The sequence below is a fragment of the Argopecten irradians genome, chromosome 13 (assembly GCF_041381155.1).
Source record: "Argopecten irradians isolate NY chromosome 13, Ai_NY, whole genome shotgun sequence".
Taxonomy (NCBI): Eukaryota; Metazoa; Mollusca; class Bivalvia; order Pectinida; family Pectinidae; genus Argopecten; species Argopecten irradians.
The window spans coordinates 19069613-19125819 of record NC_091146.1 but is presented as its reverse complement, the minus strand read 5'-3'; the positions used below and the strand labels follow the sequence as shown (position 1 = coordinate 19125819).

The following is a 56207-nucleotide window of genomic DNA, read 5'->3' as shown; positions in this document are numbered from 1 at the left end:
ACTTCTCTACTTACCTCTCTAACCGGTTATCAAGATCATGCTATGGCCATATCCATATAAAATTAGAGATGACTATAGGAATACCGGTATTTACAGTCTCTTCATCTACACAACAAATTCATTCTATACTATCGTAACTTCGTTCGCTTTTGGATATAACTTAGATAAAACTCTGTATAAGTTCAGACAATAGCAATATCATTGATGCCTTTTTTAGGGAAATATCACTAAAACCGGTTTTTGAAATATTCTCCTTACTTACTTTGGCTTTTGGTTGACCGGAAGATGATTTATATTGCATACAAAACTTAGACTCAATTCAATGTAGTTCACCTAAATTACGTTTGTTCAGGAATTGAAATCATTCATGTGGATAAACTCACATGCTGTATACTGTGGACTTATGTTGTGTGACTGTGTACATACACTTTTTTTTTTCGAATGTATTAAAAATTATAATGTATGAATGGAATTTTCTCAATGGAAAGCCTAATTTAATATGAAGTTAAATGTTCTTTTTTGATTTATATTTATATCATTCGTTTGGAAAAATGAGGATCTGTATCTGGAACGAACACACAGGAATATTTTTATATGTTCAAAAACCTTATTAAATTAAGCAAAAGATTTTAATAAGGCGACGATTGCTTATGGATTTGATGGAAGACCTGAACAGCTAGGAGAAAGATTTTAGGAGTGTGATGGACATTCTTTTAGAGGGAAGGCAAAGAACGAGATAATTAGTCCAACTGTTGCCGCAAATTATTTATTTATTAATAAAGTCGATTTAGTATTACAATTTTAAGACATTGAATTTTCTTCCTCTCCTTACTCCCCCACTCTCTCTCTCTCTCTCTCTCTCTCTCTCTCTCTCTCTCTCTCTCTCTCTCTCTTTCTCTCCAAAGTGTTCTTATTTACTATTTAATCATATTTATATATTTCATTACTTTGCATATCATGTTTGTATTCGTTCTGTATTTTGGAAAGGGTGGCAATACAAGTTGCATAAAACTTGTACCCAATCCTTTTGTATATATTTGCAATAAAATATGTTAAATCATTAAATCTTTCTAGTTACCAAAGCCCCGTTATTGCATGTTTGAGCATGAGAACTTTGACCCCTAACCATGATCCTACTTCATGATCGCACAACTGACGCTTCATTTACAGATATTATTAAAGATGCTCTACCGCCGAAAGAGCATAAATGATATTCATCATTTGAACAATAATTGGTGTTTAATCGTGTACATATATGCCTAATTACCACAAAAACTAACATAAAATAATTTATTTCGCCTTTGGTGCATGCACAATTATTACTTCATTCTACATGATATATAGTGCCATGGATTTTTTTTCGGGATGCAATTAATCATTTTTCATATTTTTAACTTTAAGTAAAATTAGATGCTAAAACTTTTCAATGGTGGTAATGGTGTAAAAAGTAAGTAACTTTTGTAATTGAAGAAAAATACTCAAACGTCTACTTCTGTTTTTGAAAGTGAAAAAATACCAACACATGGTCAAAAGAACTGACGCCATCATATTTCCGAAAGAGGGCGACCTACTGATCATTTTGGTATTTTGGTATATGGTATCACACTTCATCAAGAAGTGCCCACGGAATCCCCGAAACCCTACATAAGCCACCGTATATTTCATAGTTAAGGGAATTGTTAAAATATGCGTAAATGCGCGATAATGAAAATGTACGTATTTGTGGTTATTGTATACGGATCTCATTTTGCACAGTGTAATTTAATGTAACCACTTGGTGTATTCTCAGTACTGTGAAAGATATAGATTTTGTTTCTAAATTCAATTTCAAATTATCATCTATTGCATGTTCTTCTTTTGGAATATTTAATTACAATCTGATTAAAATACATGCAGATCCTTAATGTCAGTGCGTTAAATAAGAGGATCGGACAACATCAATAAGGGGTCATGTCCAGGTGACCTTTGGAAATGGCGAATCAAACAACACAACATAGCTAATTGTGTATTAGGACGAAATGGCGTTGTCAATTGATGTGCATTTGTAGCAATGAGTAGAAAATGCATTTGATCACAAGTAGACATGACCTCTTACGGGACGTTGTCAGATCCTTCATTGAACGTAGTGGTTATAAGGAAATGTAGGTCAATCAGATTGATTTAACTACCATTTATCTCAAAATGAACTGAATGACTTTGGATTAAATGCAATTATTATTGTTAACAAAATGTTCGTACAAAGTGGTATTTTATACTAAATAAAATTAACTGTAACTGAAGTTGTATGTATACTATATGTGTTAACTCCAGAGTTTATATAATATGAACGTTTTTGTGCTAGCCTTATACAGACGTATTGTAATATATATTTTTAATACAAACTGCATGTATCATTTGTAATTTCTCATATATGTTTGTATATGTTTGTAACTAAATATTATTAGCATTGTCCATCGTGTGTGTTTGCTATTATTAGAAAATGGCGAAATGTAGTTTAAAATATTTTCCTTTCTACTGATTATATTTTCTTGTATTGATATGTATATACATGTATGTGTGTAACGTGTGTATGTTAGAATGTTTCTCTATTTATCAATTTATTGTTTTCGGTAATCTGTTCAATATTGGATGAAACAAAGGAAGGAATAACAACTGTAACTAATTCTCATATCCTTGTGGCCTTGGGTACTGCCCATTACCTCTATGGCAGTATGGTATCAATCACCTATCTGGGTGTAGTGCACTACTAGTTTACATGAAGTTTAAATGTAGTGTACCACTAGTTTAAATATAGTTTAAATGTTAATGCACTACTAGTTTACCTGTAGTTGTTTTTAAATGAAGTGTACTATTAGTTTACATGTAGTTTAAATGCAGTGTACTATTAGTTTAGCTGTAGTTAAAAAAGTAGTGCACTTCGAGTTTACCTGTAGTTTAAATGTAGTGCACTACCAGTTTACCTGTAGTTTAAATGTAAGTGCACTACTAGTTTACCTGTAGTTGTTTTTAAATGAAGTTTACTATTAGTTTACATGTAGTTTAAATGCAGTGTACTATTAGTTTAGCTGTAGTTAAAAAGTAGTGCACTTCGAGTTTACCTGTAGTTTAAATGTAGTGCACTACTAGTTTACCTGTAGTTTAAATGTAGTGCACTACTAGTTTACCTGTACTTGTTTTTAAATGAAGTGTACTATTAGTTTAGCTGTAGTTAAAAAAGTAGTGCACTACTAGTTTACCTGTAGTTTAAATGTTAGTGCACTACTAGTTTATCTGTAGTTTATATATTAGTGTACTACTAGTTTATCTGTTTAGTGCACGACTAGTTTTACATGTAGTTTAAATGTTAGTGCACTACTAGTTTATCTGTAGTTTATATGTAGTGTACTACTAGTTTATCTGTAGTTTATATGTTAGTGCACTACTAGTTTACCTGTAGTTTAAATGTTAGTGCACTACTAGTTTACCTGTAGTTTAAATGTTAGTGCACTACTAGTTTATCTGTAGTTTAAATGTAGTGCACTACTAGTTTACTAGTTTATCTAAGTAGTTTAAATGTTAGTGCACTACTAGTTTACCTGTAGTTTAAATGTTAGTGCACTACTAGTTTACCTGTAGTTTAAATGTAGTGTACTACTAGTTTATCTGTAGTTTAAATGTTAGTGCACTACTAGTTTATCTGTAGTTTACATGTTAGTGCACTACTAGTATATCTGTAGTTTATATGTTAGTGCACTACTAGTTTATCTGTAGTTTATATGTTAGTGTACTACTAGTTTATCTGTAGTTTAAATGTAGTGTACTACTAGTTTATCTGTTAGTGCACGACTAGTTTATCTGTAGTTTATTTATGTTAGTGCACTACTAGTTTATCTGTAGTTTATATGTTAGTGCACTACTAGTATACCTGTAGTTTAAATGTAGTGCACTACTAGTTTATCTGTAGTTTAAATGTTAGTGCACTACTAGTTTACCTGTAGTTTAAATGTTAGTGCACTACTAGTTTACCTGTAGTTTAAATGTAGTGTACTACTAGTTTATCTGTAGTTTAAATGTTAGTGCACTACTAGTTTATCTGTAGTTTTTACATGTTAGTGCACTACTAGTTTATCTGTAGTTTATATGTTAGTGCACTACTAGTTTATCTGTAGTTTTTATATGTTAGTGTACTACTAGTTTATCTGTAGTTTATATGTAGTGTACTACTAGTTTATCTGTTAGTGCACGACTAGTTTACATGAAGTTTAAATGTTAGTGCACTACTAGTTTATCTGTAGTTTATATGTAGTGTACTACTAGTTTATCTGTAGTTTATATGTTAGTGCATAACTAGTTTACCTGTAGTTTAAATGTAGTGCACGACTAGTTTCCATGTAGTTTTAAATGTTAGTGCACTACTAGTTTACATGTAGTTTAAATGTTAGTGCACAACTAGTTTACCTGTAGTTTATATGTAGTGTACTACTAGTTTATCTGTAGTTTATATGTAGTGTACTACTAGTTTATCTGTTAGTGCACGACTAGTTTACATGTAGTTTAAATGTTAGTGCACTACTAGTTTACATGTAGTTTAAATGTTAGTGCACAACTAGTTTACCTGTAGTTTATATGTAGTGTACTACTAGTTTATCTGTTAGTGCACGACTAGTTTACATGAAGTTTAAATGTTAGTGCACTATTAGTTTACATGTAGTTTAAATGTTAGTGCACTACTAGTTTACCTGTAGTTTAAATGTTAGTGCACTACTAGTTTACCTGTAATTTAAATGTAGTTCACTACTAGTTTACCTGTAGTTTAAATGTTAGTGCACTACTAGTTTACCTGTAGATTAAATGTAGTGCACTACTAGTTTACCTGTAGTTTAAATGTTAGTGCACTACTAGTTTACCTGTAATTTAAATGTAGTTCACTACTAGTTTACCTGTAGTTTAAATGTTAGTGCACTACTAGTTTACCTGTAGATTAAATGTGGTGCACTACTAGTTTACCTGTAGTTTACATGTTAGTGCACTACTAGTTTACCTGTAGATTAAATGTAGTGCACTACTAGTTTACCTGTAGTTTAAATGTTAGTGCACTACTAGTTTACATGTAGTTTAAATGTAGTGCACTACTAGTTTACCTGTAGTTTATATGTTAGTGCACTTCTAGTTTACCTGTAGTTTAAATGTTAGTGCACAACTAGCTTACCTGTAGTTTATATGTTAGTGCACTACTAGTTTACCTGTAGTTTAAATGTAGTGTACTACTAGTTTACCTGTAGTTTAAATGTTAGTGCAGCACTAGTTTACCTGTAGTTTATATGTTAGTGCACTACTAGTTTACCTGTAGTTTAAATGTAGTGTACTACTAGTTTACCTGTAGTTTAAATTTAGTGCACTACTAGTTTACCTGTAGTTGAAATGTAGTACACTGCTAGTTTACCTGTAGTTTAAACGTAGTGTACTACTAGTGAATTAGGTGTAAACGTTAGCTCACACTCAGCTTTATATGTAACTTGAGTGCGACTTCAGGAGCTTGGCTATATACTTGTACATTATATACAAAGTGACATTTGTGTCTAGCTTCGGGAATATCTCCTTAACTGTCGATTAAATCCCAGTAACAACACAGAACGATCGACTATAGACTATACATTATTATGATATATCTTTTTTATGTATTTTATTGCATAAAGCATTTTACCAATAAACAACGTGTAAATGGTCATCATTCTCTTATTTACTCATCTTTCCTTCAATACTTTTATCTAAATTGTATCATTTTTATAATAATATTTTCGCACTAATATTTTCATAACGATAATAAGTTATATTTGTACATCTTCCTTTCATAGTACATATTTCTCATTCTACGTTTTCTCATCCTATTACATTCACACTTCAGTTTCTAATATAGTACTAAATTTGTCCAATGTCCCATCCATTCCAAAAATATTTGTTGTTCTGACTAAACAGAAACTAGGTTATCCCCCCTGAATATATTAAAAAGAATGTTACGTGCGCATGCGTCGATCGCAACCTCAACTTCCTACAAAATATTTGCTGCTCTGATTAAATTATTTTTGGTGTGTCTGAATATAGAATTTTCATCATGATTAATGTTTTGATACTAAATAATATTTTCTGTTTTCCAATCCACCATTTAGTTATCATTATAATAAAACTGTAATTCTTTGCTGTTCTTGGTTGAAACTATGATAAAACTGGTAATTCTTGGATGTTCTTGGTTGAAGTTATAATAAAACTGGTAATTCTTGGATGTTCTTGGTTGAAGTTATAATAAAATTGTTATAATAAAATTGTTAATTCTTTTCTGTTCTTGGATGAAATTATGATAAAACTGGTAATTCTGTGCTGTTCTTGATTGAAGTTATACTAAAACCGGTAATTTTTTGCTGTTCTTGATTGAAGTTAAAATAAAACTGGTAATTTTTTGCTGTTCTTGGTTGAAGTTAAAATAAAACTGGTAATTTGCTGCGAACTCACTGATATATCATTGCGTAATCGACAGATAATTGTCAGGTTTAGTAAATAGTTTTTGTGTGTAATATATATTGCGTGCTATCTCACTATAACATGCCGCCGAAGATACCGTAGAATACTGACAACAAGAAACCAATCGTCCGACTTCGTTTTTATGAGCGCTAAACAGAAAGATGTACTGAACAGTTTATACACATATATGATTACACATATACATATAACTACAATGTAGATGTATGTCATATTTACAATGTAAAAGTGTGTTTTGCTTAGAATGTACTTCGTTTTTATGAGCGCTAAACAGAAAGATGTACTGAACAGTTTATACATATATATGATTACACACACTAATGGTACCACTCTTTATTGACAAAAAATGTATGTGTACCTACAAATCACAAGTTCCCATAGTAAAGGGATCACCGTTCGCCCGCTATTTGTAACACATGACTTGTCATTCGAGGGCGTATTTATATATATATATATACATAGTTACAATAACGCATATCAAATTATTTAACCATTTATTTTCATTTTTGACAAATAACAACAGAAACTTGATATGAGGTAGCAGGGAGTACAGTATGACTCAAGTGGAGGAAACTGTGAAAAAAAAAACGTATAGATTAACAATATATAAATATAACAAGCATGTACCCAGCCAGCCCACACATTACATTGTAGATGTATTTCATATTTACAATGTCAATGTGTTTTATACTTACAATGTAAACGTGTGTCATATTTACAATGTAAATGTATGTCATATTAACAATGTAAATGTATGACAATGTATGTCATATTTACAATGTAAATTTGTGTCGTATTTACAATGTAAATGTGTGTCATATTTACAATGTAAATTTGAGACATGTTTGCAATGTAAATGTGTGTCATATTTACAATGTAAATTTGAGACATGTTTGCAATGTAAATGTGTGTCATATTTACAATGTAAATTTGAGACATGTTTGCAATGTAAATGTGTGTCATATTTACAATGTAAATTTGAGACATGTTTGCAATGTAAATGTGTGTCATATTTACAATATAAATTTGTATCATATTTACAATGTAAATGTGTGTCATATTTACAATGTAAATGTATGTCATATTTACAATGTAAATGTGTGACATATTTACAATGTAAATGTATGTCATATTTACAATGTAAATATGTGACATATTTACAATGTAAATGTGTGTCATATTTACAATGTAAATGTATGTCATATTTACAATGTAAATGTGTGTCATATTTACAATGTAAATGTGTGTCATATTTACAATGTAAATGTATGTCATATTTACAATGTAAATGTGTGTCATATTTACAATGTAAATGTATGTCATATTTACAATGTAAATGTATGTTATGTTTACAATGTAGATGTGTGTCATATTTACAATGTAGATGTATGTCGTAATTATAATGTAAATGTATGTCATATTAACAATGTAAATGTATGTTATGTTTACAATGTAAATGTGCGACATATTTCCAATGTAAATGTATGTCATATTTACAATGTAGATGTGTGTCATATTTACAATGTAGATGTATGTCATAATTATAATGTAAATGTATGTCATATTAACAATGTAAATGTATGTTATGTTTACAATGTAAATTTGTGACATATTAACAATAAAAATGTGTGTCATATTTACATTGTACATGTGTGTCATATTTACATTGTAAATTTGTGTCATATTACAATGTAAATGTATGTCATATTTACAATGTAAATGTGTGTCATATAAACAATGTAAATGTGTGTCATATTTACAATGTCGACGTGTGTTATATTTACAATGTAAAAGTGTGTTATGCTTTCAATGTAAATGTTTCTTATGTTTACGATGTAAATGTGTGTCATATTTACAATGTAAATGCATGTCATATTTACAATGTAAATTTATGTCATATTTACAGGGAAAAATGTATGTCATAATTACAATGTAAATGTGTGTCATATTAACAATGTAGATGTATGTCATATCAAAAATGTAGATGTATGTCATATTTACAATGTAAATGTGTGTCATATTTACAATGTAAATGTATGTCATATTTACAATGTAGATGCGTGTCATATTAACAATTTACAATGTAGATGTATGTCATATTAACAATGTAGATGCGTGTCATATTTACAATGTAAACGAGTGTCATATTTACAATGTAAATTTGTGTCATATTTTCAATGTGAATTTGTGTCATATTTACAATGTGAATTTGTGTCATATTTACAATGAAAATGTGTCATATTTACAATGTAAATGTGTGTTATACTTACAATGTAAATGTGTGTTATACTTAAAATGTAAATGTGTGTCATATTTACAATGTAAATGTGTGTCATATTTACAATGTAAATGAGTGTCATATTTACAATGTAAATGAGTGTCATATTTACAATGTAAATGTGTGTCATATTCATGATGTCGAAGCATGTAATACATATGTACAATGTAGCACCATATTGCATATTTACAATTTTGATTTAAACATATTTCATTGTACATTTAATATCTATTTACATTAGGATTGGGCACTAGTTTTCCAATTAAATCCCACTGTAGATATATTTATCAATTATAGGCATCTGGTGAGGTCCATATGACGTTATACCGGCCTTGTAGAGTTAAATTATTACAACGAGCTATCACGGTCATTATTTTAGATTTTACCATGGTGGTATAACACCATATGGACCGACCTACAGGTCCTTATTTTTATACTAGATATTTGCTTTCTTTTACAAATGAAGGGCGATTGCATTTTACCAATAAACAACTTGTTAATGGTCATCATTCTCTTATTTACTCATCTTTCCTTCAATACTTTTATTTAAATTGTATCATTTTTATAATAATATTTTCACACTAATATTTTCATAACGATAATAAGTTATATTTGTACATATTCCTTTCATAGTACATATTTCTCATTCTACGTTCTCTCATCCTATTACATTCACACTTCAGTTTCTAATATCGTACTAAATTTGTCCAATGTCCCATCCATTCAACAAAATATTTGCTGCTCTGATTAAATTATTTTTGGTGTGTCTGAATATAGAATTTTCATCATGATTAATGTTTTGATACTAAATAATATTTTCTGTTTTCCAAATCCACCATTTAGTTATCATTATAATAAAACTGTAATTCTTTGCTGTTCTTGGTTGAAACTATAATAAAACTTTAATTCTTGGATGTTCTTGGTTGAAGTTATAATAAAACTGTAATTCTTGGATGTTCTTGATTGAAGTTATAATAAAACTGTAATTCTTGGATGTTCTTGGTTGAAGTTATAATAAAACTGTAATTCTTTGATGTTCTTGGTTGAAGTTATAATAAAACTGACAATTCTTTGCTGTTCTTGGTTGAAGTTATAATAAAACTGACAATTCTTTGCTGTTCTTGGTTGAAGTTATAAAATAAAACTGGCAATTCTTTGCTGTTCTTGATTGAAGTTATAATAAAACTGACATTTCTTTGCTGTTCTTGGTTGAAGTTATAATAAAACTGGAAATTTTTTGCTGCTGTTCTTGGTTGAAGTTAAAATAAAACTGGTAGTTCTTAGCAGATCTGCGTAATCGGCAGATAATTGTCAGGTTTAGTAAATAGTTTGTGTGTGTAATATATATTTGCGTGCTATCTCACTATATCATGCCGCCGAAGATACCGTATAAAACTGACAACATGAAACCAATCGTCCGACTTCGTTTTGATGAGCGCTAAACAGAAAGATGTACTGAACAGTTTATACACATACATGATTACACATATACATATACTTACAATGTAGATGTATGTCATATTTACAATGTAAAAAGTGTGTTTTGCTTAGAATGTACTTCGTTTTGATGAGCGCTAAACAGAAAGATGTACTGAACAGTTTATACACATACATGATTACACATATACATATAACTACAATGTAGATGTATGTCATATTTACAATGTAAAAGTGTGTTTTGCTTAGAATGTACTTCTACTTAAGATGTACTGAACAGTTTATACACATATATGATTACACACACTAATGGTACCACTCACTTATTGACAAAAAAATGTATGTGTACCTACAAATCACAAGTTCCCATAGTAAAGGGATCACCGTTCGCCCGCTATTTGTAACACATGACTTGTCATTCGAGGGCGTATTTATATATATATATATACATAGTTACAATAACGCATATCAAATTATTTAACCATTTATTTTCATTTTTGACAAATAACAACAGAAACTTGATATGAGGTAGCAGGGAGTACAGTATGACTCAAGTGGAGGACACTGTGAAAACAAACGTATAGATCAGTCAACAATATATAACTATAACAAGCATGTACCCAGCCAGCCCATACATTACATTGTAGATGTATTTCATATTTACAATGTCAATGTGTTTTATACTTACAATGTAAACGTGTGTCATATTTACAATGTAAATGTATGTCATATTAACAATGTAAATGTGTGTCATATTTACAATGTAAATGTGTGTCATATTTACAATGTAAATGTGTGTCATATTTACAATGTAAATGTGTGTCATATTTACAATGTAAATGTGTGTCATATTTACAATGTAAATTTGAGACATGTTTGCAATGTAAATATGTGTCATATTTACAATGTAAATTTGAGACATGTTTGCAATGTAAATGTGTGTCATATTTACAATGTAAATTTGAGACATGTTTTGCAATGTAAAGGTGTGTCATATTTACAATATAAATTTTGTATCATATTTACAATGTAAATGTGTGTCATATTTACAATGTAAATGTATGTCATATTTACAATGTAAATGTGTGACATATTTACAATGTAAATGTGTGTCATATTTACAATATAAATGTATGTCATATTTACAATGTAGATGTGTGTCATATTTACAATGTAGATGTATGTCATAATTATAATGTAAATGTATGTCATATTAACAATGTAAATGTGTGACATATTTACAATGTAAATGTGTGTCATATTTACAATGTAAATGTATGTCATATTTACAATGTGAATTTGTGTCATATTTACAATGTAAATGTATGTCATATTAACAATGTAAATGTATGTCATGTTTACAATGTAGATGTGTGTCATATTTACAATGTAGATGTATGTCATATTTACAATGTAAATGTGTGTCATACTTACAATGTAAATGTATGTCATATTTACAATGTAAATTTGTGACATATTTACAATGTAAATGTATGTCATATTTACAATGTAGATGTGTGTCATATTTACAATGTAGATGTATGTCATAATTATTATGTAAATGTATGTCATATTAACAATGTAAATGTATGTTATGTTTACAATATAAATTTGTGACATATTAACAATAAAAAAGTGTGTCATATTTACATTGTAAATGTATGTCATATTTACAATGTAAATTTGTGACATATTAACAATGTAAATGTATGTCATATTTACAATGTAAATGTGTGTCATATTTACAATGTAAATGTGTGTCATATAAACAATGTAGATGTGTGTCATATTTACAATGTCGACGTGTGTCATATTTACAATGTAAAAGTGTGTTATGCTTTCAATGTAAATGTTTGTTATATTTACAATGTAAATTCATGTCATATTTACAGGGAAAATGTATGTCATAATTACAATGTAAATGTGTGTCATATTAACAATGTAGATGTGTGCCATATTAAGAATGTAAATGTATGTCATATTTACAATGTAGATGTATGTCATATTTACAATGTAAATGTGTGTCATATTTACAATGTAAATGTGTGTCATATTAACAATGTAGATGTTTGTCATATTTACAATGTAGATGTATGTCATATTTACAATGTAAATGTGTGTCATATTTACAATGTAAACGAGTGTTATATTTACAATGTAAATTTGTGTCATATTTACAATGTGAATTTGTGTCATATTTACAATGTGAAGTTGTGTCATATTTACAATGAAAATGTGTCATATTTACAATATCGACGTGTGTCATATTTACAATGTAAATGTGTGTTATACTTACAATGTAAATGTATGTCATATTTACAATGTAAATGAGTGTCATATTTACAATGTAAATGAGTGTCATATTTACAATGTAAATGTGTGTCATATTCATGATGTCGAAGCATGTAATACATATTTACAATGTAGCACCATATTCCATATTTACAATTTTGATTTAAACATATTTCATTGTACATTTAATATCTATTTACATTAGGATTGGGCACTAGTTTTCCAATTAAATCCCACTGTAGATATATTTATCAATTATAGGCATCTGGTGAGGTCCATATGGCGTAACACCGGCCTTGTAGAGTTAAATTATTACCACGAGCTATCACGGTCATTAATTTAGATTTTACCATGGTGGTATAACACCATATGGACCGACCTACAGGTCCTTATTTTTATACTAGATATTTGCTTTCTTTTACAAATGAAGGGCGATTGCACATACGAAGGTACCCTGAACAACCACATGGTTGGGCAAGGGAGTTCACAAAAGTGATATTTCTAAAAATGGACACACCGAGTCGATATGGTATGTATCGAACTCACTCCACGTGAGCATGTATTAGCCAATAAGAATAGTGAGAAATCAGAACATATTTAATATATGTGTATATATACTGTAACCCAGCTTTCTTGCACGGATCAATTTCACGATTTCCGTTTCAAATAATTTTCGCGGGATTTGAAATTGAATCCGAATAACGTTGGATTTTATTGTGCAAGAATTTTGTATGGAATTAATTCGCAGATATAAACATTCGTGAATTAAGTTTTGATGGCGAAATTCGCGAAAATAAATCGCACGCGAAAAAAAGTCGGGTTACGGTATGGGTCATACTTACGATGTGTGATGAAGGCCGACGCCGAGGACATCCCGAAGCTATTTTTAGCCGTGCACGTCCATTTCCCGAAATGTCGAGGAGTGATCATAAAGAACGCTGTTGTGTTACCGTTTCCGAACGCTACAGGCTTTGGCATAACGGTGGAGCCGCTCTGTAAATACAAAACGTTTATCAAACTTTGATCTGTGTTCATGGGAACAGTCAATGGATAAAATCGGCTCGAATATTTTCATAGGAAGTCAACATATATATAATAATACCAAGGCATCATTTGTTGATATAAAGGTTCATGAGGAGCTAAACATTTACTTACAACACGAAGTTGCTATCATACAACAATTAATTGAAATAATAATTGATGTACATTTAAATAAATATGATTTCCCTATTGCATTGTATTTTCAAAAAATCTTTTCGGCATTGGTTAGTTGGTCTATTGATTAATCTAATCATTAGAACAATGTGAGTGGTTGACTGCACACATGTCCAGTCCCTTTCATGGTCATGTAATCCTGATTGGCCATGAATGGGGGATTCAGCCCCTTTCATGGTCCAGTTATCCTGATTGGCCATGAATGAGGGATTCAGCCCCTTTCATTGTCCAGTAATCCTGATTGGCCATGAATGGGGGATTCAGCCCCTTTCATGGTCCAGTAATCCTGATTGGCCATGAATGAGGGATTATTGTGGAGTCACCTGTGGTAGCAAGACACACTTGTCCTTTGTGAGAGGTTGGAAGTATGCAATAAGGATGCTATATTTTGTGGCACACTAGATTTGTTTTTCAAATGAGACAGATATGATGTAACAGTGTCCATTATAGGAATCCTAACGTTACCGTCATTTGGTAGTTGTTTGTTTCAACATTACATTATATAACTCGAATCTGCAACTTACAATGAACAATACCCTCAGTCTTTAACAAGAAAATTTACAAAGCGATTGTTTTTTATCAATCGTTCACCTTATGTTCATACAAATACAATTTGAAATTCAATGAAATTGATATTTCTGTATTTTTGTTTCAGATCCTAATTACGAAGTCTGAATTCGTTGATTAGAAATCAAAATATTAACTTGTTTTATGAATTACTTCGGACGACATTTATAAAGACCTCTGACAGTTTAAATAAAACACCAATCAAATGTAATTACAGGTGATTCAAACGTCCAGATGAGGGTGGAATTAGAATTTTGATCTGCTTCACATTGGAGCTTTGTAACGTCATCTACTTCCAACGTCCGATTTACTGGTTTATGCACAAGTTCTGGAAAAACTAAAACAGAAATATGAGTATGAATAAACAAATATCCATCAAGAAATAATGCTGGTTGAATTTGTTTGTGAGGAACAACAAACACGCATTTGTTAGGCGATATAAATAGTGCCAGGCCCCTTAAAGCAGATGTAATTGTTTAAAACATTATAAATAAATAATCATTTAAGGTATTCAGATGATTTTTGATGTTTTTCTAGTAAAGCTATGAAAGATATTTGTTGTATTAAACACATGATTTTATCATTATATCATCTTTTACACAGAATGATTAGCTTACTTGTGCAAATTGTCATTTGATTTTGTGTACTTTTTACGAAATTGTTTTTAATTAAATGATTAAGCTGTATTTTTTGTTTAACTTGCAGGGATGACGTTAGGTTATAACTGAGCGTTTTGGCCTGGTCTTAAGACTAACCTCAAGCTACAGTATACATCTGCGTCTTCTGTTCGGTTTAAAAACATTATTGGCCTCTTCCGACTCATGTATTTTCAGGGTAGTTATAGATTTTATTTAATGTCAGCTTTCCCAACGTTTCTGCGTCCACTAGCTTTGATCTTTGTCAGCTTTTACACCCTTTCTCAGTCCCCTAGACTAGGAGACATCGAAAGGGTTGAACATCTGACATTAGATCAAAGCTAGGGTATAAAGGAAAGGTGGGAAAGCTGCCATTAGACCAAAGCTGGGGGACATCGAAAGGCTGGAAAGGTGACATTAGATCAAAGCTGGGGGACATCGAAAGGCTGGAAAGGTGACATTAGATCAAAGCTAGGGGACATCGGAAAGGTGGGAAAGCTGACATTAGATCAAAGCTGGGGGACATCGAAAGGGTGGAAAGGTGACATTAGATCAAAGCTAGGGGACATCGAAAGGGTGGAAAGGTGACATTAGATCAAAGCTAGGGGACATCGAAAGGGTGGAAAGGTGAACATTAGATCAAAGCTAGAGGACATCGAAAGGGTGGAAAGGTGACATTAGATCAAAGATAGGGGACATCGAAAGGGTGGAAAGGTGACATTAGATCAAAGATAGGGGACATCGAAAGGGTGGAAAGGTGACATTAGATCAAAGCTAGGGGACATCGAAAGGATGGAAAGGTGACATTAGATCAAAGCTAGGGGACATCGAAAGGGTGGAAAGGTGACATTAGATCAAAGCTAGGGGACATCGAAAGGGTGGAAAGGTGACATTAGATCAAAGCTAGGGGACATCGAAAGGGTGGAAAGGTGACATTAGATCAAAGCTAGGGGACATCGAAAGGGTGGAAAGGTGACATTAGATCAAAGCTAGGGGACATCGAAAGGGTGGAAAGGTGACATTAGATCAAAACTAGGGAACATCGAAAGGGTGGAAATTCTTACATAAGATCAAAACTAGGGAACATCGAATGTGTGGAAAAGCTGATATTAGATCAAAGCTAGGGGATTCACTCAAACCTTTCTTATTTCAGTATCACATTATCTTTACTTTATAACCGGAAACATATCACTCGAACCCTTCTTATTTCAGTATCACATTATTTTTACTTTATAACCGGAAATGTACAACTCTCTAACCCTTCTTATTTTAGTATCACATTATCTTTACTTTATAACCGGAAGTTTATCACTCTAACCCTACGTACTCACCGTGTAAACCACATAATTTGACGTTACACCTGTCAGTGTCACAGCATCCTTTACAGAATGGGGATTGGACAGGCACACCGGCGGAGTAATGTGGACAGATCTGGAAATCGAGAACGTATTATAGGGAGTCATGTAGACAGATTTGCGTGGAAATCAAGTGGGAATATCAGCTGCATTTGTGTATCATGTTGTGTGCGCAGATGTTGTAGTGGCGCAATATGATATCATGAAATACGTCCTGAATTAACAATTTATATATGAGATTACCTAACACAACTAACGAAACATTTTATGTCGATTGGCGTAGCCCATTAGAGTTAATACTATGGTGTAAAAACTCAGAAAATATGGTGATCACAATGTTTTGATATATAACACATTGATGGGTTACATTGATATTCATGAATAATTCAATATGAGATATATGTACACGACTCGAGGGACACCTATTGGTGTAGAGGTTACCATGGTTACTGTGGTTTACAGGTTACCATGGTTACTGTGTCATACATACGTGACTGTCCTCGCATCCCATAGAGAAGTGTGTACTTCCTCCCAGAGACGCTCGTGTTAGGTAACATTGCTGTAACAGTAATACAGAATCGTGACGTCATATAAAAACTTTATCTCAATCTCTAAACAGAATCGTGACGTCCGTAAATAGAGAATGCATGGTTAGTATATTACAATACAAGGTTTATTTTGGTGCGAGACTTAGGAAAGCCGAGATGACGAGTACCAAAATAAACCTTGTAAGTTATTTTTTAAAAGTTACAAAAGACACTCGCTAAAGCTCGTGTCTTTTGTAACTTTTAAAAAATAACTCACTCGTGTGGAATAAATTCCATATCCAACAGCCAATCGTTGTGTAACCTCTATGTATCTCAATCTCTAAACAAAATCGTGACGTCACATAAAAACTAAGGGGAAGTATGAATATAGGGCCCTAGGGCAGGTCTTTCCAGTGGAGATCGGATGCAGAGGATTTCCTGCACATTCTACATGCATAATGTTTGCAGCACTAGGTGTATAGGGTAGAGACAGGAAAGCAGCAGTGAACCGACTGTCTGAACAGCAGAGAAGTCGTCCAGCTGGCTGTGGTGGAGACGATAAGACATGAGCTGGAAGCTATCCACAGACGGGAAGTGATTTGGTCAATCACTGTCGACTCGCCATCTAGAGGACGTTCTGTAATATGGACCAGGCTGATGACTTCTGTAGAGCTGCGATCCAGGGATTTTATTTAGGGAATGTTACTATACTGGGCTACCATTGACTTCCAGGAAAGACTGGATGGCAACCATTTTTTGAAATTTGTACAAACTATCACCAAATAGACCCGACCAGACCTGAATTAAATCATTACTAGTAGATTTCTTAAATCCAGTGTCATTTTTTCTCAAGAATAACCTACATGTGTAGATATACATTGTAACATGTCTAAATTCATAGCTCGTGCAATCGGTCATAATGAGATCAACAAGTCAACTTTGAATGATCTTATACTTTAAAGGGTGAAAATAAATTTTGGAACTATGTATTTTGCATAACATGATCTTGAAAAACCATTGATTTCTTTTATCTTCTGTTGCAGAGGAAAGCTATAGAAGTTTAAACTTGGTCCAATTAACATTTCTTTTTATATTCTTTAATCTTTATAAAAACAAAAGTTCAATTCTATTGCACTTAGTTTGAAGAAAAACCCTAGATTGACCGGACTATTGATCTACAACAGGCTGTAGAAATCTTGGTCAGTAAGCTTAGTTCAGTGTTAATAACAGATAATGGACATGTCAGAGCTCTTATTCCGTTTTTGCATATTACAGAGTTACCTTCCTTGCGGGTAGGTATCGATTGTTACGTCATTTTGTGAGCGCAATTCACGTCGTTTTCTCCGAAACTTATGACGTTACGCTCGCAAACACATGACGTCATAATCAATACCTACCCGCAAGTGCAGATAACTCTGTAATATGCAAATTCGGAATAGCAAATGCTAAAGTATCCGATGGATGATGATCTGCAGAGCCTCGTCAGAGTTTCGACTAATAAGATAAAAAAACTAACTTGAGAGGAATATCCAAATCTTTCCCATCCGAATGTGGAAGGGTCTTATCATTATTTTGTCGACATTAAATTTAATCGGAAGTAGTATACCTGCCCTGCTGTGCATGTCGTAGTCGCAGTACAGGTGGCGATAGATGTGGTGTCGGTACAGGTAAAACATGTGACCGGTGTACCGGAATATACCGGAAGTAGTGCAGTAGCGAGAGAGTTGCTGGGCGTTGTCGATGGCGGACTTATAGGACTTGTCGGTAAAGCTTTCAGTGTTAAGTAAAACAAGAATACACAAATCATTGTAATTATGTAGCATTGTCAAGAAAGAAATGACCGCGGTTTAAGGTAGTTTTTGTGACCTTTAACCTAAGGCGAAAGTCCTAAAGGAGCTGTTTGTTATACACACCACATTGGACTAAAACTTAGAAGCCTCATATTGTAGTAAACTAATATAATTTTAGGCAAAACCTTTCTGAGAGGGCAGCAGTTAATCCATTCGTTTGTTTGTTGTTTTTTTAAACTGTTACTAAATAGAAATATGCCAGGTAAATAAAGGATTTCCAACGGGTTTCTAAAGAGTTATCTCCCCTGGCCCATCAGTCTTATCGATATTGACATGTGTTTTGTTCTAATTGCTTATCGTGTGCGCTGACTAACTGTACTGATAGAAACCATTTATAGAATTATTAATTAATAAAATCATAGCTTTGCTGAATTACTGGCATTTTAGTTTATAACAAGAAAAACAATATTGAACATAGGATACTTCTACTTTCACTTTCTGCAAATATACGTGACTGCGGCTACAAATATTATATCTCAACGTCATTCTTCGTTGCCAGTCGGAAAATTCCGAAGCAACTACTTACGTATAACGGCTTTTAAGTTAAAATTCATGACAAAATGTAATTGTTAGATTCAGGTAAGAATAAATTGGAAGGAATAAATTGGAAGGTTTATCTTTCACTAATGTTTCCATTTTGAATTTTTGCAAGCGTTACTTGTTTGTAATCACGCAGTCACAAAGTCACACTCTCGCGTAATTACAAAATCACACTCTCGCGTGATTACAAACAAGTAACGCTTGGAAAAATTCAAAATGAAAACATTAGTGAAAGATAAACCTTTCAATTTATTCTTACCTGAATCTAACAATTACATTTTGTCCTGAGTCTTATCTTAAAAGCCGTTTTACGTGAGCAGTTGCTTCGGAATTTTCCGCCTGGCAACGGAGAATGACGTTGAGATATGATTTGTAGCCGCAGTCACGTATTTTTGCAGAAAGTGAAAGTGGAAGTATTCTATGTTCAATATTGTTTTTCTTGTTATAAACTCAGCAAAGTAATTCAGCAAAGCTATGATTCTGATAATTGATAATTCTATAAATGGTTTCTAACTGTACAGTTATTCAGCGCACCCAATAAGCTATAAAAACAAAACACATGTCAATATCGATAAGACTGATGGAAATCCTATATTTCTATTTAGTTATACATTAAAAAAAAACCCGAAAGAATGGCTTAACTGCTGCGTTCTCAGATAGGCTTTGATTTTGAAATCACACGAGAGTGTGACTTGATATTGGATGATTTACATAGAATAACGTTACCGAGACACCTCTATCACAATAGTTCGCTTCGCGAACGGGCCGGCCCGTTCGCTGCGCTCTCTATCACAAGAGTTCGCTTCGCAAACGGGCCTTTGGTCCGTTCGCTGCGCTCTCTATTAACATTTTATTAAAATGGCATCAATTAAAATACACGTTAACATTTTATTAAAATGGCATCAATTAAAATACACGTTACTATGGTTACCTTGTATCTGTACTAGGTATACAATGTCACTTACCTACGTCACAAATATGCGCATTACACAAGTCCTTTTCACAACACCTGTAACAGGATGTGACGTCACGTTTATCGCGCATGTTGTCACGTCGGCCAACCCCAACAGCTGTACTCTCAAGAATACTACAGAGCTGGGAAAGAAGGAAAACGAACCAGGATAACTTATCTTAAACAGGAAGTAATAACGTGAGTTTGTATAACTGGACGAACCAGGATTACCAATTTTAAACCGGAAGTAATAACGCGAGTTTTTTATAGCCGGAAGAACCAGGGTTACTAATCTCAAACCGACCGGAAGTAATAACGCGAGTTTGTATAGACTGGATTGCCTGCCATAGTTTTTTTTCTACTTTTTGCTAGGCTTCGCTCCGAAAATACAACTACAGGTCTGGGTTATCGATCTTGTCAATTTGATTGGCTAATATTTATAGCGTTCAGGGGATATTCCTTTTCAAAATGGCGTCTGCATATTTTTGCGGTAAAAATAATGACATCTATTTTTAGGAATGGCTGACCTCTAGTCTGTTATACTATGGTAAATTTTAAACAATAATATGGATTTAAGGTAAAGCCTCAGAAGAGCGCAGCTACATGTAAAAGATGATAACATCATAACTTTACATTGTCTACATTTTTCTACGAGATTAACAATAAAATATTTTTCATTGACATGCACATAATATCAATAGTTAGAAAGAATTAGAAATAATCCAAATGAAATAGTGCAATATACTTCAATCTTGTTTTTATCAGCTGCATAGAAAACTTGGCAATATGCCATGTTATCAAAAATACGCGCGGATCTGTGCCGTCATCATCGGCGTAGGTTTTGTGACGTCACTGGTGACCATGCCGTGCGCTTGAGAACATACACAGTATATATTGGACCAGTACACTTATTGTTGTTCTTGTATATGTGTAAATTAAAACTACTTACATTAATTTTAAAGCGTATCCCGATGACACATTTCGTCTAGTACAGAAAATTTCAAATATCTTCGTGCTGATAACGAGAATTAAAACATGGCTGCCTACATGGAGGCGCGAGACTTTTCCCGCGGGACACGATTTGAAAGTCAACGGAGTATTGGTATGTATTGGAATCTATATGCTCACACACGTTTTATGGTTAGTAGAGCTTCGCTATACGCGGCCTTCGGCCACGCAGGGAGCTTCGCTCTTATTAATTATGTATTAACGGAAAACAACCTAACATACAACTAGTTGTGTATTGGATTTTGAAATGCGAAATTGTCTTTTGAAGCAGACGGTCGGGGGTTTTCCGGTACTTGTATAGAACATCAGATTTCAATCGTGAGTAAATATCTGGTCGTTGAGTTTAAATTGTAACACTCTAAAACTATTTCAAATACCTTTTCATTGCTAAATGCTTCCTAAACAATATCAAAACTTCATTTCCACCTCGCTGCCATTATATACAGAAGTGAATCCTTGGTCTTAATGAACCCAACAATTTGTTGATTGAATTGACTAATCAGAATACCTTTGGTCAGAATCTTGACCAAGATGGTGGCCGTGACTTTCTTAGTATTTATGGACGCAGCTTAGCGGAAAGAATTGGTACTGAGGCAGGTAATACAGTGTAGAGTTTGTATAGAGCCGGACGAATCAAGATTAGCAGTCTTAAACCTGAAGTAATAAAGCGAGTTTGTATAGCCGGTAGTAGATGAAGATAATGAACTGACAGTTTATAGAATCCGGATTATTGTGTCGTTCTATTGTCGTTTTAAGAAGATCATGAGTCGATGAACATGCACTCTATCAGGAAAAAACTCTTAATTCGGATACGTTACTGCATTTGGAAGCGCGTTTCTGAACTCAGTAAAGAGCAATATGTATTTCCAAATTGAGCAATGTTTCCGAATTTTTCCGAACTGATGAAAAAGACGATCAAACAATGTACTAACTTGGTTGGAGAGGCAGCCTCGTTCTAGCACTGCTGACCCCGTGGTCTGTAAAACTTCTCTTGCGTAACATCCCTAAATAAACAAAAGTAGCCGTTCATTACCATTTGTATGCTTGGATGAGAACCAGAATGACTTTCATTCAGTTTATTAAAAACACAATTCGACATGTTTTATAATGGATAGTACTGGCGTTCTCGATTCCTTAGGTACCATCCGTATAAAACACGTCATTACAATCCCAATTATTCTTAATGACCGACTTTCGCTCGCTTTCTAAGATCATTACAATAATGACGTGCTGGAGAGACGTTCTTAAGCACAGTAAAAATACATCATTATTATGTCACTTTATCAATGTGTTACTGGCTATAGTTACATCAAAGTATTCGAAATAACTGCGAGTGTGGGTTATGAAGTTATTGCAATGGAAACTTTACCTCCTGATGACGTCACATTTGTCGTTGCCATGGTACCTACCTCGCCATCCTTACAGACAGTGATGTTGCTACAGTTACTGGTGGCACTGATGTCCTGGCATGACAAACAAATAGGGCCGCCTTCAAAACAACATATCAGTTACATTCGATTTTAGGATAATTAACAGTATTTGCCTTCTCAACTTTCAGCTTATTGTCGAAAAGCTCGATATTAATCCTGCTCACTTCCTTCACCAGAAATTCATTTGTAATGTGATACATTATAAGCATTTACGTCACTATTGGTTTTTTCCCATCAGGTTATGAAATAAATTTTGCGTAGAAGATTCTCACAAAGGTATACTTATTTTTTCCTTTCTTTTAATAACAAATCTGGCTTTCTTTTTGGCCAATTCTTTGTTTCATATTACCATAAAAAAAACAACATCCGAGAATAGCCCGAAAACACGACATTATCGTGACGTCACAAAAGAGACCTTGACGTTTTAGTGAATCAAAATTTCGAGATTAAGCTTGAAGTGTATCATATATATAATTCATGCGTTCTTTTTATTTCACTGATCAACATTTCGCGACGAAGATGGTGGTCCACGAAATCGCGACAATAACCGACTACACGGTAGTGAGCTGACATCCTCACGACAATAACTGACTATACGGTGTATGAGCTGACTTCCTCACGACAATAACCTGACTATACGGTGTATGAGCCGACATCATCACGACAATAACCGACTATACGGTGTATGAGCTGACATCCTCACGACAATAACGGACTATACGGTGTATGAGCTGACATCATCACGACAATAACTGACTATACGGTGTATGAGCTGACTTCCTCGCTACAATAACCGACTATACGGTGTATGAGCTGACATCCTCACGACAATAACGGACTATACGGTGTATGAGCTGACATCCTCACGACAATAACTGACTATACGGTGTATGAGCTGACATCCTCACGACAATAACTGACTATACGGTGTATGAGCTGACATCCTCACGACAATAACTGACTATACGGTGTATGAGCTGACATCCTCACGACAATAACCGACTATACGGTGTATGAGCTGACTTCCTCACGACAATAACTGACTATACGGTGTATGAGCTGACATCCTCACGACAATAACCGACTATACGGTGTATGAGCTGACATCCTCACGACAATAACTGACTATACGGTGTATGAGCTGACATCCTCACGACAATAACCGACTATACGGTGTATGAGCTGACATCCTCACGACAATAACCGACTATACGGTGTATGAGCTGACATCCTCACGACAATAACTGACTATACGGTGTATGAGCTGACATCCTCACGACAATAACTGACTATACGGTGTATGAGCTGACATCCTCACGACAATAACCGACTATACGGTGTATGAGCTGACATCCTCACGACAATAACCGACTATACGGTGTATGAGCTGACATCCTCACGACAATAACCGACTATACGGTGTATGAGCTGACATCCCCACGACAATAACCGACTATACGGTGTATGAGCTGACATCCTCACGACAATAACTGACTATACGGTGTATGAGCTGACATCCTCACGACAATAACCGACTATACGGTGTATGAGCTGACATCCTCACGACAACAATAACCGACTATACGGTGTATGAGCTGACATCCTCACGACAATAACCGACTATACGGTGTATGAGCTGACATCCTCACGACAATAACTGACTATACGGTGTATGAGCTGACATCCTCACGACAATAACCGACCCTACGGTGTATGAGCTGACATCCTCACGACAATAACTGACTATACGGTGTATGAGCTGACATCCTCACGACAATAACCGACTATACGGTGTATGAGCTGACATCCTCACGACAATAACCGACTATACGGTGTATGAGCTGACATCCTCACGACAATAACTGACTATACGGTGTATGAGCTGACATCCTCACGACAATAACTGACTATACGGTGTATGAGCTGACATCCTCACGACAATAACCGACTATACGGTGTATGAGCTGACATCCTCACGACAATAACCGACTATACGGTGTATGAGCTGACATCCTCACGACAATAACCTGACTATACGGTGTATGAGCTGACATCCTCACGACAATAACCGACTATACGGTGTATGAGCTGACATCCTCACGACAATAACCGACTATACGGTGTATGAGCTGACATCCTCACGACAATAACCGACTATACGGTGTATGAGCTGACATCCTCACGACAATAACCGACTATACGGTGTATGAGCTGACATCCTCACGACAATAACCTGACTATACGGTGTATGAGCTGACATCCTCACGACAATAACTGACTATACGGTGTATGAGCTGACATCCCACGACAATAACCGACTATACGGTGTATGAGCTGACATCCTCACGACAATAACCGACTATACGGTGTATGAGCTGACATCCTCACGACAATAACTACTATACGGTGTATGAGCTGACATCCTCACGACAATAACTGACTATACGGTGTATGAGCTGACATCCTCACGACAATAACTGACTATACGGTGTATGAGCTGACATCCTCACGACAATAACCGACTATACGGTGTATGAGCTGACATCCCCACGACAATAACCGACTATACGATGTATGAGCTGACTTCCTCACGACAATAACCGACTATACGGTGTATGAGCTGACATCCTCACGACAATAACCGACTATACGGTGTATGAGCTGACATCCTCACGACAATAACTGACTATACGGTGTATGAGCTGACATCCTCACGACAATAACCTGACTATACGGTGTATGAGCTTACATCCTCACGACAATAACCGACTATACGGTGTATGAGCTGACATCCTCACGACAATAACCGACTATACGGTGTATGAGCTGACATCCTCACGACAATAACCGACTATACGGTGTATGAGCTGACATCCTCACGACAATAACCGACTATACGGTGTATGAGCTGACATCCTCACGACAATAACCGACTATACGGTGTATGAGCTGACATCCTCACGACAATAACCGACTATACGGTGTATGAGCTGACATCCTCACGACAATAACCGACTATACGGTGTATGAGCTGACATCCCCACGACAATAACCGACTATACGGTGTATGAGCTGACATCCTCACGACAATAACCGACTATACGGTGTATGAGCTGACATCCTCACGACAATAACCGACTATACGGTGTATGAGCTGACATCCTCACGACAATAACCGACTATACGGTGTATGAGCTGACATCCTCACGACAATAACCGACTATACGGTGTATGAGCTGACATCCCCACGACAATAACCGACTATACGGTGTATGAGCTGACATCCCACGACAATAACCGACTATACGGTGTATGAGCTGACATCCCCACGACAATAACCGACTATACGGTGTATGAGCTGACATCCCCGACAATAACGACTATACGGTGTATGAGCTGACATCCTCACGACAATAACCGACTATACGGTGTATGAGCTGACATCCTCACGACAATAACCGACTATACGGTGTATGAGCTGACATCCTCACGACAATAACCGACTATACGGTGTATGAGCTGACATCCTCACGACAATAACCGACTATACGGTGTATGAGCTGACATCCTCACGACAATAACCACTATACGGTGTATGAGCTGACATCCTCACGACAATAACCGACTATACGGTGTATGAGCTGACATCCTCACGACAATAACTACTATACTATACGGTGTATGAGCTGACATCCTCACGACAATAACTGACTATACGGTGTATGAGCTGACATCCTCACGACAATAACCTGACTATACGGTGTATGAGCTGACATCATCACGACAATAACCGACTATACGGTGTATGAGCTGACATCCTCACGACAATAACCTGACTATACGGTGTATGAGCTGACATCATCACGACAATAACCGACTATACGGTGTATGAGCTGACATCCTCACGACAATAACCGACTATACGGTGTATGAGCTGACATCCTCACGACAATAACTGACTATACGGTGTATGAGCTGACATCCTCACGACAATAACTGACTATACGGTGTATGAGCTGACATCCTCACGACAATAACTGACTATACGGTGTATGAGCTGACATCCTCACGACAATAACCGACTATACGGTGTATGAGCTGACATCCTCACGACAATAACTGACTATACGGTGTATGAGCTGACATCCTCACGACAATAACCGACTATACGGTGTATGAGCTGACATCCTCACGACAATAACCGACTATACGGTGTATGAGCTGACATCCTCACGACAATAACCGACTATACGGTGTATGAGCTGACATCCTCACGACAATAACTGACTATACGGTGTATGAGCTGACATCCTCACGACAATAACCGACTATACGGTGTATGAGCTGACATCCTCACGACAATAACTGACTATACGGTGTATGAGCTGACATCCTCACGACAATAACTGACTATACGGTGTATGAGCTGACATCCTCACGACAATAACTGACTATACGGTGTATGAGCTGACATCCTCACGACAATAACTGACTATACGGTGTATGAGCTGACATCCTCACGACAATAACTGACTATACGGTGTATGAGCTGACATCATCACGACAATAACTGACTATACGGTGTATGAGCTGACATCATCACGACAATAACTGACTATACGGTGTATGAGCTGACATCCTCACGACAATAACTGACTATACGGTGTATGAGCTGACATCCTCACGACAATAACTGACTATACGGTGTATGAGCTGACATCCTCACGACAATAACCGACTATACGGTGTATGAGCTGACATCCTCACGACAATAACGGACTATACGGTGTATGAGCTGACATCCTCACGACAATAACTGACTATACGGTGTATGAGCTGACATCCTCACGACAATAACCGACTATACGGTGTATGAGCTGACATCCTCACGACAATAACTGACTATACGGTGTATGAGCTGACATCCTCACGACAATAACTGACTATACGGTGTATGAGCTGACATCCTCACGACAATAACCGACTATACGGTGTATGAGCTGACATCCTCACGACAATAACCGACTATACGGTGTATGAGCTGACATCCTCACGACAATAACCGACTATACGGTGTATGAGCTGACATCCTCACGACAATAACGACTATACGGTGTATGAGCTGACATCCTCACGACAATAACGACTATACGGTGTATGAGCTGACATCCTCACGACAATAACTGACTATACGGTGTATGAGCTGACATCCTCACGACAATAACCGACTATACGGTGTATGAGCTGACATCCTCACGACAATAACCGACTATACGGTGTATGAGCTGACATCCTCACGACAATAACCGACTATACGGTGTATGAGCTGACATCCTCACGACAATAACGACTATACGGTGTATGAGCTGACATCCTCACGACAATAACGACTATACGGTGTATGAGCTGACATCCTCACGACAATAACCGACTATACGGTGTATGAGCTGACATCCTCACGACAATAACGACTATACGGTGTATGAGCTGACATCCTCACGACAATAACCGACTATACGGTGTATGAGCTGACATCCTCACGACAATAACGACTATACGGTGTATGAGCTGACATCCTCACGACAATAACTGACTATACGGTGTATGAGCTGACATCCTCACGACAATAACTGACTATACGGTGTATGAGCTGACATCCTCACGACAATAACCGACTATACGGTGTATGAGCTGACATCCTCACGACAATAACTGACTATACGGTGTATGAGCTGACATCCTCACGACAATAACTGACTATACGGTGTATGAGCTGACATCCTCACGACAATAACTGACTATACGGTGTATGAGCTGACATCCTCACGACAATAACGACTATACGGTGTATGAGCTGACATCCTCACGACAATAACTGACTATACGGTGTATGAGCTGACATCCTCACGACAATAACTGACTATACGGTGTATGAGCTGACATCCTCACGACAATAACTGACTATACGGTGTATGAGCTGACATCCTCACGACAATAACTGACTATACGGTGTATGAGCTGACATCCTCACGACAATAACTGACTATACGGTGTATGAGCTGACATCCCACGAACAATAACTGACTATACGGTGTATGAGCTGACTTCCTCACGACAATAACCGACTATACGGTGTATGAGCTGACATCCTCACGACAATAACCGACTATACGGTGTATGAGCTGACATCCTCACGACAATAACCGACTATACGGTGTATGAGCTGACATCCTCACGACAATAACGACTATACGGTGTATGAGCTGACATCCTCACGACAATAACTGACTATACGGTGTATGAGCTGACATCCTCACGACAATAACTGACTATACGGTGTATGAGCTGACATCCTCACGACAATAACCGACTATACGGTGTATGAGCTGACATCCTCACGACAATAACCGACTATACGGTGTATGAGCTGACATCCTCACGACAATAACGACTATACGGTGTATGAGCTGACATCCTCACGACAATAACCGACTATACGGTGTATGAGCTGACATCCTCACGACAATAACCGACTATACGGTGTATGAGCTGACATCCTCACGACAATAACCGACTATACGGTGTATGAGCTGACATCATCACGACAATAACCGACTATACGGTGTATGAGCTGACATCCTCACGACAATAACTGACTATACGGTGTATGAGCTGACATCCTCACGACAATAACCGACTATACGGTGTATGAGCTGACATCCTCACGACAATAACCGACTATACGGTGTATGAGCTGACATCCTCACGACAATAACTGACTATACGGTGTATGAGCTGACATCATCACGACAATAACCGACTATACGGTGTATGTATGAGCTGACATCCATTCTACAATAACCGACTAAAATGTGTATGAGCTGACTTCCTCACGACAATAACCGACTATACGGTGTATAAGCTGACATCCATTCTACAATAACTGACTAAAATGTGTATGAGCTGACTTACTAGCGGTACTTAGTGTCCACGTGATTACAGACAGCAGTAATAGTGACGTCACAGGTTCTCCCCACTGTAAGGACGCCGCGGATATCTGCATCTACAACAATGACAAACAGATAAAAGAAATAAATAAATGAAAGAATGGACGGACATATGATGGACGGGTGGTTGGGATGGATGGATAGATGGATGGTAGGATACATTATTATTGATAAACCTGATTATTGCAAACCTATTGTGTTGTTCTGAAAAAACCGTTTAGAGCTCAATATTTAACCAACTTCAAATGTAGGTATTTCATATTTATGAGAAATGTAAAGTGTGCCAAAGCGCTCAATGTTGCCTAGATGACAAAAGTAGTGAACAGGTCAAACCTGACAAATTATTTTCATAATTTGTGCATGTCTAGGATGGCTACCATAGCAACTTTAACTGCCATGATACACAACGAGCATAGTCATTATATCAATGGTGTATTAGTTATTTGGAATTTAGCATATCAATCACTTAATAACATTATATAATAATGTAATATAATAATATGATTTGACAGATTTAGGGGCCAAACATGGACCAAACCACACTTAGTCTTTTCGTCAGTTTGGCATCCAAAATACAATCACTACTAGTTGTCTGCTAGTCGTCAAAACGTTTACTGTCACCTAAACAGCATAGCAAACATTGGCAACCTTTAAACATGATATTCACCACTTAGTCGCCTTTTACGATCATTTAATGGAAGCAGGTGCAGCACAGCAATTACACTTCTAACGCTCTACCTGCAGGTCACTTTACAATGTGGGTGAGAGGTAGATGCGGCTCTGGTAATTATAGATTTCCATTACAAAAGATCACGTTAGTGAACTATGACCTTTTTCACTGTGCCATAACCAACACCGTAGACAAAACAAGGGTGTAATAAGACTGAAGGTCTTAAAATACCAAACAACAAAAGCTCACTGAACACGCGTCTTACGTAACGACTGTTGTAATCTGGAACCACCTATTAAACTGAATAAGTGGTACTTGATAAATCGGGGAAGCTTGCTGTCCATTTGAACTAAATCACACACTATTATAACGTAGGAACGGATAGAGGACAAATATACCGAGGGCTTCGCCTATGAGTAAGATAAAAGATAATATATATCATACATTACAACAAAAATATTAACCATTGAGACTTCTTTATCCATCTAATTTAGTGCAGTTTTATCTCGTTAACGCTACATAAAGATTTATTTGTTTTCTTTTTGGTTTGGTATCGCATCATTGCGTCTCCTTAATAATTGACCTTCATTTCGGATATTCCGTCTTTGCATATTACAGAGTTAGCCACCTTGCGGGTAGGTATCAATTGTTACGTCATTATTTTGTGTGCGTATTTAACGTATGACGTTACGCTCTTAAACACATGACGTCATAATCAATTCTTACCCGCAAGTGCAGATAACTAATATGCAAATTCGGAATATCGATAAATCGATATAATAGTGGAGTTGGGAAAGAAACTACATAAAATGACGTAAGTGATCGATAATCGTCTCATTGATTAGGAGAGCCCCATTACGTAAACATCAAGCGTCTTGGTGATCAAGGTTTAGTATTTGCTAATGAACCTTTCACCACTTCCGGGCTTGTCTATAACTCCGAGACCTAACCATCTGATCGATACGGAGAAGACATGTACATGGATTATCTGAGTAACAATTAGTCCTGTTGATGTCGATCGGAAATTGTCGTATGAAAAAAGGAAGCTCACTTGAGATAAGCTTTCGATGGATATAGTAAAGAAATATTATTTTCTCTCTTGAATGAGATAGCTGTCTTGCTGTATCTGTTGCTTGTTCAGTTTTATAATCAGGCTGAATCTGCTCATAGCTTATCACGAGCTTTAATTAATGACATAATTATTATAATTACTATTTTGCAAAATACTCCATACTTATATTTTAATATTGTAGCCATTGTTACGTTAATCCATATCTGTATTTTTAAGTTTGCACCGTCAAATTCGACAGACAATGCGGTCTACTCACATAATTATAAATATACAATATATATTGTAACATGACTGGAAAATGTCACAGGCTAGTAGATAAAAAGTCAATAGTATCTTATAGTTAAATATGTAAAATCGTCTACAAACGGGTTTAAGTGGTACAAGAAGGAAACAAAATCATTGTATAACACAGTCAGTTGAATAATTAAGACAATCAAAGTAGGATTGCATCCAAAATAAAAAAATGCATTTTTCTCGCATTAATTCTATTACGCTGGCAATAAAACTGATTTGAACGACTTGAACATAGATACCGATTAGGGACTAAAGCACATAACACATTTGGGTGATAAGGTAAGGATAATATCCATATATGTGTTTTAATAATATGTCCATTCAACATTAATCCATTTTTGTATTTTGATACTTTACCAATTATGTCTTTATATTACTATTATGACCATTCTACATCAATCCTTTTTTGTACGGGTATGTTGATGCTTTGATCATTCTACATTAATCCATACATGTATTTTGATACAACGTCCATTTTACATCACACTATCTCTATATTTCAATACTATGATCATGTACATAAATACATGACTACATTTTGATAATATGCCCATTTTACAGTTACTTATTGTGTCTATTAATACTAAGACTATTTTACATTAGTTAGTTTAAACAATATTTTATTAACACCCCAATTTCAGGAAAAGTATGTTTTTTAACAAACTGTATAAGATGTGACAATGGAAATACTCTCAATCGACAGCCAGTTAATTTATCTTTAATTTGGTATATGATACACTATATATTGTGTCGTATGAATGTCACTAGGTATCCAGAAACATCGGAAAACAGATTTCAACTGGTCGGACACTGTGGTGTCCTCCGATAAACACGACAGGGCTCTAGTGTGTAGCTCAAAAACCACTGCATGTCAACACTTTAGCGCCAGTAGACTGAAGGTTAGGTAGAAAAGAAACTTATCGGTATTTGTGTATATCTATATACCATCCATTTGCCTAATGTAGCCCTTTTAAATTTCCGATTGAAAAAATTGTGTCTTAGCCGCCATGTTAGTTTGTGTGTAGTACATTTGTTTTCTCGACGTTGATTGGCTGTCGATAATTAATTGACTAATCAACGCCGAGAAAACAAATGTACTACACACATACGAACATGGCGGCTAGAGACACAAGTTTTTCAAACGTAAATTCCAAAGGGCTGTATTGAGCAAATGGATGGTATATAGATATACACAAACATGCCGGTTTCTTTTCTACTTAACTTCGTCAGCATGTTTATAACACATACGTAATTTGGCAATACTGCTTATATTTAGTATAGTTATCAGTGTGCTCGGAAGGGATGGAGTCATTGGGTAAAGGAAAATTGTGCAACCATACAAAACTAAAAATTTGTTAAGGAGAATAAGTCGGTCATATTTAGATCATCTAAGTAAAACTATAGCTAATAAGCATGCAACATGACTTTTAAATGTCTGTATTTTATTACTGTAACTAATAATTACATTAGTCTATGTCGGTATTTTATTACTGTGACTAATAATTTCATTAATAAGATATAACTTACCTTCGACAGGTGTGTCGTTGTAATTTGCCTATTGATGTCCTACATCAGAGATAGGAACTATCTGCATGTCAGAGATGTTACCATAAATAGAATTATCTCGAAAACGGAAAAGTGTTGGTTGTAATTGCGTCAATGTGACACATATGATAAGGCTGAAGTTGGTTGTGGGTTCCTATTTCCGTTTAAGCTTAATCGGAACTCGGGTCTGGTTCCTAGTTCCGTTTAAGCTTAGCCGGAACTCGGTTCTGGTTGCTAGTTCCGCTTAAGCTTAGCCGGAACTCAGTTCTGGTTGCTAGCTCCGCTTAAGCTTAGCCGGAACTCAGGTCTGATTCATAATTCCGTTTAAGCTTAGCTGGAACTCAGGTAATAATATAAAGTATTTGTACTCGGCCACATGTATGAACTCGGTGACGTTAAATAGGGTGCAGCGAGGCGAAGTTTTTTGAAGCAGCCCCTTTACGTTGCATACAACATTTTCATACGCAAGTTCAAAGTTCAATGTTACCATGCAGTTACGGTAAATAAAATCGGCTAGTATTTATGTATAGTGAACAAGCCTAGTAGGTGTAAATATACATGTATAGTTACAACATGTACTATTATCTAATAAATGAATTATAATGACTACATATCAGTCGGTACCTTGATTATTTCTTAGTTGTGTTGCCTCGTATATATAATTTCCTTATGAACATAACTCCCTCATATTTTTTACTCTCAATAAGTCAATTAATTTAAATACAGATGGGTTTTTCCAGTAGTAACTAAATATATTTTTTCTAACATATTATAACTAAATATATTTTTTCTAACATATTATATTTGTTACATTGAAGGGTATAATGAAATTCGTCTTCAATTTCCTTTGAATCATACATACTACAAAAACGTCTTAATCTTGGAGTATTATTATATCTACCAGCTTCAATAGCTAAACAGTGTGAAGATAAACGCAACTTGGTAAGACAAACTCTATACCGTTTATCAATATATTTCGTGAGATAAAAAGGCAAGGTAATATTATCAACAACATATTTATATATATGCCATTTTGGAGATGCCTCCAATAAAGAATGTAAATGTTGTTGGGCTTGATAAAAAATTATAAGCTTTATCAATGGCAAAATGTCCCAAAAACAAGTGAAAAAAGTTCATTTTTTACAAAAGTAACCCAATTAAAACAAATCTTTGTGTTACCATTTCTTAGAAATTAATATAATCCATTTAAGATGCAATTTTGTGAATTAATTAATTAAAACCAATATTTGATAATTCTGAATTTCCTGTAATATTACAATGGATATCGTCCTAACTCACAGTAAATCATAGAATTCGCGGTAGATTTTTAACATTAAGTATTTGTTTGCAAAAATGAGTATGAACCTTTTCAATGCCATTTGCTTTTGACGAGCCCCATACTTCACAATCATAGTTTAAGATACTCCCTACATATGTATAGTTTAAGTATTGTTTCAATATTTAATTTCATATTATTAGATTTGAGAGAGTCAGATTCAGATTCTTTATTTTGCATAAGTTTTACATGATATACACTTTCACACACATTCACACCCACTCATACAAGCATGATAAAGAAGTATCTATAGCAGAACGAAACAGAGAGAGAGAGAGAGAGAGAGAGAGAGAGAGAGAGAGAGAGAGAGAGAGAGAGAGAGAGAGAGAGAGAGAGAGAGAGAGTAAAAACACCTTGGTCTTAACCTGACAGCTTTTTTTTCTTCTTTCTAAAGCAAATTAAATATATTTACCCAAATTATTTTATTCCTGTACATTTTGCGTATTTATTAATAACATGCTAGGATTTCTGACATATTTATGGTTTTAAATCCTTAAATCTTCATACACCTTACATTTTATAACGAAATGGAATTCATATTCAGCATCATCATTATAAAATGAACATATTCTCCGATTTCTAGGTATAACTATATCCCCCCTCTCTATATTCAAATCATGGGCAGATAATCGAAATTTTAATATCTTTCTCTTAACTTTATTGTCTAAAGATTTATTTAAATAATAAATAAGTTGTAATAAGATGTTTGTATAAACTTCCTTTAAATGAATCATTTATTAAACGTATACATTCCTGTCTAAAAAGATCTTCTATCTTGAGTTTAAAGAGGTCAGAATGAGATTTAAGAGACGATTCCAAATCATATATATAGCCTAAACCACCATTATTTAATTCCAATCTCAACTGTAAAATCCAGCTATGATTATTTTCTTCCATTTCTTTAAGACATTCCTTTAAAATGCAATTGGTAGAATTTTTTAGTTTCATCCAGTAATTCAATATTATAATTTTCCTGATGATAAAGAAACTCTTCCAAGTTCAACATATACCATAGCATGAGTAGTGTTTTTCTTCACACCAAGTACTCTTTTAAAGAAACTGCTTTGCACCTTTTCAATGTTAGGAGCTTTATGAAATCCCCATATTTCACATACATAATTCAAAACACTCCTAACGTAAGAATCAAAAACTGCCAAACTTGTTTCAATATTTAAAAAAATGTTTTGGCATACATTCATAACAGCAAACAAAGCTGTTTTACCTTGTTCTGAGATGTGCCTTTGAGTTTAAAAAAAAATCCGTTATATTTTAACATAAGCCCCAGATAATTGAATTCATTTACGACCTCAATTGGCTCATTATTGTAATACCATTTCTCATTATTTCTAATAGTTCCACCATTTCCAAAAACAATTATTTTTGTTTTCTGCACATTAAAAGTAAGCCCCCATTTTGTGGTATAATCCTGTAAGGAATTCAACATAATTTGGAGATCATCTGGCGACTCGGATAACAATACCATATTATCTGCATACATGAGTAGAAAAATATTAATGGTTCGAATCTCTAATGAAGTGCAATTATCATTAACAAAATTCATTCATTTCTAAGTCATTGACGAACAAGGTAGATACTATCGGCGACAAAATTTCTCCTTGAAACAATCCACAGTTGACCTTGTAGAAAGCTGAGATACCATTGTATTTTACACATCTTACATCATCATAAATGCTTCTTATAATTCTCAATATTTTGCCTTCTATTCCCTCCTTTGTAAGTTTCCACCAAAGATTATTTCTATTTAGAAAATTAAAATTTCTTTTTATAATCGACAAAACAACAGTATAATCGTTCTCTTAGTATCCTTTCTATCAGACATTGCAGAGCGAAAATGGCATCTACCGTTGACAGACCTTTCCGGAAACCAAATTGTGCGTCGATTAATTTATTATAATTTTGATCAACTGTAACGACACTTTCATCTAACACAGAAGTGAATATTTTGCTAAGACAAGTGACTAAATTATTCCTCGGTAATTATCAGGATTTTCTTGGGTAAATAAAGCGTCATGCCTCCCTACCGTAAGGGCAATAAATGTATAATATTCCATGAGGATGGGAATTGTCCAGAGTCAAATATTCGGTTAAATTAGGTCGTAAGACATGGAATCAGAAAATCTTTTGCTGTTATAAAAAGTTCATTGTACAAACCATCAAGTCCACAAGCCTTATTACGTTTAAGTTTATTTAATGCCATTTTTACCCCTCTTTCAGTTATATTATTGTCTAGCTCTTCGTTCGATACCATTCTATTACCTATGTAATATTTTCGTAAAAACTCTGCAACCTCTTCATTTGCATCTACACTCGTAAGCCGCAAGTTTCTAAAATGATCATAACAAGCTTGATTCGTTATTTTATCATTATTTTGCTTTCGGTTTATTTTTCCTGAGGAAATTCATTAAATTACCTTGATGTCTTTTGTACTATTTCTTCAGTCTAGCTTCATCTTTGTTATACTGTTTTGCCAATAAGTTCACTGTGATTTTGTCTAGATTTACATTGACAAACATTTCTTAGAGCTGTTTTATAAGCTATACAATGCCGGCACATGATCTTGCGCACCTAAGAGTTTCATAGCCGATAGATAATTAATCAAATATTTATTTATTGTTCTATGATGGTGACAGCAAGGAACAAACATTTGTTTCTCAGTACCTTCCAAAAATAAATGGATTTTTTTTCAGTTTACTAAAAATAAACGAAAAGCATTGACCTTACCCCATGTTTGAACTGGAAGTAAACACGGCACATGATCTTGCGCAGTACAGTATAATCCAATTTCAGTCATATTATGATATTCAATTTATTTAGTTGACCATTCAAATTTCAATGAAAAATAAAAGAACTGAATTATAAATCAGTTTGCAATTTTTAAGATTGTCAAATAAAAAAATGTTGCCGACTTTTTCAATCAGACGTCACTTTCCGCCATTCTTCCACTATTGCCCCATTGTAACGCGGTACATCTGAACATTAGACAGAAAACTGAGATTGTATCATAATTTACATTGTCATTCTATAATTTTTTATTCTGAATAAGTTTGTTACTTTATTAAAAATGAGCTGAAATTACCAGTGCGCAAGATTATGTACCGCGCAAGATCATGTTCCTTTCCTGTATATTTTACCTTACACTCATCAGTAAACCAAGGCCTATCACTATTCATATGAGGTTTGTTCTCCTTGTTTTTAAAAGCGTTTGCATATTGATTATAACTAGAATCACAATATGGCAAAACCACTTGATAAACTTGTTCTGTAAACTGTCTTACCATTGTATCAACGGTTTCATCAGGAGCATTACAGATCTGTTCAAGTAAAGGTAGTTTCAGACGCATTCTTCCTTTATTATCTATTCATGTTCTTTATTTCAAGTTATTTTCAACTCACTTCATTCGTGTCATCACTGATCCCATTTTTAGATTTGATGTTAAAACTGATTGGCAAATGATCCGAGAACTCATTTTTAAACCACTTTTTAGACTTGTGTATACAGTCATATTCAGATAATAGAAAGTGAATATTTCTACAAAACTGAACTGTGGAGAAACCGCAATCAGATATACGATCTCTATTGAGCTGTTATCATTAGCTACTAAACAAAAGGCAGCTAATGACATGATTTGTTTTGTACAGGTACATCCCCCATGACCGGTGGTTTTTTGCTAACAATGGAATGGACAATAAATTCAGGCTTTGATAATCAGTAATTATGTGGCTCAATCATATTAGTATCAACTTAATAGCAACAAATACTGAATACATCGAGCCACTCATTTAAATAAAAAGAAACGTTGGTATTGTTGTTTCGTTTGTATTTGTTCTTTATAAAAAGGTATTTGTTCTTTATACTATTTGACAATACAGTCATTATTGCAGAAAGTCCGCATGCTTTACAAACTAGGTTGGATTGAATGCTTTTGTATAATGAATCGAAGCTTACAATTAATCTAGAAAAACTAAAATTGTAATTTTTAGAAATGGTGGTAATAAAAGACAAGAAGAAAAATGGTTTTACGCCCACAAAGAAATAGAAGTTGTAGATGATTTTAACTATCTAGGGATGTTTTTTTTTTAATTATAATGGAAAATTTAACAAAACTCAACAGCATGTAGCTGAAAAGGGCAGAAAAGCATATTTTGCATTATCAAATAAATTAAAAAGTCATAGCTTTAACACCGAAACATTATGTTCAGTATTTGACATTTACGTAAATAGTGTATTAGGGTCGCGACCAGTTACCGTGATTTTTTCGAGGTTTTTTAAAGGATTTTGTTAATACCACAGCACAGAAGGCGTTGAAAATCGACATGAATTTACTTTAGTCCAAGACACTTCAGCAACAATAGTCGTTGTTTAATTTCCATAATATGTTTTTGACCAGATGCCATTTATTTTCACCGCTAAATGGTACCGTTGACAATACCTACCGGACCAGTTACCGTGATTTCAAAATAGAAAGGAAATGTGCTTTTAAAACATGCTTATTACATCAAAACTTATTTTGTGTTTCATTAAAGCGACCAATATCTATTTGATATCTTTTAGTGGAATAATATAATCGTAATGCATGGTTATTTTGGAATCCAGTGTCTGATCGAAAGCATCACGACAAAAAAAGACTGTCTTAAGGTACGTTCGATAGGTGACCACGGAATCACTAAAAACACGATTTAGCTCTGTGCAGTAGTAAATTTAAACAAACAAATGTGTAAACGACCCAAAACTGACAAAAATTCAATAAATACATGTTAATTTATTTTTGTTTGAAAAAAACACAAGACGTATGCACCAGGTAAAATCTACCTTTTGTTTTAAGATCCTGTCCATCCATGCCGGATCGGTAACTTGCCATATACCCATTATTTTGTATACTTTGACCCACTTTGATGCAGACGATTTTTGAAAACGACTGACAAACAAAAAAAACGATGATTTCATGAAATTTCACGATTAATATGCAAGTAGGTCATGATTTCAAGCTATTCCTCGCTGTTATTGAGTGTTGCAAACTTTGATTTAAAAAAGAAAACGTAGATGTGTTGGCAATTACGGTTGCAAATGAATAATTTTTTGTTGAATGAACACTTGCATGGCTACCGTGATTAAGCTGCACAAACAAATCCAAAAAAATGTGCGGGAGATAGAGCGTGCGCAGAAATCACGGTAATTGACACATCACGGTAACTGGTCGGGACCCAGTATGCATGTGAAGTATGAGGTTTTCATAGCGCACTTGAGGTTGAAAAAGTACATGTTACTTTTTGTAATAAAATTCCAGGCATATTATCGGGCAAATGAAAATATTGAAACATGTTGGAAAAACTTAAAGAAACCAATAATTGTATATTAAAAGCATGTTATGAGAAAAGAATACTAGATAATGATAATTTGGTCATGAATGTACAGTCCGAGTTGAATAAGCTGGGATTGGGGTATTTGTGGAATATTGTTTACAAGAGTAATTTCATATAGAATACTGAATTCCACAAAAGGAATTGTATATCAACATCTAGTAGACCTTAAATGACTTAATGTCCTTTGAATACCCAATTCCGAGTTAGATGTCTGAAACCTTATCATTTTTATCATCCAAGAGTGTTCAGACTTGTTCAATTATAAATAATCTCGGAAAGTTCTTAAAACTTGCATTCAAGAAACATTCTCACTCTCTAAATATACCGTAACTGTATAGTATATGATGTATAATAATTGTGAGCTGATGTTTGTGTTTAGTTGTATACAATCACTCTCCTGTACATGTTTAACTTATTTAATATGTACTAAAATTGTATTTATAAGCCGCAAGGCTTACGGAAATACACAAATTGAATTTATTAAAATTGAAAAAAAATGTTATTCAACACAAAATTAGCATTATATGAGACTTCAAAACAACGAAGGAGCGGAAGAACTACATGAAACCGTACTGGGTCGCGACCAGTTACCGTGATGTACCAGTTACCGTGATGTACCAGTTACCGTGATTTCTGCGCACGCTCTATCCCCCTCACATTTTTTTGGATTTTTTTAACAGCTAAATCACGGTAGCCATGAATGTTCATTCAACAACAAAAAAAAATAATTTGCAACCGATATTGCTAACAAATCTACGTTTTCTTTCTGAAATCAAAGTTTGCATGACTTACTTGCATATTAATCCTGAAATTTCATGAAATCATCGTTTATTTTGTTTGTCAGTCGTTTTCGAAAATCGTCTGCGTCAAAGTAAGTCAAAGTATGTAAAATCATTGGTATATGGCAAGTTACCGATTGTGCATGGATGGACAGGATCGTAAAACATTAGATAGTTTTTACCTTGTGCATACATCTTGTGTTTACTTTTTTCAAGCAAAATTAATTTATATGTATTTGTTTAATTTCGTTAAAGGCCTATAACCTTTCCGGAGCAAAATATAAAAGGTTTCTTAAAGAACATTAATAACATCAGAAAATGCATACCGATGACCTAAAATAAGGTTACGACACCAAACATATGCAAGATTTCCTGCGTAATATATGAAAACAGTGGAGAGTCCATTCGCTGTTTTGCCGTCTGGTGCAGTGATAGTCAACTACCGCGCGGTATTTAGGACGACGGTGGGAAACATAATACGACCCGCGTTATGAAAATAAACATTTTATTTATTTTAATCAAATCGTTCAGAAGGTGATGATAAATGTAGTATTAACGGTAAGTTAATAATTTTTAAGACTCTACAAAATTATCGATTTTGTTTTACATTCCAATTTTAAAAACCTCGAAACAATCACGGTAACTGGTCGCGACCCAGTATGGATACAGTTATTTTAATTGAATACTCTTGTATAAAGTAAATGAACAAAATTAATTGAACTTGTAAGTGAAGCAGAATAAAATTGGATTGAGTCTTCTGTGTGTGTGACTTGAATTAATTAATATTGTATGATGATAATATCAATGATATAGTATCATGTGTATATGTTTCTTGAAACCCCGAATAAAAATAAGGTATTTAACTTTTTATTATATAGAGTGCGTATGTATGTATAGGAGAAACACCCGAAGGGCCGAGCATTGTTCATTATCTTGACTGATCTACAGTTTGAGGTGTTTCTTTTACTTTAAACATGGCACTCTGATGTACAGGGCTAACTATGGCTATTGTGTAACTAATCTACAGCTACAGGTAAATAAGGCATTCAACCATCTTTGACACAACATTTCAAAGCAATTGTATAATGTCTACTCTGGTCATGCATGCATTGCATGAAATTTTCATGAAATTTCATACCAATGTTTTTACCAAAAATTTTGTTGTGAGTTTGAGTTCTCTTCATTCTGAGTGGAGCTGTACAAGAGGCAACATGGCAGACAGTGCATATCAGATCTTTACAAAGTCAAACTATCTAAAATGATTATCAAATATCCATTAAGGAAGTTTATTTTATGATATGTTAATCTAACTGCTGTTAATGTAAAAAGCAGACAATTCACTTGTGTATAACTTCTCGGAAATTCACAAGGTAATGAGGATTACCATGAAAAGGAAACACTTTTGAATATACCGCTCTACGTTATGCAATGAAGCAATAACAACAGTTAAAGAATATGATTGGTACTTCTAAAAACCACAATATCAAGATGGAATGAATTCTAAAGGAAACTGCATTGGAATGAAGTGAAAACGGCAAAGTGATAAAAAGAAATTAAAGCTTAATTTTTCAAATTTGTTCAGAAGGCTTTGAGTGCATCTTGGATAAGGAATCACACAATCAATCACTGAAAGTATTCAATTCGGGAAACGTGGATTTATGTGTAATGTGTATGCATTCAAGAAATGAAGTAATTTAAAAACAGTGAAATAATTGGGACAAGACATTTAATTTTCAAAGAAAGAAAGTGCATGTTTCTACTAAAAATCAAAACATCATTTTAGGAATGACTGTGCTGTCAAAATACATGTACTAAGGAGTTTGGATTTTCAATACAAGGAGTATTTTTTAGCATTGTGTTGATATACTTGGATTTAAGCCGATGTCTATGAATCAATGTATCAAACAGAAAATATGTAATAATATGTATTATTGAAGTCTTGTATTACATTTATATTGAATTTAATTTGAATTATTTGTTATTTATCTGTCTTTTAACATTGCTGCATGTAGATTTGCTCTCTACCTTTCACTGTACATTAGTTTACCTGGAACTGTAGATTAGTTGAAACTAATCTACAGCTACAGGTAAACTAATGTACAGTGAAATGTGTACTAATCTACAGACAGAAAAAATACTTGAACAATAGTCCAACTAAAGCACGGGTGACAACAAAAGATGACATCATAGCCATGTTTTAAATGTCTATGAAAATTACATTGGTGTTGTTGCTAGTTATGAATGACATTTTGATTTTATTTGTTTTCCTTGATGTGTGGATGCACACTGTTAGGATTAGTTTAATTTGTTAGTAATTGTACGGATCCATGGTATCCGGAGGATTCTTTCATTTATTTATTTCAAAATGAATATGTGTTATCTACCACAAAGTTAGATATACTTGTATATATAAGGTTATACTGGAACCGTAGTGTAATAAACATGTACCTGTTAACAACCGTACGTTAGCAGCCTGGTGGTGGAGACGCCATTGTCTACCTGGCTATATCAACAGATCACACTGAGATAATTGCACTCTGACTACAGGTGTAAACCGTGCTGACGGGGAGTAACTGATCATGGCGGGTCTGACAGGTATCATGAGTTGAGGGGGTTAAGGTACCGTCACGTAATTCGTTACAGGTATCATATCGTGACACAGGTGCTTTAGTAATTAATATACACGTACGTGAACTACACGTCCATGGCACAAAGGACTATCGCGCGGAGATCCGGGAAGCTGGAATGTCAGAAGGATATCAGGAAGGGGGAGAGATAAGTGTTCCAGGAAACATGTATTCGAAAAATAGGCTTTGATATCGGTGTCAAATACGAAGCCAGTCCTGCGACTTCAAACATAGCGAAACAGATCGAGGAATATTACGGCAATGAAGAAGTGAAGAAACGTGTCCACAAATACAAACTATAGAAAAACAACAATTGCGGGGAAAATACATATAACAGGAATGATGAATTCAACGATAAAAAACAGCTGTAACATGCGTGTAGGAATTCAATGATACAAACAACTGTAACAGGCGTGGAGGAATTCAACGATATATAAAAACTGTAGCAGGCGTGGAGGAATTCAACAATATAAACAACTGTAACAGGCGTGGATGAATTCAACGATACAAACAACTGTAACAGGCGTGGAGGAATTCAACGATATAAACAACTGTAGCAGGCGTGGAGGAATTCAACGATATAAACAACTGTAAAAGACGTGGAGGAATTCAACGATACAAACAACTGTAACAGGCGTGGAGGAATTCAACGATATAAACAACTGTAGCAGGCGTGGAGGAATTCAACGATATAAACAACTGTAACAGGCGTGGAGGAATTCAACGATACAAACAACTGTAACAGGCGTGGATGGATTCAGTGATAAAAACCACTGTAACAGGCGTGGAGGAATTCAACAATGTTAGCTATTGATAAGCATCGAATCATACGAAAAAACAGGTTTGCGACACTGAACCTCATTTGTAAAAATGCATAGCAAATGGCAAAGTAATAGATGATGTTGTTAAAGACTGTTAAAGCGTAGAATAGCAGACGTCAAGATATTCGGCGATGCATGATGTACACATGTTCGAAAAAGAAATTCGCCGAAGTAAGCCAAAAGAATTCAGCAATATTGTTAACATTTTGACAAATGCGCCAATGCACACCACAGAGTATTCAGAGATATTGTGCACAACTTTATAAATTTTCGCCGGAACATGACTCATAGAGTTCTGTGATATTGACATACAAATAACAAATATTTTTCACACAATACATGGCACGACTACAGCTTGCCGACATTAGTGTTGCCGGGACTGTTATCGGGAAGACAGCAGTAAACATCCCGTTATAACAGGGTGTTATTACACTTTTAGCGGTAAGTGGAGAATGTTTATCGTGCTGTTGTATCAATTGTTTTGTCCCGTAAATGTATGGCCAATTCAATACGATTAACGTTGACGTTAATTTGTTTCAAAAGAATCATCATGAGATTGAAAGGTTTGAGAAATAACCTTTTCCAAATTGCTTCATAGCTAATAATTCAATTTTGCTTGTAACGAGTATTTCAATTGGCTTCACAATTTACTTTATCAGTCCATAAAGGAAACAATGTCGTCGTCATTTGTAACGTCGCCTCTGATTGGCTGAGATAACGGCATAATGATTTCATAGAAAACAGAGTCCTAAAATGATTTTTATTTTTTTAATTCTTTTAAGAGGTTTCCTTTAGTAAATTGAATTATAAGGATTAACTTGAACAGATGGATATATAACCATCACATAAAATATCATTGAATTTTACCATTAAATGTTTATTGTGAATTACCCAGATTTTTGTTCAGGGAATTTTGAGAAAATGACACATTTAGCGGTCATTTTGAAAATATGTATTCTTCACATTGAGTAGAGCCAAATGTTTACTATTTTTTCACTTCAATTGTTTTTATTTTCTAAAATCGTCATTGCGACATTACTTTTAGTTGTATCAAGCTCAATATTTTAGGGTAATTTTAGTACTTTTATTTTTTATTCTACTCTAAAATAATAAAAATGACAAATATTTAAAAGGGACAAAACAAAGCAAGCACAACTGACAAAAATGGCTAAAAATGGTTAACTCCAAATTAAGAGGTTAGGGTAACTAACATATGCTACTATTCTGAGAAAAATAAGAATCAAATTAAGCACAACTTCTACAATCTTCTTGAAAGACAGCCATTGTAAAATAAATTCTGCAAACATCCATATCAAAGAACTCCTTAAGAAACTATGGCTTCAACAATGAAAGACGCTTGGCTCGTCCTAAGGTGATTCACTAGTTGTGCAATGTTTTAATGTCTGTAGATTATCAATTAAAGGGACATGAACCTTAAATAATTTGTTCTGTATGCTTAGATATGGTTTTCAGATGTTATTGAATATTTTATTACAATGGTTGGTTATCTAAAACGACAGGAAAACGTGGGGAATACCTACCTCAAAATGATAAAAATAGACCGTCATGTTTGGTTTTTTTTGGAACACAAAACGAAAGCTGGCCGAAAGCGAGGTTATAATGAACAACAAACTTGCTGACATGATAAGGAATATTAGTTTTCCGCATTTTAAGATTATTTTCTAAGTTACGATGGTTGACAGATGAAGTTTAAGCTATATTTGTTATAAAACAAATTGTATTTAGCGTAAGAATGATAAGTCAAAAGTAAAACGTGACTTTTCATTCGTCAGGGCACAGCAAAGGTAGGTTCCTGACTTATAGCACATATGTACATCACGCAAGTATAAAATGGGAAGTTGCTCCCGTCTCTAACCTACTTTCCCAATCGCGCACGTTACTGACTCTTGACGTACACTGTTTTCTATCGGAATTCGTTTGTGTTCGCTTCACCCACGTTTTTGACCCAACATTTTCTTTACATTCATTTAATTTGTGCAGTGCATTGTGGGAGGTCACTAAAGTTCAACATTTCTATACTATCGTTACAAATTCGACCGGGCCGAAATACAGAAAGATTGAATTTCCATTATAATTATTTTATTTGACACATTTGCACAATAACTGATATAAATTACTTAGTAAGGTATCTGACACGTCTTAAATATGTATTTTACTCAAATACATGTTTTTTTTAGGTTCATGTCCCATTAAACATTGTAGAAATGTTGGGTTGGGCACCGCATTTTGTTTATAAAATCTTACCTGTTTTGGTCGATTAATAATAGGTGTCAAGGTCTCATTGGCATTTATGTATAGTGTGTTTTAATACTATTCCATACAATGTATGATTGACATGTTAATGAAACAATTTAATCTTGAATCTATCATTTGTTTTGTTCAGTTGCCCATTGACAGAGAATTTCAGTAAAACTATGACGCCCCTAGCAGCCACGAGCTGAGTGTTAGCTATAAAATACAACCATTCTGTGTTTATGAATCAGCTGAGCGAGGATTTTGAAAAAAAAGCTAGTAAATCTAACCGTGCCCAGGTCACTCAACCTAATCGAGGACGATTTAAGGGTTTTTGTTGCTGAAGAGGTAACACAGTTTAGGATTGTTTGTGGGATCAAAAGGTCAACTACAAAATCATTGTTACGAAAAATAGATTGGTTTTGGAAATCTTGGTTTCCATGACAACTTATGAAGTGACTGGATTGATGGATTAATTTCCTGAAACTTCATACAATGGTATCATATTATAGTGATGGATCGATATGAGATTGAAATCTATGTTAACCTATGTTAATGAAGAAGGTTCATTGCACTGATTTGCCGTCTTGTTTTAGTGGTAGTCAACTACTGAGGGTATTTAACGCGACGCCTGAAAATTAGCATTCAATGTATCTATCTAAAATTGCCCAGGGAGTGATAATAAATGTAATATAAACGGTAAGCTAACAACTTTTGGGACTCTAAATCATCAAATCTGTTTTACATTGAAAATAAAAACACGTTTCGGTTAAGGATTTTACCTAAAGAAGGGATTGCAGCTACAAACAATGGTAGCTTACGTGGGCACACAGTTTGAGATTTAATCAAAAGGTCAACTACAAGGGTCACTGTTACTAAAAATAGGCTAAGGCTAATGTGATAGCTTATGGAAACCGGCAGGGGACATGTATTCCTTGTTATGTTGAATATAACCTCCGATGTAGAGTCTACAATTTCTACTTTTGTTGCTGAGCATTTGACAGAAATATGTAACGAAAAACTGAGATTGACATGTAATACCATTTACACGTATAAAGATAAAATATGATATATTATGGAAATACTTTAACAATAAATTATGAGATAGAAAAATACATTGACGATGTTGTCAACAGATTACCAGTTCTAAAATACAGCATGCAACTTAATGGATAAGAAGGATAATGAATATCATCTTATGTTACAATCAACCTTTATTTATCGTACAAGGAAATGAACAAGTTTACGTGCTAAAGAAAAAACCCAATAATATCCGTGTGTTGTGTTTTGTTCCCTTCCTTCTGTATGAACGAGAAGAGTATCGATCCGCCGGTATCCTGTTGTTATATCCATCCGCCACTATCCTGTTGTTATATCGATCCGCCGCTATCCTGTAATTATATCAATCCGCCGCTATCCTGTAATTATAATAATCCGCCACTATCCTGTTGTTATATCGATCCGCCGCTATCCTGTTGTTATATCGATCCACCGCTATCCTGTTGTTATATCGATCCGCCACTATCCTGTTGTTATATAGATCCGCCGCTATACTGTTGTAATATCGATCCGCCACTATCATGTTGTTATACAGATCCGCCACTATCCTGTTGTTACATCAATCCGCCACTATCCTGTTGTTACATCAATCCGCCACTATCCTGTTGTTATATCGATCCGCCGGTATCCTGTTGTTATATCGATCCGCCGGTATCCTGTTGTTATATCGATCCGCCAATATCCTGTTGTTATATCAATCCGCCACTATCCTGTTGTTACATCAATCCGCCACTATCCTGTTGTTATATCGATCCACCTCTATCCTGTTGTTATATCGATCCGCGGCTATCCTGTTGTTATATCAATCCGCCGCTATCCTGTTGTTATATCGATCCGCCGCTATCCTGTTGTTATATCAATCCGCCACTATCCTGTTGTTATATCGAACCGCCACTATCCTGTTGTTATATCGATCCGCCGCTATCCTGTTGTTATATCGATCCGCCACTTTCATGTTGTTATACCAATCCGCCACTATCCTGTTGTTATACAGATCCGCCACTATCCTGTTGTTATATCGATCCGCCGCTATCCTGTTGTTATATCGATCCGCCGCTATCCTGTTGCTATATCAATCCGCCACTATCCTGTTGTTATATCGAACCGCCACTATCCTGTTGTTATATCGATCCGCCACTATCCTGTTGTTATAGAGATCCGCCGCTATTCTGTTTTTATATCGAACCGCCACTATCCTGTTGTTATATCGATCCGCCACTATCCTGTTGTTATAGAGATCCGCCGCTATTCTGTTTTTATATCAATCCGCCACTATCCTGTTGTTATATCGATCCGCCGCTATCCTGTTGTTATATCGATCCGCCACTTACCTGTTGTTATATAGATCCGCCACTATCCTGTTGTTATATCGATCCGCCACTATCCTGTTGTTATATAGATCCGCCACTATCCTGTTGTTATATCGATCCGCCGGTATCCTGTTGTTATATAGATCCGCCACTATCCTGTTGTTATATAGATCCGCCACTATCCTGTTGTTATATCGATCCGCCACTATCCTGTTGTTATATCAATCCGCCACTATCCTGTTGTTATATCAATCCGTCGCTATCCTGTTGTTATATTGATCCGCCACTATCCTGTTGTTATATCGATCCGCCACTATCCTGTTGTTATAATCAATCCGCTGTTATCCTGTAATTATATCGATCCGCCACTATCCTGTAATTATATCAATCCGCCGCTAATCTGTTATTTCGTTCCGCTGCTAACCTGTTGTTATTATACCAGTTATTTCATCTTATCATTTCAGACTACACAGACCTGAAAGTGACAATTACAACATATTAAATGACGTCATTTATGCAATCAGAATCAGCAATTTTGTGTTATTGTCTGTGTTGATTAGATTTCCGAGAAGAATCGTTTGCCCTGAGAACACGTTTCATAACAAAATGGCGGAGAATTATAACTTTAATGGTACCCTGAATGCCACTGTGACCCCTGTGACTTATGAACCCATGACGATATTTTTCTACGTGGCGCTGTTGCTGTGCCTGGTTGGTATCCCCGGCACCATGAAGGTCATACACTTCTACAGTAAACAGAGTAAGAAGGTCGATGGTTCTACTCCGACACTCCTACTAGGACTGGCCGTGTACGATATGCTGTCCCTCACCGCCATGATTCCTTACATCTGTCTCACCATCAACATGAAATCCACAGATTTAGAGGGCACGAGGCTCTTCTTCTGTCATTACTATATCCCGAACTATCTCGCGAGATTTCCCAAACACTGTTCCAACTTCCTGTTGATGATCATTGTCGTCAGCAGACTGTACAGTGTAATACGTCCGCACACGTGGAAGAAAGTGTTCTCCAGGACTGTAGGTCTGGTGTGTGTTGTCGGAGTGAGTGTGTTCATACCTCTCTCACTCCTACCGCTAGCCGTGGAGTATAAGTGTATGGACTTAGGAAATGATATGAGGTATCACCAATATTCCGACATTGGTAAAAATCGGGACTTGTACAAGACTATCTACATTTTAAATATAGTGTTGTATTTCTCGTTACCAATATTTGCTGTCGTCATATGTAACATTGCCCTCGTGGCACATCTCTTACAGCGGCTTTACAGCCCATTGGCTGTTCTTCCCGTGACGTCATCACAGGCACGTGAGCTGAAGATGACGAAGGTGGTCCTGGTGTTGACATGTATATTTGTGATCTGCGTGTCGCCGTTAGGGGTTTTCTTCCCCCTCCGAGGGTTCGGTAACTCTGCCATCCCCCAGGCCGTGTACCGTAACATCATGCCTGTGTCCACACTGCTGGAAACGATAAACTACTCCTCCAACTCATTGGTATATTACATCGCGAGCTCACGTTTTAGGAAAGATGTCAAACAGAATATCTGCTGTATCAAGTGGTCAGTCCGTGTATCGCCGGAAATACCAGTCCGTGTTCTAGAGCAAGATACATGACATGTATTGTACAATGTCATATTTTGTCCGTGTATCGCCGGAAATACCAGTCCGTGTTTTAGAGCAAGATACATGACATGTATTGTACAATGTCATATTTTGTCCGTGTATCGCCAGAAATACCAGTCCGTGTTTTAGAGCAAGATACATGACATGTATTGTACAATCACTGTATGGTAACGGGATCCGGCCCCAGTTGTTTGGTATCTACTTCCGGAAAAAATGTACCCAAAAAAATGAGAGGGGTACGTGCTAAATCGCTTCATTAACTTGATATTATTTCATTTGTTTATCGAAACACAAAAAAAATTAGAACAGCGGAAGCTTAACATTTTAAAAGTCCCACAATTGTATCTGAAAATGAGAATAAAGTCTCCTTTTTGTATTTAAACATGTACCTGGATCGTATTTCCGCACAAATTTGTTAAAAATGCGTGAAAATATGAAAATATCTCAAGATATCGGATACATTTCATTAAGATAAGATGTTGAATGAAGAATAAGGATAGAACAAAAACTATCTACCACTTCAAATTTATCATAAATACGTTCTTTGTACCATAATCGACGATATTTAGTGAGCAGGTTATGACTATAGTGTACGTGTTTGGTACGCACAACATTCCGCTTTGGTATAATCATTAGTATACGGTTTGGTATAACAACCTGGTTAAATTTTATTCACAAACAGGGAGCCGCAAAGCATGGCATAGTACCCCGCGCTCCACAGTTGGTATATTTATGAAAACACATATATCAAGCTCAAAGTAAGAGTTAGTAATGTACATGTATAATTCAAAGTGTATGTGTGTATTGAAAACTGAAAAAAAAAAAAACCAGCTGGTGACAAAAATAAACAGTAATTTGGTATTTTTGACTAAGTTTCCGTGGTAACAGAAAAATACCAAAAATGGAAGGTTCGCAATAGCAAAAGGCACAACTAGGGCACTTGTCTGATATATATACACAGAAAACGCGTTTCGCAGGCGATAATAAAATCTGATTGACAGAAGGAACGAGCGGAAGAACGATCAAAGTAACGAACGAGCAAAAATGGACGCACGAAAGAAATCTATTTTATTTGTTCGTTCGTTCATTCTTTTTTTAGTTCATTCGCTCATCCGTTCGTTCGTCATTTCTTTTTTTCATGCGTGCTTTTGTTCGATCGTTCCTTTGATCATTCGTTTGTTTAGTCAATCGAACTGAAACGAAGGGAAACGTATTTAAACGACCATTTATATATCACTAAAATTATTACCTGGGTGGAAATCCCGTGTTTTGATCGTGATCAAATCTACTATATTTCGTCTTCTCTTTTTGTTTATAATTTTGAATATTTTAACATTATCAGCAGATAAATATACATCTAAGATAACTATTTCCGGTAGATCGTTCACGAATATTCACGGACAGTAGTGGGCCAAGCGCGAATCCTTAAGGGATTCCTGATGATTCAATAGATTTAGTGCAGTTGAACAACCGAAATGCGATATGACACCACAGTTAGTAAATTATGGAGAATTGGATATAAGCTGTTCAATAAAAATGAACACTTAAGTAAGTATCGTTCGTTTCGCCCTGTTCAATAAAAATGAACACTTAAGTAAGTATCGTTCGTTTCGCCCTGTAGATAAAATCATAGGAGAGATTATAATGTTAATAAATTGGTATGAAAATAGAAGGACATCGATATTAATTTTTTTGTAAAATGCTTGTAAAATGCTTATCTGTAAATAGAACGCAAAGGTAACGTGTCTCCTCCCCTGGAGTCAATGAAATAACATAACAAAAAAGAAACAACATGAGTAAAAATTACGCATGAGTATGGAAGTATAAAAAGTGTCTTGATATGTGTTTTAAATGCTTCATGATTAATTGTTGCATACTTTTTATAGGGTGTACTGACTTTTTCCGGCTCTCCCAGTTATATACTTTGATATGACGAAGCTATATATAACAGCTACCAATAAACACCAGGGTTACAAACTTACATGTATACAAATGTAATTGTTTTCTATGATGGTAATTATGTATCGGCTCTTGCTGTGTTAATTTGACTGCGCGAAATGATGATACTGTCCCGTAGTTATCCCATGTTTTTATTTGTGATTCAAATTTTTAACCAGGTTGTTATTACCAAACCGTATACTAATGAATACCAAACCGGAACTTTGTGCGAACCAAACACATACACTGTACATATAGTCTTACATGCTCACTAGATATCGTCGATTATGGTACAAAGGACGTATTTATGATAAATTTGAAGTGGTAGATTGTTTTTGTTCTATCCTTATTCTTCAATCAACATCTTATCTTAATGAAATGCATCCGATATCTTGATATCTTTTCATATTTTCACGCATTTTTAACAAATTTGTGCGGAAATACGATCCAGGTACATGTTTAAATACAAAAAGTAGACTTTATTCTCATTTTCAGATACAATTGTGGGACACTTTAAAATGTTAAGCTTCCGCTGTTCTAATTTTTGTTGTGTTTCGATAAACAAATGAAATAATATCAAGTTATTGAAGCGATTTAGTACGTACCCTTTTAATTTTTGTGGGTACTATTTTTCCGGAAGTAGATACCAAACAACCGGAGGCCGGATCCCGTTACCATACAGTGACAATGTCATATTTTGTCCGTGTATTACCGGAAAAACCACAACTATGGGCTGATTTTTGGACAGAGACACTTCATTGTAAAAGGTCAACGTCGGTTAGGAAAGAATACTCACTATTGTGTAGAAGCAGATTAGTTACCATTTTATTACACGAACTAATATTTGTTGTATGTTGATGATTTCCGTGAAATTCGTGTAGCGGTGGTAACGACACAGTTGTCTTGGGTTTAACGCTTTTCTTAGTTATTGTTATAGATCTGTAGGTTTTTGTAATGCTATGTTGTATTTGAATACACTTTACATTCATTGTGTATCGTACATATGGTACTAAGCGATCATCGGCGATAGAGGCCTGTATAATAACCCGTTAACGGAGCCTACAAAACGTGATAATAGAGAGACCACGAGTCACCACATCCACCGTCTAAATGACAACAAACGCTTTTCGTCATATATATTATAAAGTGTTAATGAACTATTTGATATATTATTGGTACCCACGTGACCTTTCTGTGACCTTTGATCGATAATATATGAGGTGAGGATTCAGCAGCCGAATTCAGTTACCTTATTGGCTGGGCAGAAGGCATTGCTGCAGAAAATCTGGACAATCCTAGATGATGTTTTATTTGTGTATAGGGGTCTCTCTTGGTTTCTACGGATCGCGCTGAATTAATGGATTCCTATAAATACATTCTGCTTGCCAGTAGTTCACAATATTCATACATCAATGTAACATTCTGATGGTTGTAATACGTAAAACTCGGTTAGATAAGTCCATATACATTAAAAACTGTTGTGAATAAAATTGTTTAAAATTCAGAGACCTTCTTTACTTCAGTTTTCCACGGGGTTTTATGATACTTCAAAGCCTAAAGGTGAGTGCAACACAATTGTATCTGTATTGACATCCTCGATATTCCGGGGGTTACTATCACTGTCTGTCCCCGTTGCTTTGTTAAATATGGACAGGTGATTTTAATCTGATGAATACTAAAACCAGTATCTCTGTATAACGGGCATAACCTGGACTGTGACTTCCATCACAAGTTCTCGGGTGCCATTGTTATTGGGAAAGTTTGAGTCTGACAAGAATATGATCCTAAATGTCTTTGAATTAAAAATATGAATTTTTGTTTATTTAAAGGGACAAATCAGTCCAAGAGAACATTCAAATTTGTACATATATCGGAAAAACCCAGTTCTATGGAAATTTAGATTAGTCGGTTTTACTGTGATATGCCAGAAAAGCCCATGGTGGTGAAATGCTTGTGAATTGTTCAAACTCGCCCACTGTCCGCCATTACACATTGTGGTCGAACATCTTATTGCCGAACCTTGTCCCTTGCTCGTAGAGTAATGCAACTTTTGCCTAGAACTGTTCAAATCGCTCTGACAGACGTATGTTTACCTTATTTGGTAAGTTGTCTTGCCTAAAAATCATTTTATCACCTCCTCAGTGGTTATGTAGTTCATTTGTTTAACGTGTGTGACTTTGTCTCGGATATGGGTACAGCGACAGCGTATATATGTACCTGCTTAATGGTATTGATCAACGATTTGTAATTACAACGGTATCAATTAAAATACTAAACAATGACGTGGAATTTGTCAATATTTTATGTTATATGTTTCATGAGAAATGTAGAACAATACATGTATACCATATTTTGCTTCTTGGTTAATATGTAAAAGAATTAGCCTGAGTGAATAGTCCCTTTAATATGCATTGAATTTCATGTTCAGGTTAGCATTACAAGCTGACGTTTTAGTGTGTTATCACATAACCACACGACAAGGCCTTACTGTACAAAAACTGACACAAGTATAATCTAGGCGGCTCTTCATGTCCTGAGATTATTATTACAACCTTACAGATATTATGTTTTTGTAGTATTAGATTTCTGAGACAAACAATTTAACGCGAAGTGTACGTGATACCAGGTCATTGGTTTTCTGAAGCCTATACCTTTGGTTTAATTTGGTCTAGACATTTCCTCTGATCGCCTTCTTTCCCAGAGAAATTCCAGAAGGATATATGGAGAGTTTTTAACACATGCTATTAATTCCTAGACTGTGAACACATACGATATCTTAATGTTTCATCTTTGTATGTAATGACACCCATTTGTGTGTGATCACACCCCCTTCTAATTAAACGCTATAATTAAACCTTAAGTGATGAGCATGATAGTCTAGAGACTGGTGGCGATTATATACCCTAGTATGGTAATTAGCAATTCAGTCTCCTGGCAACTGGCTGGGTTTGTGTTCAAAGAAGACCATCCAAACAGGAAATTAATTTTTGTTAATTAAAATTAGTATTTGAACTAACTATATAATTTTTGTTGCTAGGAAACAGTTTACAAAGTCGTGGTCTACACCTTAATCGAGTTTCAGTTTCATGAAGATTGAATAAAGATCAGTCTGTCCCCTGGCCGAGGATCACAAAAGTCTATAAAAGTCGTAGTTTACGCTCCAGCCAATGGCTATTTATAACCGGAGTGAGGCGAACGGTTAGCCAGTTGTCAATTCAATTCAATTCTTTTACTTCTCTCAGATAAACACTGCGTATCACATATGTAACGCTGGTGAATTCTAGCCGCAATATACCGCTCGGCTAGAGAGAATTTCTCTTTAGCTCGATCGGTTGAGCGTCAGACTAGTAATCCAGAGGTCCCGAGTTCGATCCCTGGCAGAGGCAGATATTGAATTTATTGTAAATCCTGCACCCAGTTACACATATATAATTCAATTTCCATGCATGGCAGGCAAAATTAAATAATTATTTTCATAATTACGTCTTACAAAATAAATATATGTATAACACTTTGTTCAACTTATAATTAATGATTGTTGCATTTGTTCTGCATTTTAGGATAAGAGATACGGCTGTATCGGTGTGACATGACCGTGTGGAAGTGTCTCTAACTGTATGCTTCTTATTTAAACAATAAACTGTTGCCAGATTAGACATACATATGATATATTTACATTTTCACTTCGCTCCGCCTCAATGAAACTAGTAAACTCCGATCACTTCATTTCCCAATGAAGATGCTTGGTCACGCGCTGACCTCTGACCGGCGTGAGAATACATTTTGACATTGTTTACATTTTAACCTAGTTTTACGCCGCTTCAGTTTTGAATGAACTTTCTGGGATGTGGCCTATCGCTGTACATTTAGAAAC

At 35.2% G+C, this 56207-nt stretch overlaps 2 protein-coding genes across 3 annotated transcripts; one reads left to right on the top strand and one right to left on the bottom strand.

Moving 5' to 3' along the window:
* Nucleotides 1-6993: 6993 nt before the first annotated feature.
* LOC138306076 (uncharacterized) lies at nucleotides 6994-33237 on the bottom strand. Of its 2 annotated transcripts, none has more exons than XM_069246428.1 (11): nucleotides 33170-33237; nucleotides 29572-29662; nucleotides 22579-22658; nucleotides 22102-22173; nucleotides 20175-20304; nucleotides 18426-18589; nucleotides 16783-16851; nucleotides 16269-16368; nucleotides 14518-14639; nucleotides 13363-13513; nucleotides 6994-7086 (listed from the first exon to the last, which is right to left on the bottom strand). In XM_069246428.1, exons 2-11 carry the CDS (start codon nucleotides 29660-29662, stop codon nucleotides 7073-7075), a joined length of 993 nt encoding a protein of 330 aa, XP_069102529.1. In that variant the 5' UTR covers nucleotides 33170-33237; the 3' UTR covers nucleotides 6994-7072. The 2 variants fall into 2 exon arrangements, with proteins under 2 accessions (XP_069102529.1, XP_069102527.1); XM_069246426.1 differs by lacking the exon at nucleotides 6994-7086 and adding an exon at nucleotides 10700-10792.
* A 9906-nt stretch (nucleotides 33238-43143) lies between these two features.
* Nucleotides 43144-51956, top strand: LOC138306351 (free fatty acid receptor 3-like). Its single transcript, XM_069246784.1, has 2 exons — nucleotides 43144-44573; nucleotides 49219-51956. The coding sequence occupies exon 2, from the start codon at nucleotides 49361-49363 to the stop codon at nucleotides 50384-50386; it is 1026 nt and encodes a 341-aa protein (XP_069102885.1). The 5' UTR covers nucleotides 43144-44573; nucleotides 49219-49360; the 3' UTR covers nucleotides 50387-51956.
* The last annotated feature ends 4251 nt before the right edge of the window (nucleotides 51957-56207 follow it).

Bases quoted from the DNA above. Each gene is read 5' to 3' on its own strand.
- LOC138306351 (XM_069246784.1), top strand. From the start codon at position 49,361: ATGGCGGAGAATTATAACTTTAATGGTACCCTGAATGCCACTGTGACC.
- LOC138306076 (XM_069246428.1), bottom strand. From the start codon at position 29,662: ATGCAGATATCCGCGGCGTCCTTACAGTGGGGAGAACCTGTGACGTCA. The intron at 22,174-22,578 runs GTAGGTACCATG...TTGTTTATTTAG, and splicing joins CTGTCTGTAAGGATGGCGAG to GGATGTTACGCAAGAGAAGT. The intron at 14,640-16,268 runs GTGAGTACGTAG...TTTCTGTTTTAG, and splicing joins CAAATTATGTGGTTTACACG to TTTTTCCAGAACTTGTGCAT.